General features: G+C 34.4%; 1 protein-coding gene across 8 annotated transcripts; it reads left to right on the plus strand.

The window, feature by feature from the left end:
* Positions 1-38,632: 38,632 nt before the first annotated feature.
* On the plus strand, positions 38,633-45,796 carry LOC139904241 (lysine--tRNA ligase, cytoplasmic-like). Of its 8 annotated transcripts, none has more exons than XM_071886188.1 (5): positions 38,634-38,946; positions 39,134-39,219; positions 39,687-39,787; positions 39,879-39,943; positions 45,527-45,795. In XM_071886188.1, the coding sequence occupies exons 1-4, from the start codon at positions 38,927-38,929 to the stop codon at positions 39,933-39,935; spliced, it is 264 nt and encodes an 87-aa protein (XP_071742289.1). In that variant the 5' UTR covers positions 38,634-38,926; the 3' UTR covers positions 39,936-39,943; positions 45,527-45,795. The 8 variants fall into 8 exon arrangements, 7 of the variants coding, with proteins under 7 accessions (XP_071742284.1, XP_071742285.1, XP_071742286.1 ...); XM_071886186.1 differs by having other exon boundaries at positions 39,884-39,943; XM_071886189.1 differs by having other exon boundaries at positions 39,687-39,781.
* Positions 45,797-72,089: the final 26,293 nt, after the last annotated feature.

The raw sequence follows: 72,089 nt of genomic DNA on the forward strand, positions 1-72,089 counted from the left end.
CACAAAACCTTGTCGGGAGGCATCGCAATACACAACGAATTCCTCACTGCCTTCGGGAAGGGATAAGATAGATACGATGGTTAACTTCTGCTTCAGGGTTTGGAATGCCGACTCTTGCTCAGTTTCCCAAACAAACTTCTTCCCCTTGTGAGTTAACGCGGTCAAAGGACGTGCAATCAGAGAGAAACCTTCGATGAATATACGATAATAATCGGCGAGGCCTAAAATTGGCGGATCTGAGTAGGAGTAGTGGGAGTTTCCCACTTGCTGATGGCTTTGATCTTTGCGGATTGACTTTGATACCCTGATCGCTCACAATATGACCAAGAAATTGGACCTCCTTCAACCAAAATTCACACTTGTATATTTTTGGCATAGAGTTGCTCTTGTCTCAAGAGTTCAAGCATGAGTCGAAGATGTTGCTCATGTTCTTCTTCGCTTTTGGAATAGATTAGGATATCGTCTATGAATACGATAACGAATTTGTCTAGGTACGGCTTGTAACATCCCGCGTTTTTCCGTTAAATTTATTTTTAACACCGTCTTTTTTTTTAAATTATATCTTTCGCTATTTAAATTCCCAATTTCCGTTGACTAACGTTTATAATATTCTCGTTATTTAATTATAACATCACTCGTCTACTCGAGCGTTTTTAAAATATTCGTTTGGTTAAATCCCGCACCCGCTTCTAAACTCGAGGGACTAAAATTGACACGGGGCAAACTAGTTGACTAGGTCAACTAGTCCACCCCAATCACCACCATTCAATCCCTCCATCTCTCTCTCTTTCTCTCTAGCAAGAACACACACAAACACCCAATTCAATCATTCATCATCTAAATTCAATCTTGGAAGCTCACAACAAATCCGACTACATATCCTTGATCCTCTCATCATTCTCTACGATTTGATACTAACCACACCGATTTTGGGTAACTTTCTAAAAACTCTAGATTTCTATAAATTCGTGTTTTTGACTTGAAATTGTGTTAGTTAGTGTCTATGGCTCGTGTATAACATGAATATATGATTTGTTTGCTTGATTTGTTGATTTTGGTGTGACTAGCTTGAAAATGAAAATCGTATGCTTAATCTTTGATTTTGGATGATTAAATGTTGTTAGATTGTTAAAGTTCATGTTTTAAAAGTGTTACTAGCATCATTAGCTTCATGTTGATGTATAGATTGATCAAAGAAACTTCATAAACACGATTATTGATTTTGTGAACTTTTGGTTAGGGTTTGATAGCCTTAAAGCGAACTTTTGATGCGTTGAATGCTTGTTAATGTTATTAATAAGTGCTTGGTTGTATTACATGCTTCATTACCTTCAAAACGGCATATCATATGTGTGAATTGGATTCCCGAAACTTAAAATGCAATTGATGAACTTGAAACTTTGAAAATGGACTTTTAAATGATCACTTGACGAGAAATCGGTTATGGAAAATGTTGTTTTTGTTTGATGAAACATGTTTAGTTGTGTTCCTTGTCAAAAGAGCTTTCCAACGGTATAAGATACGCTTTCTAATTGTTTACGGTTTGAGTTTTGCGTTTGTTTGAAATTTTACCAAGCCTTGAACAAGTGAAACAGGCCAGGGACCAGGCCACGGCCATTGTCGCGGCGCGACAGTCCTGGCCGCGGCGCGACATAAGCCGCGTCCAGATTCTGTTTCCCTTGACCTTTTTACTAAAAATGTTTGACATGTTCTAGACCTCCAATTTACATGCAACTTGTTTTAACATGCTTATATATGAATAACTAGCATAGAAAAATAGTTCGGGACCCGACCCGAACGTGTTGACTTTTTCGTTGACTTTGACCAAGTTTGACTTTTAGTCAAACTTAACCAAACTTTTATACAATCGTTCTAACATGCTTTTATACTTGATTCTTGCATGAAACTTGACAACGTGATTCACATGCTATACTATTCGAGTCGTAACGAGCCATAGGACTAATTGAACACATTTCACCCGACCTTGTGTCGTAACCGGTTAATTGATACAACTTACTTGTTTAGGTCAAGGCTGAGCAACTTTCATGCATACGTTACTTGTTGAAGTACTTTATTAACTCTTGCACTCAAGGTGAGATCATAGTCCCACTTTTACTCTTTTTGAACTTATATTGGGATGAGAAAACATAAACAATTCTTTTGAACTAAGTGAACACAAGAACGGGAAAACAAACATTCTACATACGAGTTTAGAACAAAAAATCCTCAATTCGATTATCATTAGTTACACTTGCCGGGTGTAAGCGAGAACTTATGTTATATGGCCATATGGGTTGACAACCCTCATCTTTGACGGTTCGCTACCGTCTACGGATGAAATATATTTTCGAGAATCAGTGTTTGTTCTAGCACTAAGTGATGGGGTATACAATGGAAGGAATGTTAAGATTTGATAATTGGGTGCTCGTGAAACAAACTTTTGGAATGTATTACTATTATTTCATTGATGCAAATCTTGTGGTTCACTTGTACTTACTTACTTAAACCTATGATTTCACCAACGTTTTTCGTTGACAGTTTTCTATATGTTTCTCAGGTTCATACATGGCTATTTGATACATGCTTCCGCGTACATTCATACTTGCTTGGGGTCAAGCATACATGCATACACTCTGATTTCTTGCTTGGAGTCAAGCATACATACATGCATACGCTAGTGATAGCACCTTTGGATTCAAACATATTGTTTACATACTTACGCTATTTATAGCAACTGTGATTTTAAACTAATTATGTCGCAAGATATTTCATTTGTACTTTACTACTTTTGTAAACTTAAACTTGTTGTCGACCCGTTTGGTGAACTAAACTTTGCAAGTCATGCACGTTTCAAATGAATGCGACATAATTTTGGTCAAACGCGTCTCATATAGGGACTATGACCACGCAACGGGACCTAAGTAGCGGCGCCGTCAATGACGATTTGGTCGGGTCGTTACAGATGGTATCAGAGCGTTGGTTGTAGGGATCTAGGATGTGCATTAGTGTGTCTGACAGAGTCGTTAGGACGCATTAGTGAATCTAGACTACAACCGGATAGTTAGCCATTGCATTCTGACATACACTTGCTATAGATAGCACTTACTTGACTACTTGTGCATTATACTTGAATCATTCTTAATCAAACTTTTTAATGGTACCCAACCTTCATCATACGAACTCGTATTCTGTCACTCTAGTTCGGGAATTCTGACTCCTTGGTTGTTATCCACCCCGTCTCAGCTTACTATCCACAAGTGTTGTAAAGTTACCACCACCACTCTAGATGAGTATCGTCATCACTGTTTATCACTACGGTTGCGTACTACTTGTTATCATGACTCGTTACTCTTTTCATACCTAAATACATTATTGTCTGACTCGAACCGCATTGACGTGAACAATCATTTATACACTTCCCTCGGGGAACGCTTCCTTAGAGTTGTAGAAATTCTTTCGATTTAATACGAGTCACGTTAGAGACGTCGTTACACTTGGTTTATTTTAAACTTCACGATTACACGAACTTGAATCTATAGAGTGATGTGGGAATGGAGGTATAAGTTAGCGTAATATAACGACACTCGATCAACGTGGTTATATTACGGTAAGACATACCAAAGTTCTAGTGACACATGATGGTGGTTAGACTCGATCAACCTAAACACCACCATGTGCCATGTACATGACTTCATCTATTCATGTTTGGACATCTGAAAACTCCGAGAATACTGATAACAACCATACCCGGGACACATCTTCGATTATTGTCGAACCATATTTATGCTTCCAAATGAATGGCAAATTCTTTCAATATCAGACGTATGTTACACGTGTATACTATTTTGTTTTCGCACAGTTTTATCGACGAACTACAACATGCTTGATATGCTCACATCGAGGCGGAAACTTCTCTCGCATTACACTCGTACTTCCGTATAAGGAAATCTTTTATCAAAATTCTCAATGGAGAGAGAGACTCTTCACATTATACAAGTATTCACCACGAGGGAGAATAGTCCTAATGAACGTTTTCGGAAATCGATAAATCTTCCGCGGCGCGAAAATTCTTGAGAAACAAAAACTTGTTCAAAATATATCTTAAGGAGATATACTTCGTTTCGGATCGAGATTCTTGTTTCACTTCTAGATTTCGGAGTGCTTTACAAAAAGCCTCGGGACCACGTTTAAACATGAGTACAACACATCAACCGCATCTCGAATGACCAAACAAACATTCGATTCAAACCTTGGAAACCATAATACGAGTTCGTGTTATCGACTTCAAAATTTCTTGAGAAAAATCTTTGCTTATAACCGAATTCTCTTACAACGATGGTTATCATTCAAGTCTTAACGTCACACCTTTTGAAATCTTATATGACCGGAAACGTCATTCTCCTTTTGTAGAACCAAGTAAATGATAAGCAAATCAACCGACCCGCACTCATTCATGAAATAATCGTTAAGATCGTTCAGATCCAAGAAAGACTCGAGACGGCCCGTAGTCGCCAACAGAGCTATGTCGATGTTAGACGTAAACTTTTCAAATTCCACGTGGGAAACCGCGTCACGTTAAGAGTCGTACCTTGGAAAGGTGCAATCCGTTTCGGGAAAACGTAGGAAGCTAAATCCGCGATATTTTGATCCTTTAAATTCTTGGGGTGTTTTGGACCCGTCGCTAGCCGTTTAGACTTTTTCGACTCATTTTGGGTCTCCGTTTATCCTACATTCGATGTATCAACTCAAAGACGTGTTTTGCGAAACGAGAACTTGTTATCTCCTTTGATGAACTCACTATCGACGATAACCCTCACTTCCTAGGAGGACCGGTTGAAACCATAAATCGTGAAGCCAAACCTTAAAACAACATATGATCCCGATCGTCAAAATTCGTTGAAATACCCTAGAACGTACTTCTCCCTCATTCGTAGAATTGGCAACACAAAATCTCGAGGAAGATTCAACAACTACTACTTCCAACTAAATTTCGGGACGAAATTTCTTTTGAGGTGTGGATAATGTAACATCCCGCGTTTTTCCGTTAAATTTATTTTTAACACCGTCTTTTTTTTTAAATTATATCTTTCGCTATTTAAATTCCCAATTTCCGTTGACTAACGTTTATAATATTCTCGTTATTTAATTATAACATCACTCGTCTACTTGAGCGTTTTTAAAATATTCGTTTGGTTAAATCCCGCACCCGCTTCTAAACTCGAGGGACTAAAATTGACACGGGGTAAACTAGTTGACTAGGTCAACTAGTCCACCCCAATCACCACCATTCAATCCCTCCATCTCTCTCTCTTTCTCTCTAGCAAGAACACACACAAACACCCAATTCAATCATTCATCATCTAAATTCAATCTTGGAAGCTCACAACAAATCCGACTACATATCCTTGATCCTCTCATCATTCTCTACGATTTGATACTAACCACACCAATTTTGGGTAACTTTCTAAAAACTCTAGATTTCTATAAATTCGTGTTTTTGACTTGAAATTGTGTTAGTTAGTGTCTATGGCTCGTGTATAACATGAATATATGATTTGTTTGCTTGATTTGTTGATTTTGGTGTGACTAGCTTGAAAATGAAAATCGTATGCTTAATCTTTGATTTTGGATGATTAAATGTTGTTAGATTGTTAAAGTTCATGTTTTAAAAGTGTTACTAGCATCATTAGCTTCATGTTGATGTATAGATTGATCAAAGAAACTTCATAAACGCGATTATTGATTTTGTGAACTTTTGGTTAGGGTTTGATAGCCTTAAAGCGAACTTTTGATGCGTTGAATGCTTGTTAATGTTATTGATAAGTGCTTGGTTGTATTACATGCTTCATTACCTTCAAAACGGCATATCATATGTGTGAATTGGATTCCCGAAACTTAAAATGCAATTGATGAACTTGAAACTTTGAAAATGGACTTTTAAATGATCACTTGACGAGAAATCGGTTATGGAAAATGTTGTTTTTGTTTGATGAAACATGTTTAGTTGTGTTCCTTGTCAAAAGAGCTTTCCAACGGTATAAGATACGCTTTCTAATTGTTTACGGTTTGAGTTTTGCGTTTGTTTGAAATTTTACCAAGCCTTGAACAAGTGAAACAGGCCAGGGACCAGGCCACGGCCATTGTCGCGGCGCGACAGTCCTGGCCGCGGCGCGACATAAGCCGCGTCCAGATTCTGTTTCCCTTGACCTTTTTACTAAAAATGTTTGACATGTTCTAGACCTCCAATTTACATGCAACTTGTTTTAACATGCTTATATATGAATAACTAGCATAGAAAAATAGTTCGGGACCCGACCCGAACGTGTTGACTTTTTCGTTGACTTTGACCAAGTTTGACTTTTAGTCAAACTTAACCAAACTTTTATACAATCGTTCTAACATGCTTTTATACTTGATTCTTGCATGAAACTTGACAACGTGATTCACATGCTATACTATTCGAGTCGTAACGAGCCATAGGACTAATTGAACACATTTCACCCGACCTTGTGTCGTAACCGGTTAATTGATACAACTTACTTGTTTAGGTCAAGGCTGAGCAACTTTCATGCATACGTTACTTGTTGAAGTACTTTATTAACTCTTGCACTCAAGGTGAGATCATAGTCCCACTTTTACTCTTTTTGAACTTATATTGGGATGAGAAAACATAAACAATTCTTTTGAACTAAGTGAACACAAGAACGGGAAAACAAACATTCTACATACGAGTTTAGAACAAAAAATCCTCAATTCGATTATCATTAGTTACACTTGCCGGGTGTAAGCGAGAACTTATGTTATATGGCCATATGGGTTGACAACCCTCATCTTTGACGGTTCGCTACCGTCTACGGATGAAATATATTTTCGAGAATCAGTGTTTGTTCTAGCACTAAGTGATGGGGTATACAATGGAAGGAATGTTAAGCTTTGATAATTGGGTGCTCGTGAAACAAACTTTTGGAATGTATTACTATTATTTCATTGATGCAAATCTTGTGGTTCACTTGTACTTACTTACTTAAACCTATGATTTCACCAACGTTTTTCGTTGACAGTTTTCTATATGTTTCTCAGGTTCATACATGGCTATTTGATACATGCTTCCGCGTACATTCATACTTGCTTGGGGTCAAGCATACATGCATACACTCTGATTTCTTGCTTGGAGTCAAGCATACATACATGCATACGCTAGTGATAGCACCTTTGGATTCAAACATATTGTTTACATACTTACGCTATTTATAGCAACTGTGATTTTAAACTAATTATGTCGCAAGATATTTCATTTGTACTTTACTACTTTTGTAAACTTAAACTTGTTGTCGACCCGTTTGGTGAACTAAACTTTGCAAGTCATGCACGTTTCAAATGAATGCGACATAATTTTGGTCAAACGCGTCTCATATAGGGACTATGACCACGCAACGGGACCTAAGTAGCGGCGCCGTCAATGACGATTTGGTCGGGTCGTTACACGGCTTGCATACGCGATTCATGAGATCCATAAACACGGCAGGTGCGTTGGTTAAATCGAATGGCATCACCAGAAACTCATAGTGGCCATAACGAGTTCAGAACGCAGTCTTCAGCACATCGCTCTCGTTCACCCTCAACTAGTGATAACCTGATCGTAAATCAATCTTGGAGTAGAAGCTGGATCCTTGCAGCTGATCGAAAAGATCGTCAATTCTGGGAAGGGGATACCGATTCTTGATCCTCAACTTGTTCAGTTCACGATAATTGATACACATGCAGAAAGATCCGTCCTTCTTCTTCACGAACAAAACAGGTGCGCCCCAAGGCGATGAACTCGGTCGGATAAATCCACGGTCTAGCAGTTCCTGCAGTTGACTTTACAACTCTTGCAGTTCGAAAGGTGCAAGTCGATAAGGTGCGTGAGCTACAGGTGCAGCTCCTGGCACTAGACCGATCTGGAACTCCACTGATCGCGGCGGAGGTAATCCCAACAATTCTTCTGGAAAGACGTCGGGAAATTTGTTCACAATTCGTACATCATCCACGCTTTTCTCCTCAGTTTTTAGTTTCTTCACATATGCTAAAACAGCAAAACGCCCCTTTTTCATAACCTTTTGTGCCTTCATGCAACTAATACGGTTCAGCTTCTGGCTACATCTCTCTCTGTAAACAATTAGTGGCTCACTATCTTTACGTGGTATACGAAGAATCTTCTCTCCACAGATAACTTCTGCTCTTACCTTGGACAACCAGTCCATACCGACTATCACATCAAAACTTCCCAACTTAATGGGTATCAAATCAATCTCGAAATCCACACCAGCTAAGTTTATAATACCTCATCGGCCAATTTGGTCAACTTTCTCAAGTTTTCCATTGGCCACCTCAACAAGTATACTCTCATCCAAAGGCACTAACGACCAATCTACCTTAGAGCAAAAGTGTCTACATACATAACTCCTATCGGCACCGGTATCAAACAGGACAGAAGCTAATAGTTTATTGATAATGAATGTACCTGTAACCAAGTCAGGATCCTCGCGGGCATCTCTGGTGTTCATGTTGAAGACTCGTCCACGTGCTGGCCCGCCATCCTTCTTCTTTTTGGGACATTCATTCCTGAAGTGGCCCTGCTGACCGCACTCATAACACTTCCTTGGTCTACTTGAGTTTGTCCTCACAGCTGGGGTGGTGCTCTTACAATCTCTGCCGACGTGTCCAATCCTTTTACACTTCTCACACACTACATTACAGTATGCAATGTGATGCTTGTAGCATCTCTTACACCGAGGAAGGGTACCTTTGTAGTTAGGGTTAGAGCTAGGGTTCGGGTTAGGGTTCCTCCAGTCGTTGTTTCCCTTAAAATTCTCATACCTCTTAGCGGGGTTTTGATCAAAACCTTTTCCCTTGTTGCCGTCCCACTTACGTTTCCCATTACTAGCTCCCGATTCTGATTTCGCCTTCTCTGGCTCTTGGCGGGTAATTTGATTCATCAGGGTGTGCGCCATGCGCATAGCTTCCGGGACATTTGCTGGTTTCGAAGAAGTGACATTTCCCTGAATGTCCTTGGGGAGTCCCCACAAATACCTCTACATCCGTTTGTACTCCGGAGTAACCATTGTGGGGCACATTAAAGCTAAATCCAAGTACCTTCGATTATAGCCATAAAGGTCAGTTCCTACAACTTTCAGTTCCCAAAATTCCGCTTTAATTTTCTGAATTTCGGTTCTGGGGCAGTATTCCTCAATTATAGCCCTCTTAAACTCCTCCCATGGTGTAGCATAAGCTTCGTCAATTCCCTGAGCCTGGGCAAATGTATTCCACCAAGTCAAAGCGCCATCCGACAGTGTGCACGATGTGAACTTGGTCTTATTCACTTCGGAGCAGTTACTCACACGGAATACAGATTCCAACTTCTCAAACCATCTCGTCAGCCCAACTGGCCCTTCTGTTCCACTAAAATTGTGGGGCTTACAACTCTGAAATTCCTTAAAAGTGCACCCATTCTGGATGTTCTGGTTAGCCGGTAGAGCTTGGGGGTTGGCATTCGCCATAGCTGCGGCTACTCGAGCGGCTATCATCTCCTCAATCCGTGCTGTTATGGGCGATCCCTTGGACCTCTTCCGTTAGCCATTGATCTTCCAAACAAAAGTTTCAACTTAATTCAAAATCCATTAACCAACAACGTCACGACATAAGGTAAACAACATGGAAGCAACACAATACATGTTAACTAAGCATGGCAAACAAGCAGCAGATAGCACAAAAGCCAACATGTAATAAAACGTCATACAATAAATCAACAACAGTAATTCCATTCATAGTAAGAAAATTGCATACAACAGCATAGGGTTCGTACAAAACATAAATGAAAAACAGGAAACTACTAACGGAATACATAAAGAAATCTAATACAACAGTCCTAGGGTGAGGGTGGGTAAATGATGTTCATCAGGTGGGTCATCTGGTCCTCGAGCTCAGTTACCCGAGCGCGGAGGGCATGCACTTCCCTTGTCAGTTCCTCGACGGTGGGAGATGCTAGTGGGGAAGGTGGTGCAGGTGGTGCAGATGGTCCAGATGTAGCACTAGAAGTAGACGACACTGAGCGGGCGACCTTACGCACAAATGGATCAGCAAGATACGGTACAATGCGCTTACGGGCTGTGACCCTAACCAACTGTCCTTGTGCATTCACGAACGGCTTACCTCCATTAACCCCTGGAATAACAGTACCATCATAGCGGTATCGCTTCTTCGGTGGTGTAGAGGGTGGCAGTACATGCGCCTCCTCGGAATCCTCGTCAGAATCCTCCTCGGGATCCTCCTCGCTGGTGTCATCGGATGATGATCCGTATGAATCTTCTGAAGGAAGTGCAGGTACATCACGGGCGGGAGAAAGCGTATGACCGGTGGTCATGGCCCGGTATCTACCAGGTGGAATCGGCACGACTCGTCCGTCAACGGTGTGTCTGACCCAATGTCCATGCTCATTATGGAAGGGACCGTCCCCGTTTCCCCCAGGGATCACAGTATCATCGGAATGATGTTGTGGCCCCGGGAGTCTAGGGCTGGGTGGAGCTGGGATCTCTTCGGGTAGCGGTGAGTCAGCAACAATAGTGGACGAGGTAGCAGTCGTATCTGAGTCACTCTCGAAGTCAAAGGTCATGGGATGCATGTCCGACATCTGAACAAGGAAAAATAATTTTTTCCATGTCAGTAAGACATATAGCAAGCACGTAATCAGGCACTACAGCATTCTAGCAGTACATAGCATGGCAATAATAACAGTATCAAACAAAAGTAACATGCAATCATAAGGCAGATGGTAGCATGCAGTAGTGAGAAAATAGCAGTAGCATACAGGAAGTTCACACAGCAGTAAAGGTAAGCAGTAGCATGCAGTAGTATAATACAGTAGCATGCAGCAGTAGTAAGCAGTAACAAGTAAACGAGCAAGTTGTAGATTAGTCTTATTAGCGAATCCTACTCAGCTCGGTCAAGACTCACTAATGCAACCTAATTCCCTACAACCAATGCTCTGATACCAAATGTGACGCCCCATAAAAAACCATCATGTATAGATCATCAACAACAGGTCCATTACACGTTATAATACTATATACTGTTTGAAAACTAGTTTTGCATTCATGAAAAGATAACTTCAAATGTTTTACAAAATATAACGTGACACAAAGGCCGTTACAAAGCCATTATTCAAAATAACATAAGTTGCGAATGCAAAATAAAAGTTCCATGATTGAGACATTTCTAAGTAATTCAGCGGAAATCTAACACAGCGAGTCTGTAACAGCAAGTCTATAACACCAAGATAGCAAGTCTAACAGCGAAAGCAACAACGTCTAAGCACCTGAGAAATACACGCTTAAAAGGTCAACACAAATGTTGGTGAGCTATAGTTTGTTTGTAATCAGTAATGTAATGTAGACCACGAGATTTCGTATTGAAAACAGTATGAAAATTATATGCTTATCCGTGGGCACCCGGTAACTAACTTAACGTAATATTACCCCTTAAAAGTACACTTGGCGAGTGCATCTGTTTACGAAGTATTAAACACCCATTGAATGCTAACGCGACTAGCCCGAGTGGGGATGTCAAACCCTATGGATCTATATCTAAGATTCGCGTTCACCAGTTCATAAACCAATGACTAAATGTTACCGAGCTAAGGGGAATCTTTGTGCAGTTATGTCACCCACACATATATAAAGTTTAAGTACTCGTGTCTAGTATGTAAAACATAAAAAGCGCATGTATTCTCAGTCCCAAAAATAGTAAAGTAAAAAGGGAAGCTATAACTCACAGTGAATAAGCAGTAAAAGTCGATATGAAAAGTATGCAAATAGTAAGTCAGTCTGAAAGATCGTCAACCTAAGTCAAAGGTCACTAAGTCAGTATATTGTCCCCAAAAGTTTAAAAGTGAATAAATTAAGTCTTAAGTATCATCATCATCATCATCATCATTCGTAAAAGCTAAAGTAAGTTTTCAACAAGAATAGAGATCGAAATAAAAGGCTGAATTCGGACAGCTGCTACGACCTCTATACAAACCGCAAAGACGTGTGGTCAGTAGCCAAGGCTCTGTATGTGAGTCCTCTAACCGCTGTACAATTTTCAGATCCTAACTCGATGTCGTTTGACCGTGGCGACGGTTCAAGCGTGAGTAGGTCGGAATTTTTAGCACGTCGTTACAAAGGCGTAGTGATTTTTGGAAGGTTATAAATCCTAAACCGTATATCGGATTTAGGCGAGTCCTAAACGAAAAGTGATCTACGCGAAGCGAACTATCTGAAAATCAATTTTCCATAAGTCCTAGGTATTTGATCAGACCCCAAAAAACAGCAAACAAGTGCTCCGGTGGGTTTCTTGGTGCTTGATGCTCATCACGGTTCTCATCCTTGATGCGTGTAAGCTTCAAGTGTACAACTCTTTGATATTTTAGCATCACTTTGATCAAGTTTCAACCATCAACATACAATGTCAAGACTAAGCAAGAATACAACTCACTTAAGAGTTTTAGAAGGATGATGAACTAAGGTTACATCATGTTCTTAGTCTTAATACAAATACAAGTTCTATCTACAACTAAAGCTACAAACTTTCATTCAATCAAACAAGTAAGAACATAAATTTGATCAAACAAAGTAATGGAACCCTAAGCTAGAGAGCTTGGATCCTTTTATCAAAAGTTATGAGATTTCAAAGCTAGAAAGCTTGAATCTTTTATGTTCTTGAAGATCTTCAAAGCAAAAGGCTAGATCTTCAAGTTCCATGAAGATTATAAACACAAGTTTTGATCTTTTAACAAAATAAAAGAGATCATAAGTTAGAAAACTTAGATCCAACAAAAGTAATGAAGATTCAAAGCTAGAAAGCTTGAATCTTGAATGTTCTTGAAGATCTTTAAAGCATGAAGCTAGATCTTCAAGTTTCATGAAGATCATAAACACAAGTTTTGATCTTTTAACAAAAATAAAGTGATCCTAAGCTATAAAGCTTAGATCCATCAAAGTAATGAAGATTCAAAACTAGAAAGCTTGAATCTTTAATGTTCTTGAAGGATTCAAATCAAAGTTTGAATCTACAAGATATAACAAGATCAAAAAGCTAACAAGCTTGGTCTTATAAATATGATGATGATGTCGTGATTTAGAGAAGAAGAAGAAGAAGAAAATTTAAAATTTACAATTTTTAGAGTGAGAAACACTAGAGAGAAAATTAGAGAGTAAGTGTGTGTAAAATGAGGATGAGATCAAGTGTAAAATGGATGAGAATAGCTTGGTATTTATAGCGGATATTGGTGGTGGTGGCCGTGGGGTTTGGGGGGGGGGACACGGGAACACCTTTTTGCTTTTTGGTTAGTGGTGGTCTAAAGTTGGTGCTTATTGTTAGGATCCCATGCAACATTTGTGATAATGGTTAACAAAAATGCTAGTATGTTGGCTCTTATAAATGGGTTTTTGTCCTACATCTTAATGGGTCATAATCCATTTAAAATTGAGTTAATTAAATGTTCCATTAGCTAGAGTAGGGTGGCTAAAGTCCAACAAGGTAGAAAGTCTAACAAGACTAACTAGTGAGCATAAGTAAATTACTAAGCGTAATTAAGCAACCAATAACCCAAGTAATTGTTATTAGGAAATAACAATTAGTATTACGTAGTCGTAATATTCCAATTACGACAAAAGTTAAACGTGTACCAAAACATATAGCTCGTTATAAACGTCAAGTGACACTAACGGTCATAAAAGCATTCGGGGATCAAGTTAAGTAACTAAGTACTTAATGACACGTTGTATGGTATTAACGAAAGTAATTAATCATAAAATAAGATCTCAGAATATAAACCAACACAATACACACAAATACGCAGTTTCGTGAAAGTAACAAGCACAAAAGTAAGTCGAAAAAGTCGGGTCGTTACATAATCTGCAATTAAAATTTTTTTCGAAAATTCTCCACAAAACTTTGCTCGATTTTGTGGTAAATTTTGTGACTTCAAATATGTGTTTTGCGGCCATTAAATTATCATCAAAACGAAACTACACTATCATATATTCACATTCAATATGAAATTTAGAAACAAAAACAACGTTATAAAAGCAGCAAGGTTTTGTGGCTAGCGGTGAGATAGTAGCCCCAACATGATTCTCGATGTACCTAAATACAATATTAAATAAAAATTAGTATCATAATGGTATTTAAACAGGCACAACAATTCACATGTGAAGATATTACTTATCGTAAGATCTAAAAGTGCAAAATTCACATTTAAAAATAGAAAAATGTCATTTTCGGTTTCTAAACTGCTTCGAACGGGGGAAAGCCTTAAGGAGGTCTTGCTCGTAATGCCATTTTCTAGTTATGTTGAGAAAATGTTCATAATCTGCAATTGAAAATTTATCGAAAATTTTTCCACAAAATTTTGCCCGATTTTGTGAGGAATGTAGTGACTTCAAATATGTGTTTTGTCACCATTAATTATCATCAAAATGAAACTACACTTTCATATATTCGCATTCAATATGAAATTTAGAAAAAAAAACAAAAAATAATGTTATGAATCTAGAGAAATAAAAAAGCGGCTAAAAATACTCGAACAATAAAACAAAGACGTTATAAAAAGCAGCAACGTTTTGTAGCTAGTGGTGAGATAGTAGCCCCAACATTATTCTTGATGTACCTAAATACAATATTAAATAAAACAAGTATCATAGTGGTATTTAAACAGGCAATACAATTCACATGTGAATGTATTACTTATCCTAAAATCTAAAATTGTAAAATTCACCTTTAAAAATAGTAAAATGTAATTTTCAGAATCTAAAGTGCTTTGAACGGGGGAAAGCCTTAAGGGAGTCTTGCTCGTAGCGTCGTTTTCTATTTATCTTGCAAAAATGGGCTTAATCTACAATTGAAAATTTTTCGGAAAAATTCCATAAATGTTTGCCCGATTTTGTGGGGAATGTAGTGACTTCAACTATGTGTTTTGCGGCCATTAATTATCATCAAAACGAAACTAAACTCTCATATATTCGCATTCAATATGAAATTTAGAACCAAAAACAAAAATAAGGTTATCAATCTAGAGAAATATAAGAGCGGTTAAAAATACACGAACAATAACACAAAGACGTTATTAAATTAGCAACGTTTTGTAGCTAGTGGTGAGATAGTAGCCCCAACATGATTCTCGATGTACCTAAATACAATATTAAATAAAAACAAGTATCATAGTGGTATTTAAACAGGCACAACAATTCACATATGAAAGTATTACTTATCTTAAGATCTAAAAGTGCAAAATTCACCTTTAAAAATAGTAAAATGTCATTTTCAGAATCTAAACTGCTATGAACTGGGGAAAGCCTTAATGAAGTCTTGCTTGTAGCGCCGTTTTCTAGTTATCTTGCGAATATGGGCATAATCTGAAATTGAAATTTTTTTAGAAAATTCTCCACAAAATTTTACCCGATTTTGTAGGGAATGTAGTGACTTTAAATATGTGTTTTGCGGCCATTAATTATCATCAAAATGATACTACACTCTCATATATTCACATCCAATATTAAATTTAGAAACAAAAAAAAATATTCTCAATGTACCTAAATAAAGTGTTACATATAAAAACAAGTATCAAAATGGTATTTAAAATATGCATAAGAGTTCAAATGCAAAGGTAATACTTATCGTAAAATCTGAAAGTTCAAAATTTACCTTTAAAAATAGCAAAACGACTTTTTCGGCGTCAAAACTATTTCGAATAGAAGCAAGCCTTCAGGAAGTTTTTCTCATAGCGTCGTTATCTATTCATAGTGCGAAAGTGGGTACAATTTTCAACCGAATTTGTTTAGCATGCTAGCCACATAATTCGAGCCGATTATGTGGCACACGTAATGTGCTTAAAAATGTGTTTTGCGGCCATGAATTATTATCGAAATGAAACTATAGTCAAATATATTTGCATTCAATATGAAATTTAAAATAGAAATAATTATAAAGTTATGAATTGAGAGATATTAAAAAATATCACAAAATAATCGAACTATTAAACCAAGATGTCTCTAAACTTGTAAGGATTTTTGTCTAGTGGGGATATATTAACATCAAGAATATTCTCAATGTACCTAAATAAAGTGTAACAAAATTTTTTTTTTTATCAAAATGGTATATTAATATGCATAAGAGTTCAAATGCAAAGGTCATAATTATCGTAAAATCTGAAAGTTCAAAATTCACCTTTAGAAATAGCAAAACGACTTTTTCGACATCGAAATTATTTCGAATAGAAGCAAGCCTTCAGGAAGTCTTTCTCATAGCGTCGTTATCTATTCATAGTGCAAAAGTGGGTATAATTTTCAACCGAATTTGTTTAGCACGCTAGCCACATAATTCGAGCCGATTATGTGGCACACGTAATGTGCTTAAAAATGTGTTTTGCGGCTATGAATTATTTTCGAAACGAAACTATAGTCAAATATATTTGCATTCAATATGAAATTTTAAAATAGAAACAATTATAGAGTTATAAATTGAGAGATATCAAAAAGTATCACAAAATAATCGAACTATTAAACCAAGATGTCACTAAACTTGCAAGGATTTTTTGCTAATGGGGATATATTAACCCCAAGAATATTCTTAATGTACCAAAATAAAGTGTTACATAAAATGTTTTTTATCAAAATGGAATTTAAACATGTATAAGAGTTCAAATGCAAAGGTAATAATTATCTTAAAATCTGAAAGTTCAAAATTCACCTTTAGAAATACGAAAACGACTTTTTCGACGTCAAAACTATTTCGAATGAAAGCAAGCCTTCAGTAAGTCTTGCTCATAGCGTCATTATCTATTCATCGTGTGAAAGTGGTTCCAGTTTTTTACCGAAGTTTTCTTAGCACACTTTCCAAATAATTCGGCCCGATTATATGGCAAACGTAATGTGCTCAAAAATGTGTTTTGCGGCCATGAATTAATATCGAAACGAAACTATAGTCAAATATATTTGCATTCAAAATGAAATTTTAAAATAGAAACAATTATATCGTTATGAATTGAGAGATATCAAAAAGTGTCATAAAATAATCGAACCATTAAACCAAGATGTCAATAAACGTGTAAGAATTTTTGGCTAGTGGTGATATATTAACCCCAAAAATATTCTCAATGTACCTAAATAAAGTGTTACATTATAAAACAAGTATCAAAATGATACTTATATATGCATAAGAGTTCAAGCACGAAGGTAATAATTATCGTAAAATCTGAAAGTTCAAAATTCACCTCTAAAAATAGCAAAACGACTTTTTCCGCATGAAAACTATTTAGATTGGAAGAAAGCCTTCAGGAAGTCTTGCTCATAGCGTCATTATCTATTCATCGTGCGAAATTGGGTCCAGTTTTCAACCGAAGTTGTTTTACCACGCTTGTCACATAATTCGGCCTGATTATGTGGCAAACCTAATGTGCTCAAAAATGTGTTTTACGGCCATGAATTATTATTGAAATGAAACTATAGTAAAATATATTTGAATTCAAAATGAAATTTTAAATTAGAAACAATTATAGAGTTATGAATTGAGAGATATTAAAAAGTATCACAAAATAATTGAACCATTAAACCAAGATATCAATAAACGTGTATAGGTTTTTGACTAGTTGGGATATATTAACCCCAAAAATATTCTCAATGTACCTAAATAAAATGTTATATTAAAAAACAAGTATCAAAATGGAACTTAAATATGTATAAGAAATGCGAAGGTAATAATTATCGTAAAATTCGAAAGTTCAAAATTCACATTTAGAAATAGCAAAACGGCATTTTCGGCATCAAAATTATTTCGAATGGAAGCAAGCCTTTTGCCAATTTCCAACCGAAGTTGTTATCTATTAATCGTGCGAAAGTAGGTCCAATTTCCAACCGAAGTTTTTTTACCACTTTTGCCACATAATTCGGCCTAATTATGTTGCAAATGTAATGTGCTAAAAATGAGTTTTACGGTCATAAATTATTATCGAAACAAAACTAAACTCAAATATATTTGCATTCAAAATGAAATTTTAAAATAGAAACAGTTATAGAGTTATGAATTGAGAGATATCAAAAAGTGTCACAAAATAATCGAACCATTAAACCAAAATGTCACTAAACATGTAAGGATTTGTGGCTAGTGGAGATATATTAACCCCAAATATATTCTAAATGTAAGTGTAGTATCAAAATTGTACTTAAATATGCATAAGAGTTCAGATGCAAAGCTAATAATTATCGTAAAATCTGAAAGTTCAAAATTCACCTTTCGAAATAGCAAAACAACTTTTTCGGCGTCAAAACTACTTCAAATGGAAGTAAGTCTTCGGGAAGTCTTGCTCGTAGCTTCGTTATCTATTCATCGTGCGAAAGTGGGTCCAATTTTTTACCTATGTTTTTTATCATGCTTTCCACATAATTCGGCCCGATTATGTGGTAAAAGTAATGTGCTCAAAAATGAGTTTTGCGGTCATGAATTATAATCAAAACGAAACTATAGTCAAATATATTTGCATTCAATGTAAAATTGTAAAATAGAAACAATTATAAAGTTATGAATTGAGCGATATCAAAAAGTGTCACAAAATAATCGTACCATTAAACCAAGAAGTCACTAAATGTGTACGGATTTTTGGCTAGTGGGGATATATTAACCCAAAAATATTCTCAGTGTACCTAAATAAAGTGTTACATAAAAAAACAAGTATCAAAATAGTAATTAAATATGCATAAGAGTTCAAATGTAAAGGTAATAATTATCTTAAAAACTGGAAGTTCAAAATACACACTTAGAAATAGTAAAACGAGTTTTTCGGCGTGAAAACTATTTCGAATGGAAGCAAGCCTTCAAGAAATCTTGCTCATAGCGTCATTATCTATTCATCGTGTGAAAGTTTGTCCAATTTTCAGCCGAAGTTTTTTAGCACGCCTGCCACATAATTCGGGCCGATTATGTGGCAAACGTAAAGTGTTCAAAAATGTGTTTTGCGGTCATGAATTACTATCGAAACGATACTATAGTCAAATATATTTGCATCCAATATGAAATTTTAAAATAGAAACGATTTTAGAGTTATGAATTGAGAGATATCACAAAGTGTCACAAAATAATTGAACCATTAAACAAAGATGTCACTAAACGTGTACGAAATATTGGCTAGTGGGGATATATTAACCCCAAAAATATTCTCTGTGTACCTAAATAAAGTGTTACATAAAAAAACATGTATCAAAATGTTATTTAAATATGCATAAGAGTTCAAATGCAAAGGTAATAATTATCTTAAAAACTGAAAGTTCAAAATTCCCCTTTTGAAATAGCAAAACGACTTTTCCGACGTCAAAACTATTTTGAATGGAAGCAAGCATTCAGGAAGTCTTGCTCAAAGTGTCATTGTCTATTCATCGTGCGAAAGTGGTCCGATTTTCAACCGAAGTTATTTTAGTATGTTTGCCACATAATTCAGCCCGATTATGTGGCAAACGTAATGTGCTTAAAAATGTGTTTTGCGGTCATGAATTATTATCGAAACGAAACAATATTCAAACATATTTGCATTCAATATATAATGTTAAAATAAAAACAATTATAGAGTTATGAATTGAGAGATATCAAAAAGTATCACAAAATAATCGAACGATTAAACCAAGATGTCACTAAACGTGTAAGGATTTTGGGCTAGCGGTGATATATTAACCCCAAAAATATTCTCAATATACCTAAATAAAATGTTACATAAAAAACAAGTATCAAAATGGTATTTAAATATGCATAAGAGTTCAAATACAAAGGTAATATTTATCGTAAAATCTGAAAGTTCAAAATTCACCTTTAGAAATAGCAAAACGACTTTTTCGGAGTCAACACTATTTTGAATGGAAGCAATCCTTCAGGAAGTCTTGGTCATAGCGTCGTTATCTATCTATCGTGCGAAAGTGGGTCCGATTTTCCACCGACATATTTTTAGCACATTTGCCACATAACTCTTCCCGTTTATGTGGCAAACGTAATGTGCTCAAAAATGTGTTTTGCGGCCATGAATTATTTTAAAAAGGAAACTATTGCCAAATATATTTGCATTCAATTTGAAATTTTAAAATAAAAACAATTATAGAGTTATGAGTTGAGAGATATTAAAAAGTGACACAAAATAATCGAACCATTAAACCAAGATGTCACTAAACGTGTAAGGATTTGTGGCGAGTGGAGATATATAAACTCCAAAAAAATTCTCAATGTACCTAAAAAAAGTGTTACATAAAAAACAAGTATCCAAATTGTATTTAAATATGCATAAGAGTTCAAATGCAAAGATAATAATTATCGTAAAATTTGAAACTTCAAAATTTAAATTTAGAAATAGCAAAACGACTTTTTCGGCGTCAAAACTACTTCGAATGGAAGCAAGCCTTCAGGAAGTCTTGCTCATAGTGTCGTTATTTATTCATCGTGCGAAAGTGGGTCCAATTTTCAACCGAAGTTTTTTAGCACGTTTGCCACATAATTCGGTCCGATTATGTGGCAAACCTAATGTGTTCAAAAATGTGTTTTGCAACCATGAATTATTATCGTAACGAAAATATAGTAAAATAAATCTGGATTCAATATGAAATTTTAAAATAGAAACAATTATATAGTTAGGAATTGAGAGAGATCAAAAAGTGTCACAAAATAATTGAACCAATAAATCAAGATGTTACTAAACGTGTAACGATTTGTAGCTAGTGGGGATATATTAACCCCAAAAATATTTTCAATGTACCTAAATAAAGTGTTAAATAAAAAATAAATATCAAAATGGTATTTAAATATGCATAAGAGTTTAAAGGCTAAGGTAATAATTATCGTGAAATATGAAAGTTTAAAATTCACCTTTAAAAATAGCAAAATGACTTTTTCGACGTCAAAACTATTTCGAATGGAACAAGCCTTTAGGAAGTCTTGCTCATAGCGTCGTTATCTATTCATCGTGCGAAAGTGGGTCCAATTTTCCACCGAAGCTTTTTTAGCACGATTGCCACATAATTCGGCCCGATTATATGGCAAATGTAATGTGCTCAATAATATGTTTTGCGACCATGAATTATTTCAAAATGAAATTATAGTCAAATATATTTGCATTCAATATGAAATTTTAATATAGAAACAATTATAGAGTTATGAATTGAGAGATATCAAAAAGTGTCACAAAATAATCGAACCAATAAACCAAGATATCACTAAACGTTTAACGATTTGTAGCTAGTGGGGATATATTAACCCCAAAAATATTCTCAATGTACCTAAATAAAGTGTTAAATAAGAAACAAGTATCGAAATGGCATTTAAAATATGCATAAGAGTACAAATACAAAGGTAATAATTATCGTAAATTCTGAAAGTTCGAAATTTCACCTTTAAAATTAGCAAAATGACTTTTCCGTCGTCAAAATTATTTCGAATGGAACACGCATTCAGGAAGTCTTGCTCACAGCGTTGTTATCTATTCATCGTGCGAAAGTGAGTCCAATTTTTCACCGAAGTTTTTTTAGCACAATTGCCACATATTTCGGCCTGATTATGTGGAAAACGTAATGTGCTCAAAAATGTGTTTTCCGACCATGGATTATTATCGAAACGAAACTATAATCAAATATATTTGCAATCAATATGAAATTTTAAAATAGAAACAATTATAGAGTTATGAATTGAGAGATATCAAAAAGTATCACAAAATAATCGAACGATTAAACCAAGATGTCACTAAACGTGTTAGGATTTTTCGCTAGCGAGGATATATTAACCCCAAAAATATTCTAAATGTACCTAAATAAGGTTGCTTTGCGACGTAGCTCCTTGTTTTTTCACTGGTTTTAGGTGATTAAGTTAACCCTTCCTTAGACATTCGATCACTTTTTCAATAAAAGATTTGCAACAATCGATTTCATGCCCATAATCGTCATGAAATTCACAAAATTTCGACTTGTCTCTCTTAGCCTACTCTGACATTTTGGCAGGAGCCACAAATGTCAAACAGATCGGTTCGATCGCTAGGATCTCCTTTGGTGTTTTAGTCAGCTCGCGCATGATGGCAAAATTCTGACTTGGGAAGTGACCCTTCCCCTGATCAGAGTTGCTTGACTTCTGAATATTGTTATTGTATTTCAATGACGCAGAGCCCTGGCTATAATTGTCACCCTTGCGCTTTGATCCCCCTGTTTGCCCGCGATAAGAATCGTCATCTTTGTTACCTCTGCTATCAGAATTCTTACCACTATTCTGAGTAGTATCTTCTCTCGCACGCATATGCTCGTGCGCTTCTTTGATGGCTTCTGCTAGAATATTTGGGACCTTCATGTGCAGGCGTTGCCACAGGGCGAGGTGTCGCTATTTGCACAACCCGTGTATAAAACCAGATGCTTTTTGGCTTTCGGGAAGTCCAGCCATCTTTGCGACTTCCTTGGTATATCGATCTATGAATTGCCCAAGGGACTCTCTTGCCCCATGTCTGATGTCATGACATTCAACATGTGTCCTTTTGCGGGCGCGCATGTTATGGAAGTTTAACAAGAAACGTGCTCGAAGGTCGTTATAGGAAGTAACGAGCGGTAGTGGCAAATTACTAAACCATTCCCTCGCGACTCCCTGTAGCAAAGTTTGAAATTCAAGACACTTGGTTTCATCATTCCAAGCCTGAGTGAGCGCAGTTCCTTCATACCTTTGTAAGAAATCATCTAGATCTGTAGTGCCATCATACCATCCCATAGTCAAAGGAATGATAGGAGGAGATTCAGACACATAGTTAGCAATATGGGGCGAAAAATTTTCATTAGCTGACGCAACTTCCATGAAGGGTTTTACTTTTCGCCCCATTATCCCTGCATTGAAGTTATCTAACACTTCTTCACCTTTATCTAGCACTGTGAATGCCTACGCATATTTATCTAGCACAGCTTGGGCCAGTATGGTAACTAAATCTTCCTGAATCTTTTTCTTGCTTTTCCCCGTAAAATCGGTAGTGCGCCCTGAGGGCGTACTCGGTGAAAAAAAAGATGACAACCTGGGAATAGGCGAAGGCATGCGCTTTTCTTCGTATATTATCTAAGGGAGTGCGATCGTTAGTTGGACAACCAACATCAATATTCTGCCCCGCTAAATACTCGCATGTACTTGCAGGTGTCATTGTTCGCCTGGTATGAACCGTTGACTTTAGCGTAGAGTATATGGGAAAGGATCCCACTGTATTAATAGGGGTTTCCTCCTTATAATCATCGTCCTCATCATCTTCGTCGCATGGTGCCCAATACTCGTAAGTTTTTCGCGACGTAAACGACTGAGACACAGGGGGAACAACAGTTGGTGATGTCGTTAAGTTTTTCGGGGAGCTTTACTGCTCGGTGTTTGAAGGTTTGCTTGTGATAGGAGTCTTGTCTTGGTTTTCTTTGTTCGATCCCGTAATATCAGAACCCTGAGAACGAGACGATTGATTGTTTACTTTCCCATTGCAACATGTTACACAAGAACAACTACAAAAAGATTAGAAGTTTTACAGTTAATCGTTCGTAACGTATAAAACTTTTTACGCGATTCTAGTTATAGTCCCACGGATGACTCCATTTGATCGAACATAAATGTGCTCCAAGAGCGAAGTTAATGTTGAGTGCATGATGGAGTGTTTAAGAACGTTTATAGCTATGATCTCCAGTCCAGTTACCGTGAATAACCCTTATAGAGATGATGATCTACAAAAGGGTGATCAAAGCTACGTCCACTGTAACAGACTAAAACCTGGGCTAGTTGTAAGTTGCCTATTTTGCCCTTAGGGTTTGTGCTTAGTCTTAAGTGCTTTTATTTTAATTATTTTATTAGTGTTTTATTATAATTGTGTTGTGACCAGTTTGTGACAAGGGTCCCAGAACAGGTTGGTTTATTTAATTTGGACTCCGTTAGGACCACCTAAGGAGATACCAAAGGTTATCAGATAAGATAACTGGTAAATACCTGTGTGATATGGGGTATGAGTTTGTAACTCATTTAAGTATATGTTTCTGGATATTTATATCCATTTCTCATTTCATCAAACATACACGAACGCATACACAAACACACACATAAAACCTAATTTGATTTTGTGAGCCTTTAGATTAATTGAAGCTAGCAACTTGTTCTCTGTGATTTCGTGATCCTCACAAGGTAAGTGTTTCATAGATTCAGTATTTGCTACAGTGTCACTATTTGCTACAGTACCCGAATTGCTACAGTGTCACTATTTGCTACAGTACCCCTATTTGCTACCGTACCTGAATTGCTACAGTGTCACTATTTGTTACAGTGTCACTATTGCTACAGTACCCGAATTGCTACAGTGTCACTATTTGCTACAGTACCGAATTGCTACAGTGTCACTATTTGCTACAGTGTTCGAAAACCACTATTTGCTACAGTGTTCGAAAACACTATTTGCTACAGTGCCTTTTATGAAATTAAAACGGGCGTAACTTTCAAAACGTAACTCCGTTTTTGATGAATAAACTATCGTTAGAATCGTAATAAAGAATACTTTTCAATGGTGAACTTTTAAGAAACTATATCAAACTGTTTTTGGGTTGGAAAAGGAGTTTTAGTGTGTATGTCGTGTTTTGCACGCACCTGTATGCCATTATTGAATGGAGTCATGATGTAGACTCATAAAATTATGAATATATGGTGTTATGACCTAGTTAATTGTATGAAATAATTATATTATTTATTATATATGTATATTAACTTTGTTTGTGTTGTTCTCAGGTTATAAGGACAAGGAGGAAGCTCAGAAATAATAACTGAGCAGTTGCTGGTAATTGGTGAGTGGGTCTATCTCCAGATAGAGTTTAAGTAGCATATCATGCTACTGTGGTTGACTCTTTTACCATGCATAGTGTAGAAATTTCCATGTTAGAATAATATAATATACCTGATGTTGTATGTGATTTATGTGTACACTGTGTGAATGGCACCAGTCGGACCTAGGGAGACTGGGGACTCGAAACCGTGCCTAGGAGAGGTTATAGTCCGTATGAGGTCAACCGTGCCTAGGGGAGGTTGGGTCCATAGGCTACTAATTGTGGAGTATAGTGTGAACGATGCATCACCTGCATCTGGATAACTATAATGCGAATTGAGTAGCAGAAACTGTCGGTAGACTCAAGTCCGATCAGCTAGGAGTCGTGTGCTCGTACAAGCCGCCGATCCTCGTATTATCTTATTGTATGCTAGTTGGTAGTTAGCATGTGTTGTTGTTATTATACAGCTTATGTGTGACTTAAGCTATATTTGTTAGATAGATTCCATTCACTTAGCGGTGCGCTAATCCCCCACATAATTACCCCTTGCAGGTTTAGGTGCTAGTCGGGATGGGTGCTGATGCAGAAGACATGTTTGACAACCCTACTCTGATGTGGACTTTGTTTAAATCATGTTTTGTAATAACGTAACACCGTTGTGTAAACTTAAACTTAATTACTCAGATTAATGTAATGACGCTACTTATAGTGTGTGTGTTAATAAAGTCTTCCGCTGTGTTTTAAAAAAAAAATTTTTTTGCCGGTGTTACAAGTTGGTATTAGAGCATGGTTTGGCAGCAAATACGTGCGCGTATTTTATTCCCAAAACTTGAGGCAAGTCAAACATGTCTGTGGGAGTGAGGGCTAAGTAAAAATAGGATATACGTGTGTTAGTTGTGATTAAACTAACTGTTATCCACTAAGCTTTTGTGTGAGATGTTTTGTAGCACAGGTATGGCTGATAGAAACGCAACTGGCCCCTCCAACCTCGAAACATTCAGAGCACCAGAAGAGGGTATTGAGTCGGATGATGATCAGAGTAGTTACATCCTTCAGTTAGAAAGCAAGCTAAAAGAGGCTGAGGACAAAATTAATGAGCTTGAATTGGCGAGGCACTCTGGAAATGATGATACACCATCTGGATTCCCAACCGCGCAATCCCAAACGATACCTAATGTGCCCCAGAACCAGTTTTAGAATCAAATACCTAACCAATATTATATGCCACCACAAAACACCTTTACTTACCAAAATCCCATGATGATGAATCCATACCAAATGCAAATGTTCCAACAACCTTACATGCAACCATCCTAAAGGTGTACTTATAAAATTTTTCGTGATTGCAAACCCTCCGAGTTCTCTGGAGGTACTGATCCGACTGTAACTCTCAATTGGTTGCGAGAAGTTGAAAGGGTATTTGAAGCGTGTCACTATGAACCTGAGCTGAAGGTAACATATGCTAGTAGACTGTTGAAAGGTAGGGCTATGATTTGGTGGGATTCTTTGATTTCCAGTATACCGAAAGAGCAAGTGAGTATGATCACATGGGAGTAGTTTTATGGAAAGGTATGTGAACAGTATTGTAATCCGTTTTATATGAACCGAATCAAGACTGAGTTTCTTGAAATGAAGATGACACCTCAAATGACGATCGATGAGGTAGTAGAGAAGTTTATGGATAAACTGAGGTTTGTACAACAATGGGTGCCAGACGAAGCATCTCGTATTCAGCATTTTGTTAATATTATTCTGCCAGAGTACCGAACTTTTGTTAGAACAGCTACATCATTGTCTCAAGCTGTTGTGATGGCTAAGATGGTAGAAAGTGATGTTCAGGCTGCCAGAAACAGAATGTTTGGTAATGTGCTACAACAAGGTGGGCAAGTATCTGGTCAATCAGGATCTAAATCCAAGAAGTCTAGTGGGTTTAAATCGAAGGATAAAAGTGGTCAGAGTAGTACTGGATCTGGATCAGGTAAAGGGAATTGGTGTCACACGTGTCAATCTTCTCACAGTGATTAATGTTCTGAAGCTACAAGAAGATGCTTAAAGTGTGGTGTTGTTGGGCATGAGTCTTCAGCATGTCCGTATCCGAATAGTGTGTGATGGACTTGTCACAAACTAGGGCATCGTGCAGTTAATTGTCCGTCGAAGAGTGGTAGTTCTGGGGCAGGGTCAGGGGCGCGTTCAGCATCAGCTGGAGGGTCAACTGCCTCGAGTGGGCAGAAAAGGAAGAACCCTCCAACAGCAGAGGCTAGAGCTTTTCAGATGTCGGTTGAGAATGCTGTAGCAACCGACGAAGTGATCACCGGTATGTTTTTAATCAACTCAATACCTGCTCGCGTATTGTTTGATTGTGGTGCCAATAGGTGTTTTATGTCCCTAGATTTCTGTGCTAAGTTGAATTTACCAGCTACTGTGTTACCCAAGCCGGTTAGTGTAGAAGTAGCCGATGGTAAGACCACACCCGTCACAACCTATGCGTCTGGGGTTTGTATAGAGATCGAAGGGAAGTCCTTCCCGGTGACTTGTTTAGTGTTACCTATTCCTAGCTTTGATGTAGTATTAGAAATGGATTGGTTGAGCTCGCTTAGAACTAATATTAAGTGTGATAGGAAAATGATTACCTTTCGTTCGACCGATGGAACCCGTGTTGTGGCCCGAGGGGAGCGGGGCGGGTATAATTTTCCGTTGATAACCATGATGAAAGCGAAAAAGTCGATAGCAAAGGGTTGTGAATCATTTCTTGCATATGTGATTGATGTGAAGAAAGAAAAGAAAACAGTGGCCGATATTCCGGTAGTATCAGAATTTCCCGAAGTGTTTCCAGATGAGTTACCAGGTCTGCCGCAGATAAGGGAAGTCGAATATAAGATTGAGTTGGTTCCTAGAACAACTCCAATTGCAAAAGCTCCATACCGATTAGCGCCGTCTGAAATCCGTGAAATGATGTCACAGATTCAAGAGTTATTAGATCGTGGGTTTATCCGACCGAGTTCTTCACCATGGGGTGCTCCGGTATTGTTCGTTAAAAAGAAAGATGGGTCAATGCGTATGTGTATTGATTATCGTGAATTGAACAAAAGAATAGTGAAGAATAAGTATCCGTTACCTCGAATAGATGATTTGTTCGATCAGTTATAGGGCGCTTCATTCTTTTCTAAGATAGACTTACGATCTGGATATCATCAGGTTCGTGTTGCTGAATCAAATATACCGAAAACAGTGTTCAGAACAAGGTATGGTCATTATGAATTTCTTGTCATGCCGTTTGGGTTGACGAATGCGCCAGCAATCTTCATGGATCTAATGAATAGAGTGTGTCGTCCGTTCTTAGATAAGTTTGTGATTGTGTTTATAGACGATATACTAGTGTATTCAAAGACCGAAAGTGAACATGCTAAACATCTGAGACAGGTTTTGAACTTGTTGAAACTTGAACAACTATTTGCAAAATTTTCAAAGTGTGAATTTTGGTTACGTGAAGTGCAGTTTTTGGGTCATGTGATTTGTGCCGAGGGTATAAAAGTTGATCCGACAAAGATAGAAGCGGTAATGAATTGGAATTCTCCGAAGACTCCGACTGAGATTAAGAGTTTTCTGGGATTAGCCGGTTATTATCGCAGATTTATCAAGGATTTCTCTAAAATAGCGGGTCCGTTGACTAAGTTGACTCGTAAAGATGTAGCCTTTAGATGGACTGATGAACAGGAAAAGGCTTTTCAGATTTTGAAACAGCTACTGTGTCAGGCACCAGTATTAGCTTTACCAGAAGGTTCAGACGACTTCATGGTATACTGTGATGCGTCATTTGCTGGGTTGGGTTGTGTATTAATGCAAAGAGATAAAGTAATCGCTTACGCCTCACGACAGTTGAAAGTTCATGAGAAGAATTATCCAGTGCATGATCTTGAAATGGCTGCAGTAGTGTTTGCTTTGAAACTGTAGAGACACTATTTGTATGGAACCCATTGTGTTATATGCACAGATCACAAGAGTTTGCAATATATCTTCTCACAGAAAGAATTGAATATGCGTCAGAGACAATGGCAAGAGTTGATCAAAGATTACGATTGTGAAATTAAATACCATCCGGGTAAGGCAAATGTGGTTGCAGATGCGCTAAGTCATAAAAAGTCAAGTGAAAATGTGAAATTTCTTCGTTTGAATATAACTTCAGATTTGATTAACAGCTTAAAAATCATTCAGGCATGTGCTTTAGAAGACGAACATATTAAATCTGAACAAATGACTAAACGAAAAGTGGACTTAATTGATGACTCACGTGGACTAAAGACCTTAAACAATCGTGTTTGGGTGCCTAAGCTTGGAGATTTGAGGGATTTAATCATGACGGAAGCTCACAAATCCATATTGACAGTACATTCGGGTAGTAATAAGATGTATCATGATTTGAAAACAGTGTATTGGTGGCCAACAATGAAATCAGATATTGCCCGTTATGTCAAAAAGTGTCATATATGTGCTCAAGTGAAGGCAGAACATCAGAAACCTTATGGTTCGTTACGTCAGTTACAGATTCCAGAGTGGAAATGGGAACATATAACGATGGATTTTGTGACCAAATTACCTCGAACTCAGAAAAGACATGATATGATTTGGGTAATAGTGGATCGTCAAACTAAAAGTGCTCATTTTCTTACTACTCGTGAGACAGCTTCGTTAAGTGAGTTAGCCGAATTGTATGTGAAAGAAATAGTTAGTCGTCATGGTGTGCCGTTATCGATCGTTTCAGACAGAGATTCCCGATTTGTGTCAAATTTCTGGAATAGTCTTCAACAGAATCTGGGTACACGTGTGAATTTAAGTACAGCTTATCATCCTCAGACAGAAGAACAGAGTGAAAGAACGATACAGACTTTGGAGGATATGTTAAGGGCTTGTGTGTTAGAATACGGTGGTTCGTGGGATACACATTTGCCGTTGGTCGAATTAGCGTATAATAATTCATATCATTCGAGTATAGGGATGCCGCCCTATGAAATGTTATACGGTCGTCATTGCAGAACTCCGACTTGTTGGTTAGAAGCCGGGGAGAAACAGTTTGCAGGTCCCGAAATTGTTCAAATGACAGCCGAAAAAGTTGCAATTGCGAGAGAAAAGTTGAAAGCTGCTAGAGATAAGCAGAAAATGTATGCTAATCTGCGTAGATGTCCGGTAACCTTTAATGTGGGTGAACGAGTGTATCTGAAAGTTTCGCCATGGAAAGGGGTTATCAGATTCGGTAAACGTGGTAAGTTAGCACCGAGATTTATTGGTCCGTTTTCGATCAGTGAAGTGTTGAATGATCAGACTGTGGTGTTAGATCTTCCGCCAGAGTTAGCTGTTATTTATAATACATTCAAAGTATGTTATCTTCGTAAGTGTAAAGTCGACGATGAAACACAACTTCTTCCTTTAGAAGATTTAAGGGTCGATTTGAATAAGATATTGGTGGAAGAGCCGGTCCGTGTGGTTGACCAAAAGGTGACTAAGCTGAGAAAGAAAGAGATTCCGATGGTGTTGATTGATTGGAAACACAGTTTGGGTTCTAACTTTACGTGGGAGACAGAAGAGTTGATGAGAAATCGCTACCCTCGTTTGTTTGATCAAGACCAGATTCCGAGGACGGAATCTTCTTAAGGGGGTGGATTTGTAACAGACTGAAACCTGGGCTAGTTGTAAGTTGCCTATTTTGCCCTTAGGGTTTGTGCTTAGTCTTAAGTGCTTTTATTTTAATTATTTTATTAGTGTTTTATTATAATTGTGTTGTGACCAGTTTGTGACAAGGGTCCCAGAACAGGTTGGTTTATTTAATTTGGACTCCGTTAGGACCGCCTAAGGAGATACCAAAGGTTATCAGATAAGATAACTGGTAAATACCTGTGTGATATGGGGTATGAGTTTGTAACTCATTTAAGTATATGTTTCTGGATATTTATATCCATTTCTCATTTCATCAAACACACACGAACACATACACAAACACACACATAAACCCTAATTTGATTTTGTGAGCCTTTGGATTAATTGAAGCTAGCAACTTGTTCTCTGTGATTTCGTGATCCTCACAAGGTAAGTGTTTCATAGATTCATGCTTTGATTCTTGTTCTAATTGGGTTTTTGTGTTAAATGAGTTTTTGATAGAAATTAGCTCAAATCTAGTTGTTTGATGTTTAAAAACATCAATTGATGTTAGAAATAGGTTGTATATATGTTTATTAACTTTCTTGTGCTTAAAATTTGGTCAAAAACACTTAGAAATCGAGTTTTTGGGGAAAAAAAATCACAAAATCAGCAAACTTGTTCGAAACCCAGTTTGCTACAGTATTTGCTACAATGTCACTATTTGCTACAGTACCGAATTGTTACAGTGTCACTATTTGCTATAGTGTCACTATTTGCTACAGTCCGAATTGCTACATTGTCACTATTTGCTACAGTGCCCGAATTGCTACAGTGTTACTATATGCTACAGTGTCACTATTTGCTACAGTGTCACTATTTGCTACATTACCCGAATTGCTACAGTGTCACTATTTGTTACATTGTCACTATTTGCTACAGTGTCACTATTGCTACAGTACGAATTGCTACAGTGTCACTATTTGCTACAGTGCCGACTGCTACAGTGTCGCTATTTGCTACAGTGTTCGGAAACCACTATTTGCTACAGTGTGTTCGAAAACACTATTTGCTACAGTACCATTTATGAAATTGAAAACGGGCGTAACTTTCAAAATGTAACTCCGTTTTTTATGATTAAACTATCGTTAGAATCGTAATAAAGAATACTTTTCAATGGTGAACATTTAATAAACTAGATCAAACTATTTTTGGGTCAGAAAAGGAGTTTTAGTGTGTATGTCGTGTTTTGCACGCACCTGTATGCCATTATTGAATGGAGTCATGATGTAGACTCATAAAATTATGAATATATGGTGTTATGACCTACTTAATTGTATGAAATGATTATATTATTTATTGGATATGTATATTAACTTTGTTTGTGTTGTTCTCAGGTTATAAGGACAAGGAGGAAGCTCAGAAATAATAACTGAGTAGTTGCTGGTAATTGGTGAGTGGGTCTATCTCCTGATAGAGTTTAAGTAGCATATCATGCTACTGTGGTTGACTCTTTTACCATGCATAGTGTAGAAATTTCCATGTTAGAATAATATAGTATGCCTGATGTTGTATGTGATTTATGTGTACACTGTGTGAATGGCACCAGTCGGGCCTAGGGAGACTGGGGACTCGAAACCGTGCCTAGGAGAGGTTATAGTCCGTATGAGGTCAACCGTGCCTAGGGGAGGTTGGGTCCATAGGCTACTAATTGTGGAGTATAGTGTGAACTATGCATCACCTGCATCTGGATAACTATACTGCGAATTGAGTAGTAGAGACTATCGGTAGACTCAAGTCCGATCAGCTAGGAGTCGTGTGCTCGTACAAGCCGCCGATCCTCGTATTGTCTTATTGTATGCTAGTTGGTAGTTAGCATGTGTTGTTGTTAGTATATAGCTTGTGTGTGACTTAAGCTATATCTGTTAGATAGATTCCATTCACTTAGCGGTGCACTAATCCCCCACATAATTACCCCTTGCAGGTTTAGGTACTGCTAGTCGGGATGGGTGCTGATGCAGAAGATATGTTTGACAACCCTACTCTGATGTGGACTTTTGTTTAAATCATGTTTTGTAATAACGTAACACCGTTGTGTAAACTTAAACTTAATTACTCAGATTAATGTAATGACGCGACTTATAGTGTGTTTGTTAATAAAATCTTCCGCTGTGTTTAAAAAAATAAAAATTGCCGGTGTTACATCCACCATTGATGGTAACTGCCGCAACAATGGCCACTAAAGGTGGTTGCATAGGGTTTATGTTCGAAGAACATACCTGTTACCGTAAGAGTGTTTTCTGGATGCAATCGTATAATTTAGTAATACAGAAAAATGTAGTGTCGAGTCAAGGAGGTTAGTGTTGTATTTATAATGAAACCCTAACCCTAGATTACCTCTTAATTCGCTTCTAAATCCTTCCCGAATAATAACCATAAATAACGGAATTATAGTTGGAAAAGGATCATGCTTAATTATGAATAAGATTACATCAGATTACTTTCGTGCGCCTAAGCAATATTCGTATGCACGCCTCCTAATAAGATGGTTTGGTAATGATTAAGACGAGTGCCATGCACGTAGGTACGCGTATCATTACGAACCATTAAACCAAGATGTCACTAAACGTGTAAGGATTTGTGGCTAGTGGGAATATATTAACCCCAAAAATAATCTCAATGTACCTAAATAAATAAAGTGTTACATAAAAACAAGTATCAAAATGGTATTTAAATAAGCATAAGAGTTCAAATGCAAAAGTAATAATTATCGTAATATCTGAAAGTTCAAAATTCACCTTTAGAAATAGCAAAATGAATTTTTCGGCATCAAAACTACTTCGAATGGAAGCAAGCCTTCAGGAAGTCTTGCTCATAACGTCATTATCTATTCATCGTGCGAAATTTGGTCTAATTTTCAACCGAAGTTTTTTTTTAGCATGCTTGTCACATAATTCGGCCCAATTATGTGGCAAACCTAATGTGCTCAAAAATGTGTTTTACAGCCATAAATTATTATCGAAACGAAAATATAGTCAAATATATTTGCATTCAATATGAAATTTTAAAATTGAAACAATTATAGACTTATATATTGAGAGATATCAAAAAGTGTCACAAAATAATCGAACCATTAAACCAAGATGCTTAAGGATTTGTGGCTAGTGAGGATATATTAACCCCAAAAATATTCTCAATGTACCTAAATAAAGTGTTACATAAAAACAAGTATCCAAGTGGTATTTAAATATGCATAAGAGTTCAAATGCAAAGGTAATAATTATCGTAATTTGAAAGTTCAAAATTCACCTTTAGAAATAGCAAAACGACTTTTTCGGCGTCAAAACTACTTCGAATGGAACCAAGCCTTTAGGAGGTCTTCCTCATGGCGTCGTTATCTATTAATCGTGTGAAAGTGATTCCAATTTTCAACCGAAGTTTTTTTAGCATGCTTGCCACATAATTCGGCCCGATTATGTAGCAAACCTAATATGCTCAAAAATGTATTTTGCGGCCATGAATTATTATCGAAACGAAAATATAGTCAAATATATTTACATTCAATATGATATTTTAAAATTGAAACAATTATAGAGTTACTAATTGAGAGATATCAAAAAGTGTCACAAAATAATGGAACCATCAAACCAAGATGTCACTAAACGTGTAATGATTTGTGGCTAGTGAGGATATATTAACCCCAAAAATATTCTCAATGTATCTAAATAAAGTGCTACCTAAAAAATAGTATCAAAATGTTATTTAAATATGCATAAGAATTCAAATGCAAAGGTAATAATTATCTTAAAATCTTAAAGTTCAAAATTCACCTTTAAAAATAGCAAAAGGACTTTTTCGGCGTCAAAACTATTTCGAATGGAAGCAAGCCTTTAGGAAGTCTTGCTCATAGCGTCGTTATCTATTCATCGTGCAAAATTGAGTCCAATTTTCAACCGAATTTTTTTTAGCACGCTTGCCACATAATTAAGCCCGATTATGTGGCAAACCTAATGTGCTCAAAAATGTGTTTTGCAGTCATGAATTATTATCGAAGCAAAACTATAGTCAAATATACTTGTATTCAATATGAAAATTGAAAATAGAAACAATTATAAAGTTATGAATTGAGAGATATCAAAAAGTGTCACAAAATAATCGAACCATTAAACCATTTTTTCAATAAACCTGTAAAAATATTTGGCTAGTGGGGATAATTTAACCCCAAAAATATTCTCAATGTACCTAAATAAAGTGTTACATAAAAAACAAGTATCAAAATGGTATTTAAATATGCATAAGAGTTCAAATAAAATGTAATAATTCTCGTAAAATCTGAAAGTTCAAAATTCACCTTTAGAAATAGCAAAACCACTTTTCCGGCGTCGCAAATATTTCGAATGGAAACAAGCCTTCAAAAAGTCTTGCTCATAGCGTCGTTATCTATTCATCTTGCGAAAGTGGGTCCAATTTTCAACCGAAGTTTTTTTAGCACGTTTGCCCCATAATTCGGCCCGATTATGTGGCAAACCTAATGTGCTCAAAAATGAGTTTTGCGACGATAAATTATTATCGAAACGAAACTATAGTCAAATATATTTTCATTCAATATGAAATTTTAAATTAGAAACAATTATAGAGTTATGAATTGAGAGATATCAAAAAGTGTCACGAAATAATCGAACCTTTAAACTAATATGTCACTAAGCGTGTAAGGATTTTTGGCTAGTGGGGATATATTAACCCCAAAAATATTCTCAACGTACCTAAATAAAGTGTTAAATAAAAAAAGTAGCAAATGGTATTTAAATATGCATAAGAGTTCAAATGCAAAGGTAATAATTATCGTAAAATCTGAAAGTTCTAAATTCACCTTTAGAAATAGTAAAACGACTTTTTCGGCCTCAAAACTATTTCGAATGGAAGCAAGCGTTCAGGAATTGTTGCTCATAGCATCGTTATCTATTCATTGTGCGAAAGTGGGTCCAATTTTCAATCAAAGTTTTTTTAGCACGCTTACCACATAATTCAGCCCGATTATGTAACTAACCTAATGTGCTCAAAAATGTGTTTTGCGATGATAAATTATTATCGAAACAAAACTATAGTCAAATATATTTCCATTCAATATGAAATTTTAATCAAGAAAAATTTATTGAGTTATGAATTGAGAGATATCAAAAAGTGTCACAAAATAATTGAACCATTAAACCAAGATGTCACTATACGTGTAGGGATTTGTGGCTAGTGGGGATATATTAATCTTAAAAATATTCTCAATGTACCTAAATAAAGTGTTACATAAAAAACAAATATCCAAATGGTATTTAAATATGCATAAGAGTTCAAATGCAAAAGTAATAATTATCGTAAAATTTAAAAGTTCAAAATTCACCTTTAGAAATAGCAAAACAACTTTTTCGACGTCGAAACTATTTCGAATGGAAGTAACCCTTCAAGAAGTCTTGCTCATAGTGTCGTTATCTATTCATCTTGCGAAAGTGGGTTCCATTTTCAACCGAAATTTTTTTAGCACGTTTGCTACTTAATTCAGCTCGATTATGTGGCAAATCTAATGTGCTCAAAAATGTATTTTGCGGCGATGAATTATTATCGAAACAAAACTATAGTCAAATATATTTGCATTCAATATGAAATCTTAAAATATAAATAATTATAGAGTTATGAATTGAGAGATATCAAAAAGTATCACAAAATAATCGAACCATTAAACCAAGATGTCACTAACGTGTAAGGATTTGTGGCAAGTAGGTATATATTAACCCTAAAAATATTCTCAATGTACCTGAATAAAGTGTTACATAAAAAACAAGTATCCAAATGATATTTAAATATGCATAAGAGTTCAAATGCAAAGGTAATAATTATCGTTAAATCTGAAAGTTCAAAATTCACCTTTAAAAATAGCAAAATAACTTTTTCTGCGTGTATATATATATATATATATATATATATATATATATATATATATATATATATATATATAAGCCTTCAAGAAGTCTTGCTCAAAGCATCGTTATCTATTCATCGTGCGAAAGTGAGTCCAATTTTCAACCGATATTTTTTTAGCACGCTTGTCACATAATTTTACCCGATTATATGGCAAACTTAATGTGCTCAAAAATGTATTTTGCGGCTATGAATTATTATCGAAACGAAACTATAGTCAAATATATTTGTATTCAATATGAAATATTGAAATAGAAATAATTATAGAGTTATGAATTGAGAGATATCAAAAAGTGTCACAAAATAATCGAACCATTAACTAAGATGTCACTAAACGTGTAGGGATTTGTGGCTAGTGGGGATATATTAACTCCAAAAATATTCTCAATTTACCTAAATAAAGTGTTACATAAAAAAACAAGCAACCAAATGGTATTTAAATATGCATAAGAGTTCAAATGCAAAGGTAATAATTATCGTAAAATCTAAAAGTTTAAAATTCACCTTTAGAAATAGCAAAACGAATTTTTCGGCGTCAAAACTATTTTGAATGGTAGTAAGCGTTCAGGAAGTCTTGCTTATAACGTCGTTATCTATTTTTTGTGCGAAAGTGGGTTCAATTGCGTTCAGGAAGTCTTGCTTATAGCGTCGTTATCTATTTATTGTGCGAAAGTGGGTTCAATTTATAACCAAAGTCTTCCTGAGAGTACAAGGTACAAGTTGTACATTTGCACATGGCGCAAAGGGCCCAACAAGTTGTACATTTGCAAAGGACCCAAAAACAAGTTGTACATTTGCACAGGGCCCAAACGCCCAACAAGTTGTACATTTGCAAGACCCAAACGCCCAACAAGTTGTACATTTGCAAGGACCCAAAATAATTTGTGCTACACATGGCCCAGCAATACCAAAACAATACCAAAATAATTTGTGCTACAAATGGCCTCGCAATAGCCTGACTTATTGTCCAACAACGTAATAAGCCCTAAGCCCAAGCTTTGTAATAAGCCAAGATCTTAAACACTCCAGCACAATATTATAGTATTATGTAACTTCCATGAGACTAATGATTAAATACCACTGAAAACATTATACGGTCACCGATGTGGGATTGAAACTCATATATATTATCACTTTTCCTCTTCACTTATCTATCTACATTCATATTTATTTTCGTGGCTTTAATTTGAGGCAAACTAAAGCAATTAAATTCAAGTTAACCAATCCCAATTTCTTCAACTCAATGATATTTATTTATGTTAAAAGTATACATATTGTTGTATAAATATATATTTGTTAGCCTATTTATATACAAAAATAGTTATACAAAAATAGTGTATCTATTTTGTTAGCCTATCTATATTTATGATATGTACGAAATGATGTCGTTCAATCGTCAAGTTCTACAATGTATCACATGTATGATAGATATCACCATCTAATGTTATATTTTTTATGTTATTGTTAGAACGTTAGTTGTCGTTTTTTTTAAATAGCTTATATTAACATGACCGGGCCTAAGGGCCTTTTTTTAATCTCGTTCTAGGCACTTAATTCCTCAGGACCGGCCCTGGTAAAATATATTTGCATTCAATATGTAATTTTAAAATGGAAACAATTATAGAGTTATGAATTGGGAGATATCAAAAAGTGACAAAAAATAATTGAACCATTAAACCAAGATGTCACTAAACGTGTAAGGATTTGTGGCTAGTGGGGTTATATTAACCCCAAAAATATTTTCAATGTATATAAATAAAGTGTTACATAAAAAAATGACTTTTTCAGCGTCAAAACTACTTCGAATGGAAGCAAGCGTTCTGGAAGTCTTGCTCATAGCGTCTTTACCTATTTATCGTGCAAAAGTTGGTACAATTTTCAACCGAAATTTTTTTAGCACGCTTGCCACATAATTCGACCCGATTATGTGACTAACCTAATGTGCTTGTTAATGAGTGGTCTATGTTAAAATCCCGTAGTAATATTATGACTAGCAGTCGTGGGATTTTAAAGTGTTACGGAGTATGTCGCAAGACTTTCCGTGTAATTTTTCTTTGAAAAGGACTACCAGTGTTAAAAACGTAAGTTACTACTATACGAGACTAAAAAAAATGGGTGTTTTGGACCCCAAATATAACCCATAAGAGTCCAGGGACTATCGGGTAAAGTTTTTGGAAGTTGCATTTGGGTGGGTGAAAATCTTTGAGGATGGAGGGACTAAAACCTAGATCTTATCATCTTCCTCCTCATGAACTATCCATACACTTTTAGAGAGAGAGCAAGGAGAAGGCTTGATTTGGTGTAATTAGGTCCCAATACTATGGATCCTCATTAGGGTTCTATTCATCATCTAGGAAGTGAAAGCAAGGCTCAATTCCATCATCTTTGTTCTCATCTTCATCATGTTGGTAACTTAATTTTGTGAATTACAAGAACTCGTTATGAGGAGTTGATTGACCAGTTAATTAAGGAACAGATCTGTCGTCTAAATGAGTTTTATACGGAAAGGGTAAGTGGTGTGATTGTTTTTTATCTTTCCATCTATCTACACTAGACTAGATAGATAATATTTTTTTGTTATTGGAAACCAATTTTTTTTTTTAAACTTAAAATAAAAAATAATAATCACATCTCTATTTCATGCTACTCCTATTCCAGATTCAACCATCTTAACTGAATCGTACATCTATTTTCAGGTTATCTTGTATGGACGAAGCTACTTTTTTTGAGCGTCACTTTGATTTGAGAAATGGGGATTACATTGGCGCTATTTGGTGTACAGGTTGGCAATTTCGTTTTACTCTTTTATTATTGGTTGGTTGAAGTATTGTTTATCTTATTTAAATCATTGAGAATTGAGATGAGATATAGTAGGTACTAGTAGGATGACTCATGAATTGCTTTTAAGGTCGATTGGATTGGATGTGTTTATATTATTTGCCAACTCGCCATTTGATGTCCTTCGGTAAAAAAATAGTTGCATGCACGCTATCCATGTTATAAAAACTATATCGTTATGATTATCTAGCAACTAAGATTGACCCATTTAGGTGATCCTGTTCTATGCATTAAAATACACTTTACTTTTGCTAATATTTTACCTATTTGATTGATTGACAAGATACAGATAAAACATAATAAGCAAAACAATACGGAGTAAGAATAAGTCAAAGTTGCACCTATGAATGAATTGCTATTTTAGTTGTGCATTTTGCCTGAATATCTTTTTGTTACCTTTTCCCATGACAGGAACAAGCAGTAAGGGAGGGCTGGGTGTTATTCCAAAAATAATCGTGAATTTGTCTTGTTGTCTTTATAAGATGCCACCACCTGTGCATTGCAATGTAAATGTATAGCTTGTTATAATAATGAACTATTTAAAATTAATGACGCGTGGGTTTTTATTTTTCCTTAACGAATTGCTTGAATATTTCAATCTAGAGAAGACTGGTGTTTGGACTCCTGGAAGTGGTAGATATCCTGATGCTTATATTTTAAATGATCAGGTAGGTATTCATTACCCGAACCTCTACTTTTTTAAGGCTATGTTTATCGCGGTGCTTTTAGCTTTTATGAAAAAGCTCATATTTAATAAAAAGCTTTGTTTGGTTAAAGGAGCTTAAAATATTTAAACATACGAAAAAAAGTTAAAAGCTACTAGCTTGTTGTCATTTTACTTTTTATTTAGCATATTCAGCTACTCTGCCATGCACCTAAATACATTTAAAAATTTACCAGCTACTAACTAAAAGCTACCAGCTAGTTTTGTCAAATATACCCTTCATATTATAACCCCTATTTTGCCTGTTTTTGCATATCATACCGATACCATCAACGTATGATCGAGGGAATACAATAATAATGTTTTTTTTGTTCTGAGCTTTTTCATATATTTATTCAGATGTACTCGAGTAAATTGACTTGCATGACAAAACTTGGGTTTGATTTGATATCAATAGTAGCATTACTCGGGATCTGTACAAATACTCCTGCTTTCAAACTCACATAACAAACAAAATCAAAGCAACAAATGTCTAGCATAAAAATTTCAATAAAGATAAAATTACTATGCGGGTCACGATATATTGATTAAAGAAGTAATAATATGATAACACAATAGTTTGCTAATCAAAGTGCTTCCTTTTAGATATGTATCACGAAACGATAAATGTTTAGGATTTAATAGATGTTCATATATCCCACAGTCATTCTACACAGCAGTAATTAATTTTAGAAGTGATTTTTCTTACCTTAGTGCTAACCATAAGTTTTATATCTACTAAAAACCAAACTCTTAACACTGAATATTAAGTCATGCCTCCAAAACTTGTATAAATAAAATTGGTTAAATCAACACATGTAACATAAAAAAAGGATATATTAAATCAAAACTTGTATGGGTGTACAATCAGACATAAAAATTCCAACTTTAATCATCATAACATAATAATCATATAAGAATCCGTCTTATTATTGCTAACTTGAATATATATATATATATATATATATATATATATATATATATATATATATATAGTGGTAGGATCAAGAGGGAAGTAACCATTCGGGGGGAAGCAAAAACTTTTTTTTTTTTTTCGTTTTTTGAAAAAACTTTGTTCACGAACATTATAGATGAGATGAAAATATGAACATTTAGTAGACACACTTTGTAATAAATGTTTTTATTTTGGCGGGAAAACGCTCGAAGAAGTAATATATAACAATTATCGTGTTTTTCGAGCGTATTTTGAGGTTTTAGCTATTGGGGTTTAGATATTAGGGTTTATAGGGTTTAGATATTAGGGTTTAGAAATTTAGGGTTTAGGGTTTAGATTTAGGGTTTAGATTTAGGATTTAGATTGAGTTTTTAACACGAACGGTTTAGGGTTTAGGGTTTGGTGTTTTGGGTTTATGGAATAAACCCAAAACACCAAACCCTACACCCTAAACTCTAAATCGGGCTAAATTTTACTTCACAAAACATGGAAAAAAAAACGTTCATATTCTTCACGAACAATATTATCTTGAATGTTATTTTTGTCGATCGTTTTCCCGCCTAAATAATAACATTCATCACGAAGTGTCTCTTCTAAATGTTCATATTTTCGTGTGATCTTGATGACGGAAAAAAAAAATTTCAAAAAAAACGAAAAAAAAAAAATATTTTGCTTCCCCCCGATTGGTTACTTCCCCGTTGATCCTGCCTATATATATATATATATATATATATATATATATATATATATATATATATATATATATATATATATATATATATATATGGGCAGGATCAACGGGGAAGTAACCAATCGGGGGGAAGCAAATTTTTTTTTTTTCGTTTTTTTGGAATTTTTTTTTTTCCGGCATCAAGATCACACGAAAATATGAACATTTAGAAGAGACACTTCGTGATGAATGTTATTATTTAGGTGGAAAACGATCGACAAAAATAACATTCAAGATAATATTGTTCGTGAAGAATATGAACGTTTTTTTCTTCATGTTTTGTGAAGTAAAATTTAGCCCGATTTAGAGTTTAGGGTTTAGGGTTTGGTGTTTTGGGTTTATTCCATAAACTCAAAACACCAAACCCTAAACTCTAAACCGTTCGTGTTAAAAACTCAATCTAAATCCTAAATCTAAACCCTAAATCTAAACCCTAAACCCTAAATTTCTAAACTCTAATATCTAAACCCCAATAGCTTAAACCTCAACATACGCTCGAAAAACACGATAATTGTTATATATTACTTTTTCGAGCGTTTTCCCGCCAAAATAAAAACATTTATCACAAATTGTCTCTACTAAATGTTCATATTTTCATCCCATCTATAATGTTCGTGAACAAAGTTTTTTCAAAAAACGAAAAAAAAAAAAGTTTTTGCTTCCCCCCGATTGGTTACTTCCCTCTTGATCCTACCACTATATATATATATATATATATATATATATATATATATATATATATATATATATATACTTGAAGAAAGAAATAGTTTAATCAACTTCATACAAAACATATTGCTGTTATATTAAAATGTAAACAAATTCTTATTATATTAAAATACCTAACTAGATTATTAGTGATGCACCACTGATGCTGGCACTAGTTAATCCACCTGCACTACCACCAGAACCACCCCCTCCACGTTTCTTCACGAATTCGAGCTGAATATCATAATAATCTGATTCAATTGATTATTGATGGGAAATGAAATCATGCCTACAACTCCGGCAAGTATTGTGAAGCACCTATCGTGAAAAATGTATGAACATGAAAGTTTTGTGATCCGGTCGTCGGGGGACTCACAAAACAAACCCTCATTCGAACTTACTAGTAACTATTATTTTGTTGCGTTTTTTCAGCAATGATACGGATGTAGGTGGTGGGGGGGGGGGGGGGGGGGTACCTAGGTTAATTGGTACCATGCTCGAATAACAATTGACATCGTACCTACAAGGTTTGATCATGATAACCTTCCGGGTGGTTTTAATACCATACCGAGGTGTTGGGTTGTCAACTTTCCCCATAAAAGATGGAAGCATCCTACCACCACCAAGATCACAACGCGATACACCCGTCACAACCTACCCGGATAACACACGAAGCAAATCTACATCATAGAAATTGAAACCGAAATTGTCTTGCTAATCTACAAAAGTTGTTCTTTTGATGAACACTATAAATACCAATGTAATGTAATGTAATGTAATGTAATAGCTATGAGTTAGTGACAAATATAAGAAAATTTTAAAAATAAATTCTTTTTAAAAAAATAAAAATAAAAAAACAACTAAATCACTAATCCATGTTATATTTTGGTTAACCTTTACGTTTACAACGGTTGTTTAGATATGATGCTCGTCGAGCAACTATGCGACTTTAGAAGGTTTGGTATTCAAATATCTTTGAAAATACCACGTTAAATGTTAAAACTTGGAAGGGGGGCTCGGGTTTAGGCGTCAATGCAAGAAATTTAGCACCTTCACATTTGTTAGGATTGGGGCAGGTAAGGTCCTCAATCGGTAATGGTATAATGTAACGATACCTAAAACATAACATTTATAGCTCGTTAGCTGCAGCCATTACTTTGTTTTTTGAGACGGAGATGAAGATGTTCGAACTCGTTATGACAACCGATCACAGCTAATGAGTTCCTACATCTTCATCTTCGTCTTAAATAACAAACTAATGGCAGCAACTAACGAGTTACAGATGTTATGTTTAAGGTGTCGTTTACATTATACCATTATTGTTCGACGGCCTTACCTGCCCCATTCCCAATAACTGTAACGGTGCTAAATTTCATGCATTGATACCTAAATCCGAGACCCACTTTCAAGTTTCAACAGGCTGTTTTCAAAGAAATTTGAATACCAAACCTTCCGAAGTCGCATTGTTGCTCCGTCTGAAACGTGCATCATATTTAATCAAAAGTTGTAAACGTAAAGGTTAGCCGAAATGTAACAGGTATTAGTGATTTAGTTGTTTATTTATTTTTATTTTTCTAAAAAGAATTTATTTTTAATGTTTCCTATATTTATCACTAACTCACAGCGAATTAAATTGGTGTTTAGTATATCAAAAGAATAACTTTTGTGGAGTTGCAAGACGGCTTCGACTTCAATTTCTATGATGTTGTTTTGCTTCGCATGCTATTTGGCAGTTTGTGGCAGGTGTAACGCGTTGTGATCTTGGTGGTGGTAGGATGCTTCCACCTTTTATGAGGAAATTTGACAACGTAGCAGCTCTGTTTGGTATTCAAACTAACCGGAAGGTTATCATGATCAAGCCTTGTGGGTACGATGTCAATTACTATTTGAGCATGGTACCAGTTGACCTAGGTACCCCTCCTACATCTCTATTATTGCTGAAAAAACGCAACATAACAATAGCTATTAGTAAGTTCGAATAAAGTATTTAATTTGTGGGTCCCCCGACGACCGGATAACTTTCATGTTCACACATTTTTCACGATTTGTGCATTCTACAATGGCTGACGCTTCACAATACTTGCCTGGGTTGTAGGCATGATTTCCCATCAATTGATTCAGGTATTTTAATATAGTAACAATCATTATATTTTGTATGAAGTGGATTAAAATATTTGTTTCTTCAAGTATTATATATATATATATATATATATATATATATATATATATATAGTGGTAGGATCAAGAGGGAAGTAACCATTCGGGGGGAAGCAAAAACTTTTTTTTTTTTTTTTCGTTTTTTGAAAAAACTTTGTTCACGAACATTATAGATGAGATGAAAATATGAACATTTAGTAGAGACACTTTGTGATAAATGTTTTTATATTGGCGGGAAAACGCTCGAAGAAGTAATATATAACAATTATCGTGTTTTTCGAGCGTATTTTGAGGTTTTAGCTATTGGGGTTTAGATATTAGGGTTTTTAGGGTTTAGATATTAGGGTTTAGAAATTTAGGGTTTAGGGTTTAGATTTAGGATTTAGATTGAGTTTTTAACACGAACGGTTTAGAGTTTAGGGTTTAGGGTTTAGGGTTTGGTGTTTTGGGTTTATGGAATAAACCCAAAACACCAAACCCTACACTCTAAATCGGGCTAAATTTTACTTCACAAAACATGAAAAAAAAACGTTCATATTCTTCATGAACAATATTATCTTGAATGTTATTTTTGTCGATCGTTTTCCCGCCTAAATAGTAACATTCATCACGAAGTGTCTCTTCTAAATGTTCATATTTTCGTGTGATCTTGATGCCGGAAAAAAAAAATTTCAAAAAAAACGAAATTTTTTATTTTTTTTTGCTTCCCCCCGCTTCCCCCCGATTGGTTACTTCCCCATTGATCCTGCCCCTATATATATATATATATATATATATATATATATATATATATATATATATATATATATATATATATATATATATTTTCAAGTTAGCAATAGTAAGACTTACAGGATATTAGATTATTATTTTATGATTAAAGTTAGCATTTTTATGTCTAACTGTACACCCATAAAGGTTATTGATTCAATCCATCATTTTTTATGTTGCATGCGTGTGGACTTATTAAACCAATTTCTTTTATCTGTGGCTGATAGGTTTTGGAGGCATGACTTTAATATTCAGAGTTTAAGAGCTTGGTTTTTGGTAGATAGGAAACTTATGTTAGCACAAAGCTGAGAAAAATCACTTCCAAAATTCATTATTGTTGTGTAGATTGACTATGGGATATTTGGATATTAAATCTTAAACATTTATCGCTTCCTGGTGCATATCTAAAAGGAAGCACTTTGATTAGCAAACTATTGTGTTATCATATTATTACTTCGTTAATCAATATATTGTGGTTGACATAGTAATTTTATCTTTATTGAAGTTTTTATGCTAGATATTGGTTTTTTTGATTTTGTTTGTTATGTGAGTTTGAAGTAGGAGTACCTTTGTACTTTTATTGGTCCTGAGTAATGTTACTGATGATACCAAACCCAAGTTTTGTCATGCAAGTCAATTTGTCACTATATAAATAGTCAAATAACCTATAACCAATTGTCCTATTTGACATGTTATGATATATCATATTGGTTGGGTTATGCTTACAATAAATATTAGGATAGGACATTACTAACGATATATTTTGGTGTGACTATGAAAAAAGTAGGAGATAGTTATAGAATAACTCAACTAACTCGTGTACATCTAACTGAAAATATGAAAAAGATCTGAACAAGAAAAGCATTTATTTTTTTATTCCCTTGATCATATGTTGATGGTCGGTCAGATATGTAAATCCAGGTAAAAGAGGGGTTATAATATGATATTTGAGGTAGAAACAGTTGACAACAAAAGCAGATAACCAAAAGTTACAAATTGTTAGTTATTGTAACGAGTATTATGGGTATGTCCCGGAAAACTAGCTTTTTAGATATATTTAGGTGTTTGGTAGAGTAGCTGGATTTTTTAAATAAAGAGTAAAATGACAAAACTAAACGCTACTTCTAGTAGCTTTTAGTTTTTTCCTTCCGTCAAAAAGTTTCAAGCTCCTTTAATCAAATGGGTTTTTTTTTCCTTCATAAAAGCTCCTAAAAGCTCTAAACCAACCATACTAGAAGTCAATGACAAATCCTTTTTTTTTTTATGAAATTCATTATTAGTGCAACATACCGGATTATGTAGGATTTTTATTAGGTTTATGATTATTATTATTATTATTAGTTGTAGTAATTTGTAATTGTATTATTATTATTATTGTTATTATTATATTATTATTATTATTATTATATATAGTCATTTTCTATTTACTTCTATAATATATGTTTATATATATATATATATATATATATATATATATATATATATATATATATATATATATATAGGTGAAATTTCTTCGTATTCTATATGATTTTATGTGCAAGAGTGTATATAAGGTGGTAGTTATGCCTAGGCATCAGTTTGTAGGGGTATGTATTAGTACGTATGAGTATGTTTGTGTATGCTTGTGTATGTATGTATGCAGGGGTATGTGTTATTTGTTATGTTCTGTATGTAATGTATGTATGTAGGTGTGTTTGTATACACTATCATGTATGTATGTTTCTGGAGGTGTGTATGTATGGATGGGTCGTATGTATGTGTGTCTATGTAGGTATGTATGCAAGTTTGTTTATTATGTATGTATGCTGATGTAGGTATGTATGCATGTTTGTGTATGTGTATATTTGTGTCTGTATGTTTGTGCATGTTTTTGTGTATGTAAGTATGGAGGTTTATGTTTGTAGGTACGCACGTATGTAGGTATGTATGTATGTATGTATGTATGTAGTATGTAGGTATTGGATGTAGGTATGTATGTATCCTTTTGTGATGTATGTGTTTATACATTTATGTATGCATATGTATGTATGTGTGAATACATGTTTATATATGCTTATCGTTTACATTTAATGCAGCTGTCCATTTTTTTTTTTTTTTTTTTTTTTTTTTTTTTTATCATTGGCCGGAGTACGGCTCTAGCTATTGTGTCGACAGCAAGCGTCGACTTATTGGCGACTTGACTGACCCCTAGAGCTTAAGGTAAATTTCAGGCAGGATTCAAAACCCATGAAAATTTGATTTTACCATTTTCATGACATCTCTATTTTATTTTATTTTATTTTTTATTTATTTTATTTTTTTAATTCTATTTTAATCTTAAAAAAAATTACTTTTTGGTCGGAGGTCCACTCGGAAGCAATCTCTCTATCCGTCAAATAGAGAGAGGGATGACTTTCTCTACTTTTGAGTTATTCTGGGTAGAGAAATGACCTGTCTTTATTCTCGAATAGGGGAAAGATTGTCTACATCTCACCTCCCCCATTCACCACCTAGGTGGTATTGGGTTCTGTTGTTGTTGTATACCGGATTATGTAAACCTCTAATAATGCTAGAGATGGCAAAAATATATGTACTCGATGGAGAAACCTGAAAAGACATTTTTGAGCCGGGTATGAAAGTGGTTTTAATTTTTTTTTTCTGGGTCCGGGTATGAGAACGAGTTTAGATACAAACTCACATACCCTGACCGTATACCTGAAAAATGATCCGTATCCATATACCTGGAAAACGACCCGAATCTATATAGTCGACCCGTTTAAATTAATTTAATAAACTTTTTTCTATATTTTTTATTTATATTTTATCTTTGTATTTAGTACATAAAAACTCATTTTATAAATGTAAAGAATAGATGTTAATATCGTGATTGAATCACATATTTTATCATACCTCATTTTTTTTATAAGCAACACTTGTATTATATGGACAATATTACAAATTTACAATTATGCATGAGACGACTTCTATCCATGTCTCATGAACGAGCGGAGCCATATCCACAATTTTCGTGAAACACAAACTACAATATCAAGTCATGATAGCTCAGGAGAACAGACAAGCAGAAAACGATTACATGGTGTTCCAGTAAATAGTTATATCAAAATTTTAACTAATACCAAGTCAAAACCACGTATCAATGCGTTTAAATTTTCTGGCCGGGTTAAGTGTTCAGGCTACTGGTCCAACCCGTTGTAGTACAATTTACTCCTCTAATCTTATTTTATATTACTTTCATTTCCATCATTATTTTCCCCTTCCCATTCCTTTCCACTACAAAAAACTCGAGAAAACAGTGCAAAACAATGATAGAAATTGTAGAGGACAACAAACGTCTTTCAAATTCATAAGCAGACACCATGAGGTGAGAAATGTTCCAGCATATATAATGTTCAACAAACTAGTTCATAAACGATAGTCAGCAACGTTGTTCATTAGATTTCCATACCTCAAAATCTTCTAAAGCACTTATAAAAACAACTAAGTACTCCACCTCTTGATCGAAGATAATCTTCAATTTGAGCTGCAGTTAGCACTCTGCCTCAACAAAGAGAGAGTCATTAAAAGCTGCTTACCAGGGTGTTCATATTGTTGAATTAAGTTGTGTAGCAGTTATATATGAACTTGCCTGAATGTTCAGTCAGCCTCAATAACACTAATCTCGATGTTTTTTCCTGATATTTGTCCTTCAAATCTGATACAAGTAATAAAAATATATAAAGATTAAAAATACATTCAAATTGATGGATGTCAAAAACCAACATTAAGCACAAGAGATGTAAAGTCTCTACATTTTTGCATTTTGCATTCCTGATAATTATAGCATGAGAAGGCAAAAATAGGCAGGTCGAACATCAAATTAAGGTCGCTTTTTACGATAACAGGTAATCATATAAAGGTGGGCGTTTGACAGCAACACAAGAGTTCAAAATGGTGGTTGTCCAAAGCTTTACATTTATCAAATTGGTCATCAAGAGATTGTTATGCAGAGCTTAGAGATGTAATTAGAGAAGGGCATTCAAAACAAAATCTTTTGCCAAAACAAAAGTATTTGCAGCTGTCTCCTCCTGATGTAGCTTCAACTAGCTCGAGCAGAGCTTCTTCAATGGTGTATCCGACTCAAGAGTTTATTGTAATGACCCGGAAATTTTCGACTAATTTTAAACCAAACTTTCGATACAATATAATATTTTGACACGATAAGCTAAGTCTGTTATCCTGAGTCTCAAAAGTTTTGAACTGTTTTTTATACATTCATTAGACCTTCGACTGTTCCCGACGATTCACGAACAACTATTTTTAAATAGATATATATATATATATATATATATATATATATATATATATATATATATATATATATATATATATATATATATATATATATTAAATGTTATTAATCGTTTGTATGAAATTATTATTATAAATAAATATAAATATTAATGTTAATGTTAATATCATTATTATGAATATTATCATTTTAACATAATATATAGATATAAAAATTCGATACATTTAATTTGTCATATTATTATTACTAATATTATTGTTATCATTATTAATATCATTATTATTATAATTAGTAGTAAAATTATGATTTGAGTTATTATTAAAATTATTAACATTGTAATTTTATAATTACCATTATCATTAAAATCATTATTAATATTGTAAATACTATTATAAAAATAATACAAATTATCATTAATATCATAACATTTTTAATATTGTTATTAATCATGATTATTATCATTATTGTTAATATTATTATTAATTATATAATTAATATTATTATTAGTATTTTTATTATTAATATACCTAATTGGTTATTAATACTAATTATATATAGTAATGAAAAATAAATACAGATATATATATATATATATATATATATATATATATATATATATATATATATATATATATATATATATATATATATATATATATATATATAAATACATATACTAATATATACAGATACATTATATGAATCAGTATTATTGTATTAATAATATAATTATTAATTTAGATTAATTAAATAAGGATTACAAGATCAACTTCAGTTACAGAATCAAGATCTGTTTCAAACTGTATACAATCTTTGTTTTCTGTCTGCAATCAGTACAGATTGATTCCAATTTAGCACACTAACAAACAAACTTAGTATAAATCAAAATCAATTTTTATATTTTTCTTCTGCTTCCTGAATCGAATATTTCTCTGATTGATATAACATGTTGACAAGCAATTTGGTGAGCTGTAGTGAGTATATAGTCAATTGCTTCTATATCACTCTGTAAATAATATATACGTATACATAGAGTTATAGAGGATCACCAGTTTAGTTTGTTTCACGTCATGGTCAATCTTTATTCCTTCTGCAATTCATTGAGAAAAATCAAACAGACAAATACAAAATTTGTTAGATATTAATCAGATAAAGGAATCGAATTCTGTTTCATATCACTATCAGAATTCATATTTTTCTTCCATTCAATCCTGCTCACGATTCTGTAATCTGTCGACTGTCCGTCCTTCCCCTGTTCAAGATTCTTGGACGACTTTAATTAAACACTACAAAACAACTTTAATTTCATTATAAAACAAATTAGGATAGAAATCAGTAACAGAAAAATGTACGAATTTGTTACAGGCCATAATCTACTTTATATTTTTCTTTGTTTTCTCCTCCTGGCTCGAATATTTCTGAAAACATTCTCAATCTGTTTTCTTTTATTATTTTGTTATTATCTCTCCGGATTGATTCTTCTGGTCGACTGCTTCCAAGCTATGTAACAAAATCTGTAAGAAATAAATATCAAATAATCGTACGAATCTGTTACACTTCACTTTCTGCTTTATATATTTTTGTTTCTTTCTTCTTAGGCTTGATTCTTCGTGTCGATAACACTAGCATTATATAATACACGATCCTTCTATGATGCGGATAAAAATTCCTTCAATTTCTCCATCACCTTAGGTTACTGGCCGAATAACCACCATATCACCTTCTCTGTGTTTCTTTGTTTCTGATCCAACGAGTAGCCATTACCACAAAACCCTTGAACCACCACCACTACAACCCATTAGCTTCAAACAAATTCGCGGCTGTGATTGCTTTTCTGTTCACAACCATCAATTGTGTCTCTTCTCATTTTGCTAATTAACATCCACCTTGAAACCGTCTTCGATCACCATCACCAAACCATGGATACAAGTTTCTTACATCTTGTTTGAACCACAACTCAAAACCCATTTAATACTACACAATTTCTGCTGCATTTGTTTTCGTTTAAACAGCCACACCAACAACCAATCTTTGAACATCATTTTTTTTTTCTTTGCTACTCACTACCTTCGGTTCCCATTTATTTTCTTCTTTTGTTTTCTTTTGGTTGAAACTATAACACACACAACCACTAGATATTAATATATGCAGTCTACAATTAAAGATATAGATCAAAGTTGTTTTGGTGTGACATATTTTTCATTGTTGGCCGACATCCCCCACTTACCAAATTGCACCGAGTTTTTTTTTAACTGTCATAACCCGACCTTAACCATAAGGACGATTACGATAACATATGATTTCATCGCGAGGTATTGACCTCTATATGCGACATTTTTCAAAAACTGCATTCGTTTTTACAATACAAACCATAGCTTTTATTACAAATACAAGGTTTAAACAACTTAATAATGATTATCGTTTAGCGATAATCTTAGACTTACAAACTTTACATGTGATAATAACAATACGACTTCCAACATATTTTACATTACAAATCCTCCGATATGCAGTTTTATTTTTGACACAAATATGCATACTCAAGATCTTGCTTAAATTCAACATGTTGCAGCGGAAGCTTTTAGTTATCACCTGAGAATAAACATGCTTAAAACGTCAACATAAAGTTGGTGAGATATAGGTTTAATGCCGGCAGCGTTATAAATATAGACCACAAGATTTCATATATAAACGTTTTAATAAAAATATTCTAAGTTGTTGAGCACTTGATAACCATACTTAACATTTAATCAACGTCGCATATTCGTTTTATTATGAAATCTTACTACACCGTACCAAGTGTAGTTACCGAAACGAAGTACTGTGCAACCGTTGAATACTGGTCGTCCAGTCCGGTTGGAGTTGTCAGGCCCGATAGATCTATCAACAGGATTCGCGTTTACAATATCTCATGTAAATAGTAGTTACCAAGTTACAGGGAAGTATGCCAGTGGTACAACTCAACGTAGAATATATATTTTTAATCACTTGTGTCCATAACGTAAATCATAAAATGCATGTATTCTCATCCCGAAATATTTAGAGTTTAAAAGTGGGACTATATACTCACTTTTGCCTTGAAGGTATTTATCACGACTTGGTCTCCGATAGATATCACGAACCTAACCATATATATAATATATCAACATATTTTCTTTTTAAGTAATCGTTACATATATATATATATATATATATATATATATATATATATATATATATATATATATATATATATATATATATATATATATATATATATATATATATATATATATATATATATATATATATACTTTTAATACTTTTAATATTTTCTTAGTCCGTAGTTAGCAGTTCGATGTTAGTGGTCCACAATTAGTTGCTTAAATAAAATAAATAAAGACCCCATCGTATTCGTATTGATCAGAATTAATCTCGACCCATGGTACCATGTTGTCAAGTGACGTGTTGCGTACATAAAGTACCGTGTTGTCAAATGACGTGTTGCGTACAATCATGAGGTCTTACGATTAATCTTCTCGTGTTGTTTACGGGTGGTCCTGAAATATATAAAATCAAATCATAAGTAAATATATATGAAATATCATATTAATTAGAAATATATGATTAATTTAATTTTTCTCCAAATATTTTCGTAGCTAAACTAGCTTCGGATACCCGATCTTGTTTTAGTCGTAGTTTCTTCATTACAACTCCGTTTTTGTTGGTTCAACTTGCCACTTCCTTGGATCGAGTCAAATTTTAAGAATATGAACTGAAAATACCTTAGGTTGTATTCGAAATCACAGGTTATAGGTCAAACTTTGGTGAAACTTATGAAAGTGATCATTTTCCATCATAAAAACAACATTTAATGATCATTTTTCTAAAAATACTTACACTTTGAGTTAAACCATGAAATTTTTATGTGTTAACATATTCATAAGAAATATCATTTTTCCAGAATATGAACTTCCAATTCAAAGCTTAAGATGGTTTTTAATTATCCAACCCAAAACAGCCCCCGGTTGCACTCCGACGACGTAGATTCAGTTTTTAAGGTGTTCTTTGTAAAACCAAGTTATATCTTGTTAAGTTAGCATATCATCATGATATATTACAGGTCTTGAAGTGTTTTAAAAGTCAAGTTAGAAGGATCTATTTAGTTTGCGAACAAGTTTGAAATCATTCAAACTATGTTCTTGTTGTTAAAATTTTATACCACAAAATAAGATAGCTATATGAATATGAATTGAATAAGATTATGAATAAGGTTACTACCTCAAGTTACTTGGACAAAGTTACTGTAAGAGATGAGAAAAATCCTAGAATCAAAAGAGTGGTGGAGTTGGATTGAAAGGTTGGAAGTAAACTTGTTTACTTGGAAGGATTTTTGAAGTGTTCTTGAATGGATTTTCTTATGATGATTAAGGGTTGTTTTTGAAGCTAGGTCTTCATGGTTATTTGCTGAGATTGTGAAGAACACTTAAGGTTCCTAAGAGTGTGTTTTTGGTTAGAGAAAATGTGTAGTAAAAATGAAAATGAAATGGAGTATAAATGGTGGTGAAAAGATGTATAAATTTGTAATATTGTGCAAAAGTCTTGTAATATGCCAAATTGATTAATCATGCATGCTAAGATCCAAAATTGGCTGACTCATGGCTGCTAATAAAGTGATTGTGATGTGTATATACCAATAGTAAATACGTATAGAAGCTGGGTATGATACGGCTACATATACCCTAGATATACGTATAAAAATCTTGAGAAAACGGAACGAGGATTCAAATATAGCTATCTTTTGTAAATATACTTATATTTTTTTTATGTATATAAATCCTTTAAAAGTGATAAAATACATATCTATACGATACATATATAAGCATTATAAGTTTTAAGTATTTAAGTCGAAGAACGTCACATATAGTTATCGTTTTGAAAACTTAAGTTAGTAGTCTCAAAATATACTTATAACTCATTGTTATTAGTACACAATGAGATGTTAAAACATTCTTAGATCATGTTAAATATATAAAAATACATATATATACACAAACATATAATTATCGTATGTTATATAGTTCGTGATATCATCGGTCAAATTGGATGGTCAAACGTTGTGTAAAACTCTTTTCAAAAACATAAGTCTCAACAATTTAGATTGCTTATCATGTTGGTAAGGTTTAATTTATGTAAATATTAATCTTATAAGTGTAAAACGATCAGAAAAATCCGGGTCGTTACATTAACAAAGCGACAAACTAGTGCCATATTTTCTCTTTGTGGCCAACCTAGTTACCCCACTTCCAGCTTGTTATGTTACGAGGAACATAACAGATATAAATCAAAGTTAGACATGAATCTAGTTGGGCCGAGATATAAATAAATTTTATATGTTATTTTGGGTCGAATCCCATGTTGAATTAATGGTATTCGACTATTTTTTTTATGAGGATATCACGTGCTGTAAAGAGCAAAAGAAGATGATGTTAGTGGGATGATTATATTATAAACCGAGACCCTACTTGTTCCACTTCCTTTTTCCTATCGTGTTCCTTTCTTCTGTCTACTTTAAACCACAAAACATGTGGTGTTGCTGTTACTATATTCATTGTGATCCTTTAAACTCAGTCAAACTTATCACCTATATAAATTAAATGAATCGAATCTCACGTGAACTATTATCCTGAATACCCATTTTTCTACTTGGAATTGCAAATTGGGTTTCTTTTGATAATGGGCTGCAAGAATTTTTAATTCTACTTGGACTTTCAAGGTTAGTCCAACATAAGGTTTATGAAATAAAATGAAACCGAGATTTTGATGATGGTATAATCCTGGTAACGTGAATAATGATAATAATAACGATTAGGATGATAAAAATGGAGATGAATAAGATTATGATTTTATGTGATGATAGTTAAGATAGTGTTGGTGATGAAAGAACGTGATAATGTTATGATAATAATTATGATCCATGCTTAAGATGATTATGATATTAGAGAATGAGAAGACTATGATATTGGCGACTAGATAATGATTAAGATGATTATGTATATGATGATAAGCCTTGATGATAATTATGATCAGTTACAAAATTAATGGTGAATGGTTGAGGATGATAAATAGTTCTGGGTGTTGTGTTAGAGAAGAAAATGAAACAGAAATATATGGGTTACATAGATTTAATTCGCAATATAAAACAGAAATGATAAGGCAGAGGAATGGTTTGGTGTATTAACGATTTAGCGGGAGGTCGCGGGTTCAAGCCCGGGCTGGGACAAATATTTTCTTTTTCACCTTTGAGGTAGTTATTCTACTTTTATTATTATTACTATTACTATTATTATTATTATTATTATTATTATTATTATTATTATTATTATTATTATTATTATTATTATTATTATTATTATTATTATTATTATTATTATTATTATTATTATTATTATTATTATTATTATTAGTATCATTTTTATTAAAAACTATCATTTTTATTAAAAGTCTCCTTTTTACTATTATTATCATTATTAGAAAACTTATCATTTTTATTAAAATTATTATTATTACTATCATTATTGATATCATTAATGTTATAACTATTATTAGCCTTATTCTAGTATTACTATAATTAACATTTTGCAAACAAGAATAATTATATAAAAATATATTTATTACCTAAGTATACTAATATCACATATATTATGTTTTAACTGATATAATTATAACATTAATCAAATTTTATATCAAATAAATTTTACAAAATTATATAAGTATTAATGAAATTATATATAAGAAAATTAATCTTAATACATAACAGAATATATATAAACTTAGTTGATTATATTATAATGCGTTAATATATATACACATGATATATGTTTGTGAATCCGAGGCCAACCTTGCATTGTTCAGTTCCGTCGTATGCATATTTTTACTACATAATATCGTATCGTGAGTTCATTTGATTCCATTTTACTCTTTACATTTTTGGGACTAAGAATACATGCGCTGTTTTTACAACTGTTTTATTAAATGCTTTTGAAATATATTTTGAACTGAGAATACATGAAATGTTTTTATAAATGTTTGATGTGATAGACACAAGCAAAACATTCCTCGAATGAATTATTATGCAGACAGAAGTTCTGTGGATTATTATTGAATTAGTTGGACGTGATAATTGCCACTAATTGTTGTGAATATTTTACCCTGATTATTATTGCTTGGTAACCTAAGAATTAGAATCGGGTATGACCCTAATTCACGCGAATCCTAAAGGTAGCTACCGGGTTTAACACCCCCACCCAGAATGTTCACTAGACGGAAGAGCTAGTGGGCATGGTGTTTAGTACTTCGAAGTTTATATATTATACAGACGAGATGTTCTATTTTGGGGATATATTGATGCGCATTATATGTTAAGGTCGGTTACTAAGCCAAGCAATGAAAGCAAAGTGAATGTTATGTATCGAGAGAATGATTTTATACACAGGTTATGTGTATGTTTTTTTTGTTCACGAGATATGTGTACGGTTATTTAAAAATTGCAAGGCAACCTACGGGGGAGGAAAGGATACGAACCTACTCTGCTAAGCATTATGAAAAATGGTTTTGTACACGAGATAGGTGTACTCTATTTAAATCTTGTGGTCTATCAAAATTATGAATTTTATTGTTTATGATAAACCTCTGAACTCACCAACCTTTTGGTTGACACTTTTAAAACATATATATTCTCAGGTCTGAAAGAAATCTTTCGCTGTGCATTTGCTCATTTTAGAGATATTACATGGAGTCGTTCATGGCATATAGAGGTCTGTACCTCACAATGAGACCAGCTGTTGAAGACTTCGTCCGGATGGATTAGGACGGATCCTTTTAGTTGGTATCAGAGCGGTGGTCTTAGCGAACCATGTCTTGCATTAGTGTGTCTAACTGATAGTTGTTTAGATGCATTAGTGGTTCTGGACTTCGATCGTGTCTGCATGTCAAAAGTTTTGCTTATCATTTCGTGTCAAAAATTACCTGCTTATCATTCTTAGTCTAGACACATCTTACTGCATTGATTGCATAAATAGTGTATAGACAAAATTTATATCTTAGCGTATCTGCTAATTCATATCTTAGCACATCTGTTACTATAGACTTGCCTGACATATGCCGTAAATTCCTCCGTAATCTACGAAATCTTTAGTACTATATATATATTCTATGTAGTTAGAATATCATCCACTATTCGAAAATCATTCATATCGAAAAATCCTTTATTCACTCGTACGAAATGGAACTCGCTACTAGTTCAAGTTCCTCGAATTCCAACAGCTATTCCGATATGGAAACACATGTGCGCTCTGAAAGCAGCATAACCGGAATGGATCAACAAATCAGTCATCACCAATTCTGGATGAATTAGGGATGGGTTCGTAGTCGACTTAATCACTGGAAACAAGAAGAAGGTGATCCCTTCTACCCACCTTATTGCCCTCTCAGCGAGGAACCTGAACCACTTACCGGCGAACCTATCCGAAACATCATTTTCAGCCTCATTTCCAGGATATCTTGCAATAATTATATGATATCTCAAATTCTAAACCATATTCATTCTCTTGTTCAAACCGCCAATCATCACGGAGTGATAGAAGAAGTCAACGAGCTTCGCGCTCGAGTAGTGGCTTTGGAAAATATGGTGCAAAACTTACCAGCTTCAACAACAACATCGGCACCAGCAGCACCACCAGTATCAATGACTGTACCACCAACAACACAAGCCTCAACATCACAACTTATACCTCAAACCTAATTACCGTTCTACCTATCGTTCTACATCATTTATCTTCGTTCTTCAGGGCGATTATGTAATCTCTAATGTTTTAGATATTATGTATTCTAGCTCTAACGGTAAATTAAATGAGTTTAATATTATATTGACTCAATAAATCCATGATTACATCTGAAGAAAATATAAATGTATATATATTTTCATAAAGATTGTAATTAAAAGTTCTTTTGTACAAACTGTTAATGGTGAAAATATTTTAACGGGTAGGTAATACCCGAGGAATATTTAGTTTTCACATTAATAAGTTACACTGTACATTCTTCAATTCAGCGGTCATTAATAATACTGCCCAAATCCACACATATACGTATCCGTTCACCAAAGAACAACTATTTTCATTCAAAATCAATTTCATATTCAGATTTTGACCGATCAGAATCCAAGTCAAGATTTGACAAGTGGCATAATGAAGAAAATAATGGACAAAATAAAAGTGATTAGTAACCAATTAATTAACTACGTAAGACTTTAAACCTATACTAACCTTGGACAATTGAAAAGTATTAAAAGAGTAGGAAATATTAATTATAACACATTTTGATTTAAAATATCATTAATAAGCTACATCTACTACAGTTAAATATTTTCTCAAGGTTGCCACTTGATTTCATCTTAAACATCATTTGTATCTTGACGATTACAATCTGCGTTCCAACCCTTCAGAATTCTTGAAACACCTCGAATTGATAACCAATGTGAAATGTCCCGTTCTTATTGATTAAAAACGTTCCATATTAATTGATTTCGTTGCGAGGTTTTGACCTCTATATGAGACGTTTTTCAAAGACTGCATTCATTTTTAAAACAAACCATAACCTTTATTTCATAGATAAAGGTTTTAAAAAGCTTTACGTAGATTATCAAATAATGATAATCTAAAATATCCTGTTTACACACGACCATTACATAATGGTTTACAATACAAATATGTTACAACAAAATAAGTTTCTTGAATGCAGTTTTTACACAATATCATACAAGCATGGACTCCAAATCTCGTCCTTATTTAAGTATGCGACAGCGGAAGCTCTTAATAATCACCTGAGAATAAACATGCTTAAAACGTCAACAAAAATGTTGGTGAGTTATAGGTTTAACCTATATATATCAAATCATAATAATAGACCACAAGATTTCATATTTCAATACACATCCCATACATAGAGATAAAAATCATTCATATGGTGAACACCTGGTAACCGACATTAACAAGATGCATATATAAGAATATCCCCATCATTCCGGGACACCCTTCGGATATGATATAAATTTCGAAGTACTAAAGCATCCGGTACTTTGGATGGGGTTTGTTAGACCCAATAGATCTATCTTTAGGATTCGCGTCAATTAGGGTGTCTGTTCCCTAATTCTTAGATTACCAGACTTAATAAAAAGGGGCATATTCGATTTCGATAATTCAACCATAGAATGTAGTTTCACGTACTTGTGTCTATTTTGTAAATCATTTATAAAACCTGCATGTATTCTCATCCCAAAAATATTAGATTTTAAAAGTGGGACTATAACTCACTTTCACAGATTTTTACTTCGTCGGGAAGTAAGACTTGGCCACTGTTGATTCACGAACCTATAACAATATATACACATATATTAAAGTATGTTCAAAATATATTTACAACACTTTTAATATATTTTGATGTTTTAAGTTTATTAAGTCAGCTGTCCTCGTTAGTAACCTATAACTAGTTGTCCACAGTTAGATGTACAGAAATAAATCGATAAATATTATCTTGAATCAATCCACGACCCAGTGTATACGTATCTCAGTATTGATCACAACTCAAACTATATATATTTTGGAATCAACCTCAACCCTGTATAGCTAACTCCAACATTCACATATAGAGTGTCTATGGTTGTTCCGAAATATATATAGATGTGTCGACATGATAGGTCGAAACATTGTATATGTGTCTATGGTATCTCAAGATTACATAATATACAATACAAGTTGATTAAGTTATGGTTGGAATAGATTTGTTACCAATTTTCACGTAGCTAAAATGAGAAAAATTATCCAATCTTGTTTTACCCATAACTTCTTCATTTTAAATCCATTTTGAGTGAATCAAATTGCTGTGGTTTCATATTGAACTCTATTTTATGAATCTAAACAGAAAAAGTATAGGTTTATAGTCGGAAAAATAAGTTACAAGTCGTTTTTGGAAAGGTAGTCATTTCAGTCGAAAGAACGACGTCTAGATGACCATTTTAGAAAACATACTTCCACTTTGAGTTTAACCATAATTTTTGGATATAGTTTCATGTTCATAATAAAAATCATTTTCTCAGAATAACAACTTTTAAATCAAAGTTTATCATAGTTTTTAATTAACTAACCCAAAACAGCCCGCGGTGTTACTACGAGCGTAAATCCGATTTTACGGTATTTTTCGTGTTTCCAGGTTTTAAATCATTAAGTTAGCATATCATATAGATATAGAACATGTGTTTAGTTGATTTTAAAAGTCAAGTTAGAAGGATTAACTTTTGTTTGCGAACAAGTTTAGAATTAACTAAACTATGTTCTAGTGATTACAAGTTTAAACCTTCGAATAAGATAGCTTTATATGTATGAATCGAATGATGTTATGAACATCATTACTACCTTAATTTCCTTGGATAAACCTACTGGAAAAGAGAAAAATGGATCTAGCTTCAATGGATCCTTGGATGGCTCGAAGTTCTTGAAGCAGAATCATGACACGAAAACAAGTTCAAGTAAGATCATCACTTGAAATAAGATTGTTATAGTTATAGAAATTGAACCAAAGTTTGAATATGATTATTACCTTGTATTAGAATGATAACCTACTGTAAGAAACAAAGATTTCTTGAGGTTGGATGATCACCTTACAAGATTGGAAGTGAGCTAGCAAACTTGAAAGTATTCTTGATTTTATGAAACTAGAACTTTTGGAATTTATGAAGAACACTTAGAACTTGAAGATAGAACTTGAGAGAGATCAATTAGATGAAGAAAATTGAAGAATGAAAGTGTTTGTAGGTGTTTTTGGTCGTTGGTGTATGGATTAGATATAAAGGATATGTAATTTTGTTTTCATGTAAATAAGTCATGAATGATTACTCATATTTTTGTAATTTTATGAGATATTTCATGCTAGTTGCCAAATGATGGTTCCCACATGTGTTAGGTGACTCACATGGGCTGCTAAGAGCTGATCATTGGAGTGTATATACCAATAGTACATACATCTAAAAGCTGTGTATTGTACGAGTACGAATACGGGTGCATACGAGTAGAATTGTTGATGAAACTGAACGAGGATGTAATTGTAAGCATTTTTGTTAAGTAGAAGTATTTTGATAAGTGTATTGAAGTCTTTCAAAAGTGTATAAATACATATTAAAACACTACATGTATATACATTTTAACTGAGTCGTTAAGTCATCGTTAGTCGTTACATGTAAGTGTTGTTTTGAAACCTTTAGGTTAACGATCTTGTTAAATGTTGTTAACCCAATGTTTATAATATCAAATGAGATTTTAAATTATTATATTATCATGATATTATCATGTATGAATATCTCTTAATATGATATATATACATTAAATGTCTTTACAACGATAATCGTTACATATATGTCTCGTTTAAAAATCATTAAGTTAGTAGTCTTGTTTTTACATATGTAGTTCATTGTTAATATACTTTATGATATGTTTTCTTATCATAGTATCATGTTAACTATATATATATATATATCCATATATATGTCATCATATAGTTTTTACAAGTTTTAACGTTCGTGAATCACCGATCAACTTGGGTGGTCAATTGTCTATATGAAACATATTTCAATTAATCAAGTCTTAACAAGTTTGATTGCTTAACATGTTGGAAACATTTAATCATGTAAATATCAATCTCAATTAATATATATAAACATGGAAAAGTTCGGGTCACTACAGTACCTACCCGTTAAATAAATTTCGTCCCGAAATTTTAAGCTGTTGAAGGTGTTGACGAATCTTCTGGAAATAGATGCGGGTATTTCTTCTTCATCTGATCTTCACGCTCCCAGGTGAACTCGGGTCCTCTACGAGCATTCCATCAAACCTTAACAATTGGTATCTTGTTTTGCTTAAGTCTTTTAACCTCACGATCCATTATTTCGACGGGTTCTTCGATGAATTGAAGTTTTTCGTTGATTTGGATTTCATCTAACGGAATAGTGAGATCTTCTTTAGCAAAACATTTCTTTAAATTCGAGACGTGGAAAGTGTTATGTACAGCCGCGAGTTGTTGAGGTAACTCTAGTCGGTAAGCTACTAGTCCGACACGATCAATAATCTTGAATGGTCCAATATACCTTGGATTTAATTTCCCTCGTTTACCAAATCGAACAACGCCTTTCCAAGGTGCAACTTTAAGCATGACCATCTCTCCAATTTCAAATTCTATATCTTTTCTTTTAATGTCAGCGTAGCTCTTTTGTCGACTTTGGGCGGTTTTCAACCGTTGTTGAATTTGGATGATCTTCTCGGTAGTTTCTTGTATAATATCCGGACCCGTAATCTGTCTATCCCCCACTTCACTCCAACAAATCGGAGACCTGCACTTTCTACCATAAAGTGCTTCAAACGGTGCCATCTCAATGCTTGAATGGTAGCTGTTGTTGTAGGAAAATTCTGCTAACGGTAGATGTCGATCCCAACTGTTTCCGAAATCAATAACACATGCTCGTAGCATGTCTTCAAGCGTTTGTATCGTCCTTTCACTCTGCCCATCAGTTTGTGGATGATAGGCAGTACTCATGTCTAGACGAGTTCCTAATGCTTGCTGTAATGTCTGCCAGAATCTTGAAATAAATCTGCCATCCCTATCAGAGATAATAGAGATTGGTATTCCATGTCTGGAGACGACTTCCTTCAAATACAGTCGTGCTAACTTCTCCATCTTGTCATCTTCTCTTATTGGCAGGAAGTGTGCTGATTTGGTGAGACGATCAACTATTACCCAAATAGTATCAAAACCACTTGCAGTCCTTGGCAATTTAGTGATGAAATCCATGGTAATGTTTTCCCATTTCCATTCCGGGATTTCGGGTTGTTAAAGTAGACCTGATGGTTTCTGATGCTCAGCTTTGACCTTAGAACACGTCAAACATTCTCCTACGTATTTAGCAACATCGACTTTCATACCCAGCCACCAAAAATGTTTCTTGAGATCCTTGTACATCTTCCCCGTTCCAGGATGTATTGAGTATCTGGTTTTATGAGCTTCTCTAAGTACCATTTCTCTCATATCTCCAAATTTTGGTACCCAAATCCTTTCAGCCCTATACCGGGTTCCGTCTTCCCGAATATTAAGATGCTTCTCCGATCCTTTGGGTATTTCATCCTTTAAATTTCCCTCTTTTAAAACTCCTTGTTGCGCCTCCTTTATTTGAGTAGTAATGTTATTATGAATCATTATATTCATAGATTTTACTCGAATGGGTTCTCTGTCCTTCCTGCTCAAGGCATCGGCTACCACATTTGCCTTCCCCAGGTGGTAACGAATCTCAAAGTCGTAATCATTCAATAATTCAATCCACCTACGCTGCCTCATATTCAGTTGTTTCTGATTAAATATGTGTTGAAGACTTTTGTGGTCGGTATATATAATACTTTTGACCCCATATAAGTAGTGCCTCCAAGTCTTTAATGCAAAAACAACCGCGCCTAATTCCAAATCATGCGTCGTATAATTTTGTTCGTGAATCTTCAATTGTCTAGACGCATAAGCAATAACCTTCGTTCGTTGCATTAATACACAACCGAGACCTTGCTTTGATGCATCACAATAAATCACAAAATCATCATTCCCTTCAGGCAATGACAATATAGGTGCCGTAGTTAGCTTTTTCTTCAATAACTGAAACGCTTTCTCTTGTTCATCATTCCATTCAAATTTCTTCCCTTTATGCGTTAATGCAGTCAAGGGTTTTGCTATTCTGGAAAAGTCTTGGATGAACCTTCTGTAGTAACCAGCTAGTCCTAAAAACTGGCGTATGTGTTTCGGAGTTTTCGGGGTTTCCCACTTTTCAACAGTTTCTATCTTTGCCGGATCCACCTTAATACCTTCTTTGTTCACTATGTGACCGAGGAATTGAACTTCTTCCAACCAAAATGCACACTTTGAAAACTTAGCGTACAATTCTTCCTTCCTCAATACTTCTAACACCTTTCTCAAATGTTCACCGTGTTCTTGGTCATTCTTTGAGTAAATAAGTATGTCATCAATGAAAACAATGACAAACTTGTCAAGGTATGGTCCACACACTCGGTTCATAAGGTCCATGAACACAGCTGGTGCATTAGTTAAACCAAACGGCATGACCATAAACTCGTAATGACCGTAACGTGTTCTGAAAGCAGTCTTTGGAATATCATCTTCTTTCACCCGCATTTGATGATACCCGGAACGTAAGTCAATCTTTGAATAAACAGACGAGCCTTGTAGTTGATCAAATAAGTCGTCGATTCTTGGTAGTGGGTAGCGGTTCTTGATGGTAAGTTTGTTCAACTCTCGGTAGTCGATACACAACCTGAATGTACCATCTTTCTTCTTGACAAACAAAACAGGAGCTCCCCACGGTGATGTGCTTGGTCGAATGAAACCACGCTCTAAAAGTTCTTGTAATTGGCTTTGCAGTTCTTTCATCTCGCTGGGTGCGAGTCTGTAAGGAGCACGAGCTATTGGTGCAGCTCCTGGTACAAGATCTATTTGAAATTCAACGGATCGATGTGGGGGTAATCCCGGTAATTCTTTCGGAAATACATCGGGAAATTCTTTTGCAATGGGAACATCATTGATGCTCTTTTCTTCAGTTTGTACTTTCTCGACGTGTGCTAGAACAGCATAGCAACCTTTTCTTATTAGTTTTTGTGCCTTCAAATTACTAATAAGATGTAGCTTCGTGTTGCCCTTTTCTCCGTACACCATTAAGGGTTTTCCTTTTTCTCGTATAATGCGAATTGCATTTTTGTAACAAACGATCTCCGCTTTCACTTCTTTCAACCAGTCCATACCGATTATCACATCAAAACTCCCTAATTCTACTGGTATCAAATCAATCTTAAATGTTTCGCTAACCAGTTTAATTTCTCGATTCCGACATATATTATCTGCTGAAATTAATTTACCATTTGCTAATTCGAGTAAAAATTTACTATCCAAAGGCGTCAATGGACAACTTAATTTAGCACAAAAATCTCTACTCATATAGCTTCTATCCGCACCCGAATCAAATAAAACGTAAGCAGATTTATTGTCAATAAGAAACGTACCCGTAACAAGCTTCGGGTCTTCCTGTGCCTCTACCGCATTAATATTGAAAACTCTTCCACGGCCTTGTCCATTCGTGTTCTCCTGGTTCGGGCAATTTCTAATAATGTGGCCTGGTTTTCCACATTTATAACAAACTACATTAGCATAATTTGCTCCGACACTACTTGCTCCGCCATTACTCGTTCCGACACCATTTGTTCCTTTCGTTCTATTAACCCCTGGTCCGTAGACCTCACACTTCGCCGCGCTATGACCATTTCTTTTACACTTGTTGCAAAATTTGGTGCAGAACCCCGAGTGATTCTTTTCACACCTTTGGCATAGCTGCTTCTGATTGTTGTTGTTGTTGCGGTTATTATTGTTGTTGGGATGATTGTTGTAGTTGCTGTTGTTGTTGTTGTTGTTGTTGTTATTGGGCCGTTTGTTGTAGTTGCGATTGATGTTGCGATTGTTGGGATAATTGTTGCGATTATTGTTGTAATTGCTGTTGTTGTTGTATTGGTGATTCTTATCACCGTTTTCCTCCCACTTTCTTTTGACTTGCTTCACATTGGCCTCTTCAGCAGTCTGTTCTTTAATTCTTTCTTCAATCTGGTTCACTAGTTTGTGAGCCATTCTACATGCCTGTTGTATGGAGGCGGGCTCGTGTGAACTTATATCTTCTTGGATTCTTTCCGGTAATCCTTTCACAAACGCGTCGATCTTCTCTTCCTCATCTTCGAATGCTCCCGGACACAATAGGCACAATTCTGTGAATCGTCTTTCGTACGTGGTAATATCAAATCCTTGGGTTCGTAACCCTCTAAGTTCTGTCTTGAGCTTATTGACCTCGGTTCTGGGACGGTACTTCTCGTTCATCAAGTGCTTGAATGCTGACCACGGTAGTGCGTACGTATCATCTTGTCCCACTTGCTCTAGATAGGTATTCCACCATGTTAACGCAGAACCTGTGAAGGTATGCGTAGCGTACTTCACTTTGTCCTCTTCAGTACACTTACTTATGGCAAACACCGATTCAACCTTCTCGGTCCATCGTTTCAATCCAATCGGTCCTTCAGTTCCATCAAATTCCAAAGGTTTGCAGGCAGTGAATTCTTTGTAGGTGCATCCTACACGATTTCTTGTACTGCTAGATCCAAGGTTATTGTTGGTATGTAGCGCAGCCTGTACTGCAGCTATGTTTGAAGCTAGAAAAGTACGGAATTCCTCTTCATTCATATTCACGGTGTGTCGAGTAGTCGGTGCCATTTCCTTCAAAATAGTTAAATGGAACAAGTTAATCATACAGAATATTAAGAGTAGTTAATAGTATTTCGTAGCATAATATGAACTCATTTATAAAAGCTTTTTCTTCATATTAGCGTTTTATAAGTTTAAATTCGGGTAGTACCTACCCGTTAAGTTCATACTTAGTAGCTAATATACAATTCAACTACTACAATTCTATATGAAAAACTGATTATAATAATATTTCGCGTTCAAACTTTTATACAATATTTTACAAACTTACAATACCGCTTATTTTACATAAAGCATGAAATATAGCACACAATAACTTTGATACAAGATAGTTGTGAAGATAATTCTAGCTAGTACACAAGTCGTTCAGCAAAGGCAATAAAGACACGCAATTCATACGTCCAGAAACAAGTCATGCATTCTGGTTTTACTAGGACTACTTCCCATCCTTGGTCTTGTGCAACATAACCGTTATGGCCGTTGATAAGACAGCGTGTTGTAACGTCATCAAAGGGACGAGGGTTACGTAATGTCCAACAGTCCCGTAATAATCTAAAAACCTCATTTCTTACCCCAATTACCGACTCCGTCACTTGTGGAAACGTTTTGTTTAATAGTTGTAGCCCGATGTTCTTGTTCTCACTTTGGTGAGAAGCGAACATTACTAATCCGTAAGCATAACATGCTTCTTTATGTTGCATGTTAGCCGCTTTTTCTAAATCACGAAGTCCAATATTCGAATATATTGAGTCAAAATAATTTCTTAACCCGTTGCGTAAAATAGCATTTGGGTTCCCCGCAATATATGCGTCAAAGTAAACACATCGTAACTTATGGGTTTCCCAATGTGATATCCCCCATCTTTCAAACGAAAGTCTCTTATAAACCAAGACATTCTTGGAACGTTCTTCGAATGTCTTACAAACTGATCTCGCCTTAAATAGTTGTGCCGAAGAATTCTGGCCGACTCTAGACAAGATTTCATCAATCATGTCTCCGGGTAGGTCTCTTAAAATATTGGGTTGTCTATCCATTTTGTGTTTTTAAACTGTAAAATAGACAAGAGTTAGTTTCATAAAAAAATACTTATTAATACAAGCAATTTTTACATATATCATAAAGCATAAGAACACTATATTACATATATTACACCACACGAATACAACTATCTTATTCCGACTCGCTCGTTTCTTATTCTTCGGTTTTGGTTCGTTTTGCCAAGTTTCTAGGGATATATGATGTTCCCCTAATACGAGCCATCGTTGTCCACATTGGTTTAGAAAAACCTGGTGGTTTAGAGGTTCCCGGGTCATTGTTACAACTTAAGGACTTCGGGGATTGACGATACATATAAAGTTCATCGGGGTTGGAATTAGATTTCTCTATTTTTATGCCCTTTCCCTTATTATTTTCTTTTGCCTTTTTAAATTCAGTTGGGGTAATTTCTATAACATCATCGGAATTCTCGTCGGAATCCGATTCATCGGAGAATTGGTAATCCTCCCAATATTTTGCTTCCTTGGCGGAAACACCATTGACCATAATTAACTTTGGTCGGTTGGTTGAGGATTTTCTTTTACTTAACCGTTTTATTATTTCCCCCACCGGTTCTATTTCTTCATCCGGTTCCGATTCTTCTTCCGGTTCCGATTCTTCTTCCGGTTCCGATTCTTCTTCCGGTTCCGACTCTTCTTCCGGTTCCTCTTCGGGAACTTGTGAATCAGTCCACAAATCATTCCAATTTACATTTGACTCTTCATTATTATTAGGTGAGTCAATGGGACTTGTTCTAGAGGTAGACATCTATCACATAATATCAAACACGTTAAGAGATTAATATATCACATAATATTCATATGTTAAAAATATATAGTTTCCAACAAAAATGTTAAGCAATCATTTTTAAAGAAAACACGGTCGAAGTCCAGACTCACTAATGCATCCTAACAAACTCGATAAGACACACTAATGCAAATTTTCTGGTTCTCTAAGACCAACGCTCGGATACCAACTGAAATGTCCCGTTCTTATTGATTAAAAACGTTCCATATTAATTGATTTCGTTGCGAGGTTTTGACCTCTATATGAGACGTTTTTCAAAGACTGCATTCATTTTTAAAACAAACCATAACCTTTATTTCATAGATAAAGGTTTTAAAAAACTTTACGTAGATTATCAAATAATGATAATCTAAAATATCCTGTTTACACACGACCATTACATAATGGTTTACAATACAAATATGTTACAACAAAATAAGTTTCTTGAATGCAGTTTTTACACAATATCATACAAGCATGGACTCCAAATCTCATCCTTATTTAAGTATGCGACAGCGGAAGCTCTTAATAATCACCTGAGAATAAACATGCTTAAAACGTCAACAAAAATGTTGGTGAGTTATAGGTTTAACCTATATATATCAAATCATAATAATAGACCACAAGATTTCATATTTCAATACACATCCCATACATAGAGATAAAAATCATTCATATGGTGAACACCTGGTAACCGACATTAACAAGATGCATATATAAGAATATCCCCATCATTCCGGGACACCCTTCGGATATGATATAAATTTCGAAGTACTAAAGCATCCGGTACTTTGGATGGGGTTTGTTAGACCCAATAGATCTATCTTTAGGATTCGCGTCAATTAGGGTGTCTGTTCCCTAATTCTTAGATTACCAGACTTAATAAAAAGGGGCATATTCGATTTCGATAATTCAACCATAGAATGTAGTTTCACGTACTTGTGTCTATTTTGTAAATCATTTATAAAACCTGCATGTATTCTCATCCCAAAAATATTAGATTTTAAAAGTGGGACTATAACTCACTTTCACAGATTTTTACTTCGTCGGGAAGTAAGACTTGGCCACTGTTGATTCACGAACCTATAACAATATATACATATATATTAAAGTATGTTCAAAATATATTTACAACACTTTTAATATATTTTGATGTTTTAAGTTTATTAAGTCAGCTGTCCTCGTTAGTAACCTATAACTAGTTGTCCACAGTTAGATGTACAGAAATAAATCGATAAATATTATCTTGAATCAATCCACGACCCAGTGTATACGTATCTCAGTATTGATCACAACTCAAACTATATATATTTTGGAATCAACCTCAACCCTGTATAGCTAACTCCAACATTCACATATAGAGTGTCTATGGTTGTTCCGAAATATATATAGATGTGTCGATATGATAGGTCGAAACATTGTATACGTGTCTATGGTATCTCAAGATTACATAATATACAATACAAGTTGATTAAGTTATGGTTGGAATAGATTTGTTACCAATTTTCACGTAGCTAAAATGAGAAAAATTATCCAATCTTGTTTTACCCATAACTTCTTCATTTTAAATCCATTTTGAGTGAATCAAATTGCTATGGTTTCATATTGAACTCTATTTTATGAATCTAAACAGAAAAAGTATAGGTTTATAGTCGGAAAAATAAGTTACAAGTCGTTTTTGTAAAGGTAGTCATTTCAGTCGAAAGAACGACGTCTAGATGACCATTTTAGAAAACATACTTCCACTTTGAGTTTAACCATAATTTTTGGATATAGTTTCATGTTCATAATAAAAATCATTTTCTCAGAATAACAACTTTTAAATCAAAGTTTATCATAGTTTTTAATTAACTAACCCAAAACAGCCCGCGGTGTTACTACGACGGCGTAAATCCGGTTTTACGGTATTTTTCGTGTTTCCAGGTTTTAAATCATTAAGTTAGCATATCATATAGATATAGAACATGTGTTTAGTTGATTTTAAAAGTCAAGTTAGAAGGATTAACTTTTGTTTGCGAACAAATTTAGAATTAACTAAACTATGTTCTAGTGATTACAAGTTTAAACCTTCGAATAAGATAGCTTTATATGTATGAATCGAATGATGTTATGAACATCATTACTACCTTAATTTCCTTGGATAAACCTACTGGAAAAGAGAAAAATGGATCTAGCTTCAATGGATCCTTGGATGGCTCGAAGTTCTTGAAGCAGAATCATGACACGAAAACAAGTTCAAGTAAGATCATCACTTGAAATAAGATTGTTATAGTTATAGAAATTGAACCAAAGTTTGAATATGATTATTACCTTGTATTAGAATGATAACCTACTGTAAGAAACAAAGATTTCTTGAGGTTGGATGATCACCTTACAAGATTGGAAGTGAGCTAGCAAACTTGAAAGTATTCTTGATTTTATGAAACTAGAACTTTTGGAATTTATGAAGAACACTTAGAACTTGAAGATAGAACTTGAGAGAGATCAATTAGATGAAGAAAATTGAAGAATGAAAGTGTTTGTAGGTGTTTTTGGTCGTTGGTGTATGGATTAGATATAAAGGATATGTAATTTTGTTTTCATGTAAATAAGTCATGAATGATTACTCATATTTTTGTAATTTTATGAGATATTTCATGCTAGTTGCCAAATGATGGTTCCCACATGTGTTAGGTGACTCACATGGGCTGCTAAGAGCTGATCATTGGAGTGTATATACCAATAGTACATACATCTAAAAGCTGTGTATTGTACGAGTACGAATACGGGTGCATACGAGTAGAATTGTTGATGAAACTGAACGAGGATGTAATTGTAAGCATTTTTGTTAAGTAGAAGTATTTTGATAAGTGTATTGAAGTCTTTCAAAAGTGTATAAATACATATTAAAACACTACATGTATATACATTTTAACTGAGTCGTTAAGTCATCGTTAGTCGTTACATGTAAGTGTTGTTTTGAAACCTTTAGGTTAACGATCTTGTTAAATGTTGTTAACCCAATGTTTATAATATCAAATGAGATTTTAAATTATTATATTATCATGATATTATCATGTATGAATATCTCTTAATATGATATATATACATTAAATGTCTTTACAACGATAATCGTTACATATATGTCTCGTTTAAAAATCATTAAGTTAGTAGTCTTGTTTTTACATATGTAGTTCATTGTTAATATACTTTATGATATGTTTTCTTATCATAGTATCATGTTAACTATATATATATATCCATATATATGTCATCATATAGTTTTTACAAGTTTTAACGTTCGTGAATCACCGATCAACTTG

This window comes from Rutidosis leptorrhynchoides, chromosome 4 (genome assembly GCF_046630445.1).
Source record: "Rutidosis leptorrhynchoides isolate AG116_Rl617_1_P2 chromosome 4, CSIRO_AGI_Rlap_v1, whole genome shotgun sequence".
Lineage (NCBI taxonomy): Eukaryota > Viridiplantae > Streptophyta > Magnoliopsida > Asterales > Asteraceae > Rutidosis > Rutidosis leptorrhynchoides.

What these genes read in the sequence shown, in the direction of transcription:
- LOC139904241 (XM_071886183.1), top strand. Translation starts at nt 38,927, where the DNA reads ATGAGTTTTATACGGAAAGG. An exon ending in TGGCGCTATTTGGTGTACAG is followed by an intron (nt 39,220 to 39,686) that starts GTTGGCAATTTC and finishes TTCCCATGACAG; the next exon opens with GAACAAGCAGTAAGGGAGGG. An exon ending in CTGTGCATTGCAATGTAAAT is followed by an intron (nt 39,788 to 39,883) that starts GTATAGCTTGTT and finishes AATCTAGAGAAG; the next exon opens with ACTGGTGTTTGGACTCCTGG.